Genomic DNA, 71,140 nt, shown 5'->3' on the forward strand with positions numbered 1-71,140 from the left:
CCAAATTTAATTTCAGAGAAGCTTGCAGGCTGCTTCTCACTGCCTTCCAGTAGTAGGCAGTCAGTGAGAACTTTAATGCCAAAGGGAAAATGGGGCAGGTGTCCAAAATACCAGCATCAGGAGTGGTGCTTGGTACCAAAGAGACCTAGGTTTCAGCCCGGGGGTGGGGTGGACCATACATTTGCATATACTTTTAATATTCTCTAAATCTGTGTTGTGCGTCTTTAAAGGGTCCTGCTTCCTGAGGACATCCCTATTTGTCAAAAGGGATGTATGGAGTTTTAAGACCCCCCCTTTTATTTTCCAGTAGAATCTCCCATGGAGTGAGTCTGTTTACAGCTTGGAGGTGGACAGACAATTTCTAGTGGGGAAAATGGCTTCAGAAGAAAGGGTTAAACACTTCCTCACCCATGATCTACTGTTATGAGCATCTCTCCTCTCCACAAAGGGGCCTTTATGTTTTCAAATTGACCCAGGATTCCCAAGGAACACATAATCCAGTTTGGAGTGTCAGATAAATCCACAGTGAATTCAAATGAGGTTGGATTTCTACAAATCAGAGAAATGGGACAGGGCAGGGCTGGATGTATTTGAATCCACATCAGTGAATGTGTGTTAGCACCAATGCTGTCTTGTGCTAATGCAAGAGCTTGGGTTCGAAGCTGCCCACCCACAGCACCTGACCAGCAGGCTAAGCAAGGCTGCTATAGGCTTCCAAACCATGGTAAAACCATTTCAAAATGTGCACTTATACATATAAATTAGCCTGTGCAATGTTTATGCCAATGAGCATCCTCTTTTATTCTCTCTTTTGGTTAAGCATTTTTCCCCTTTGGGAATTATAAGTGGCCACCCCACAATCCAACCAAGTATCAGTTTCCTTTGCACCCAATGGTTGCTTTTCTTCCTGCTCTGGGCCACAGTGGGGAGACAATGTTAGAAACACATAGCCCTTTTCAGTAAAGACAGCCTTTCTATACATTTATTTATAAATCAAACAAGCAGCTCAGGTGCAAATCACACATATATCCTGGCAAAGCAATGTTGAATCCTCCTTCTTGATCTGTGAAACATGTCATTGGTAAGACCCCTAAAAGTGGAAGCAAAGCTGGCACTTAAATAATTTAATTCTTCAAAGATGTGCTGGGAAAAGGAAGAACCTTGCAAATGACAGAGGGAGAGGCTGCCTTATGAATTCAAAAGTCATTTAGCATTCATCTTGGCTATCTAGGAAACAGCATCATCTTACTGATATAATGATGATGTGCTACTTACTTACACCTGTCTCTCTTGATCAAAAAGATGTCTAACTGCAGCCTTTTGAAGATCTAATGACATTGGCAGCATGTGCCTAATCAAATATTCAGGAAAATCTACCATTATGACCACAATTGTTCAGGTGGCTAATCTGCACCAGCTAAATGCAGCCATTGCAGATGGAAATTTAGTTGATTCCTTCTCCTCAAGGACAACTTTTTTAAATCTTTCATTATGTCCTGGCTTTTTCCATCTTGCAAGGGAATCAAGAGAAATTACACAATCTTCTTCTCTCCTCTCCATTCAGAACAGTCCTATGTGATAAGTTAGGCTGAGAAGCAGTGACTAGCCCAAACTCATTGAGTGAGCTTCATGATGGAGTGGGACTAGAACAAGGATCTCCTGGGTCCCAGCTTCAGCTTCTAAACCATACTGACTCTTCAATTAACTATGCTGTCAGCCATGCACAAGGTACCCTTCTTAAAGATATGCAAAAGAGAATACTTATCCTGGGAATATTTGAGTAAATCATAAACATATTTACTCAACAGCAATCCCTGTTAAATTCACTAGCTTATCACATGCATTTTTGTAATTTTAGCTACATCAGCCTTCTCCAACCTGATACAGTTATAAATGGTGTAGAAAAATGGATAGTGAGACATTTTTCTCCCAATATCATAAGGGGTCACCCCATAAAGCTTATGGGTGGGAGATCCAGGACAGATAAAAGGAAGGGTTTTTCACACAGTGCATAGCTACACTATTAGGCACCAGAAGCCACAGTTATGGCCAGAAACTGGATGGAAGCTGAGCTGAGAGCTGAGAATGGATGAACCATGACATCACCTTGTCGATGCTGCACCCATGTCAACAGAGGTGATTGGTTTTGTGGCATCTGTCTAAATGTGGAGCAGTAAGAAAGAGTTGTAAAGAACAAAAGGTACAAGCAATTGGAGGATTTTTATTTTTTGCCCTTCTTCTCTCTCCCTGTAAGATCCCTGAAACGGGGACTTCTAACAGACTTTTAATATCAGTTGAAAGGAATGAGCTTTAAGCCTAGATCAAAGACATTTCTTCCACAGAAGCCCTGCTTTCCTTAGTGTGCTATTGTATCCAAAGATCTTCTGCAGGCAGGTCTCTTTTTTCCCTGCAAGCCACTTGTCCATCAAACATCCAGCCAGCTCCTAAGATCACCTTCTACCTGTCTGTGCAGTTGAGCCTCTGTAACGGGAATGCATATCTTCTAGTTAGCGGAAATTTTGCTTATGCAGCTTTGGCAGGTTTCAGATCATGTCCAATGGTGCTTTCATGTGTGGAAACCAGCTCAAGTGGCTGAAGAAGCAGGGCACAAAACTTTCAAGTAAACAGATAGACTTTGGGAGGAACCATGGCCTGTGCTGCATTCGAACACAATTTTAGGAATATTTTTCAGGGGGTTGCTTGAGAGATCTCTTATATCCGTACCCAATCACTGATTGACTTGGGAGCATTAGCATGGCAAATACACAACACTGCACTGTTTCTGTGGCATGCAGATCTTTGCCTCAGCCTGTCAGTCCTACAACGTTCCTCTGCTCCCCACCCCATCCTCCTGCTCCTGCCATGCATCCCAGCAATCCGTGGGACCAGCATTTCCTTTTGGACTGCATTCTTCCCTGTGGACCTCAGCTGCCTTTTCCTGATTGGCCCACTGAGGTTTTGAGGTGGGCTCATTAAAGGTAGAACATTTAAGAACTGAAGATTCCTTTTATAACAAAACCAGTCCAAGGCCATTCCTATCTGCTATTTCCTCATAGGCTTTAAAGGAAGTTCCTGTTTTTTTGTATTTAAAAGATTTATATGCATATGAGAATGAATGTGAATGAAAATAGCTTTTGCTGAAATTAAGTCACTGGAACAAAGCTTGTTCTTACTTTGCATTTATATAGCACTCCTTTAGAATTTTCACTCTGTTTGCATTTATATCCTTTGTTACAACAATCTCCATTTCAGGCCCTAATCTCCACTGTTTTCATCATGTCATTTTTATTTTTTCACCAGAAAATGTTGTTAATTTCTATACTGCCCAATAGTCAAAATTGTCTGGATAGTTTACAGCAAGACATAAAAGTACAAAAATAATCATGTTGACAGCATTGGGTGGTTTCTGATTCTCCTTAGAGAAGAATTCTTAGTAAAGAAAAATCAGGAAGAACCATCTGCTTTCAGATCACTTTCTCAGTCTGAAAAAAGCAGAATGAAGAGATCAGAGTGAGTATAGGATGAAGGACTGTTACGATAATGTACATGGTGATTTTAATGCCATTACATTGCAAGAGGCACAGCCCAAGGAAGGGTGCTGCTTCAGCTGATGAGGATGCTGAGCAAAATATGCCCCACATTCATAATGTACATTAAAGCATTTTGGAGAGCTGATTACTGAATGACCAGATTCTGATTATGATGCAACTCCTGCAATGCCAATTATCCTTCTTTGTATCCTGCAATGCCAATTATCTATTTAAAAGGCTTTTAGATTTCATAACTATGTGATTGGTGGTTTCTTCCTCCCCCCCTCCCCCCCTTCTTTTTCGGTTTAGGCAGAAGTGAGATTCCCATTTGTCAGTCCTTTACAGCCAATAACCGTGTGCCTGTTTCGCCAGGAGAGCTTCCAGGTGCACTGAGGTCTAGTGAAGTGTTAGGTTAGATCAGAAGCTGACATTTTCTTGCTCTGAAGAACAGTAAAGCACCTGCTGAAAAGAAACCAGCAGGAGGTTTGCAAGATTTTCTGAGCGCAGCGTATTTACAGATTTGGGGTTTACTTGGTTCAGGGTTTCTTACTGTTTGCTCATTCATTTGTTTTGAACCCTTTTCTTGTGCAGAGGGCCGGGCAGACTTCACATGTTCTCCCTTTAAGCTGTTAACCAACTCTCAGAAGCCAGCGGTGGGCATAGGCGCTTTCTCCCTGCTCTGGAGCAAAGACCTTTCTTCTGATTTCACCCTGGCTGGCAGCACTGACTTTATTTGGGTTCACACTAACCAGGATTACCTGGGGTCTGTAATACTGGCTTAGCACAAGTATGGTTAACTTTTCTGCCATTCTGTAAACCCCAAGAGTCAGCCTCTGAGGTTTGGTAGGAAGATTTCCCCATCCCATGTGCAGACCAAACCTGATGACTTCACGTGGCCCCCTGACATTGGGAGATTGCAGGCACAATATCCAGGACAGCAGCAGGGAGCCAGGGATCACTCTGCTCCACTCCTCTGCTCCCCTTTGGCTCTAGAGAACAGTTTGATGGCGGATGCCAGCTGACGGGCTGCAGCACTCCGGGGAGGGAGGCTGAGGCGCTGCCAGGACACATCACTTCCTTCCCAGGGGGGCATCTGATTGGCTATTGTGGGAAACAAGATGCTGGTTTCAATAGGCCTCTGGTGTTTTAAATGTGTGTTTTACCGCTTCAAAAGTCCACAAATGGGTTCATTTTGTTTTTCCTTCTGTTGTTTGCAAGTAAGCAAGCATGAAGAGAAAAATCTCCAGCCAATAAATTGGAATACTGAACCTCAGGAGGGCAGCAGGGAAGGACCTGGCATAAAATTATCTAGTGTAAGGATGTTTCACTGGAGACCGAGGCCAAGTGCACCCACACTAATGCGTTCCTGGCCACTCTGAATGGGTATGAAGACGGAACAGGGGAATTGACAGGAGGCGAATGGATCTGTTCAGAACATGGTGCTGGAAGAGAGCTTTGTGAATAACCTAGACTGAAAGAAAGGCAAGCAAGTGGGTCCTGGATGAAATCAAGCCAGATTCCCCTGGAAGGAAAAATTATGAAACTGAAGCTGCCATTTTTCAGGCAGAGCATGAGAAGGCAGGACACCCTGGAGAAGACAGCAAAGCTAGGGAAAGTGGAAGGCAGAAGAAGAAAAGGAAGACCAGCTGTGAGATGGGTGCATCAATTCCCTGAAGGAAGCCACGACCTTATATTTGCAGGAGCTGAGCAGGGCTGTCAAAGAGGGCCCTCATTCAGAGGGTCACCCTAAATCACAGATGCCTTGATGGCATCACAACAGAGGGAGAACAGATACACGTTGCCATTAGGTGACGAGTATGGGCCAGTCCCCACCTTTCAGTCTAACCATCACAAGAGGTATGAGGGGTATGAGGCGAGGCTGAGGGAACTGGGTCTCTTCAGCCTGGAGAAGAGGAGACTCCGAGGGGATCTGTTGGCGACATACAGGCATGTGGGAGGGTGTGACACAGAGGTGGGAAGAGACCTGTTCTCCCCTGCAGAGGAAGGCAGGATGCACTCCAGGGGAGTCAAGTTCAGGGAACCAAGGTTCAGTTTGGATGCACTTCCTGACAGTCAGGACCCCGAGGGTGTGGAATGGGCTTCCACGGGAGTTAGTTGAAGCCCCAATGGTGAGGGGGTAGGATAGGCTGGACATGCACATGGTGGGCGTGTCATGAGCAGAGCTGGCTCGCGCCGGAGGTCAGACGAGATGGCCCGGGAGGCCCCTTCTGACTCGCTCTGTTTCTATGTTTCTATAAAATATAACAACCCCATATGATATTTTGCTGAGGTCTTTGCTGGAAGAGAAGGATGCAGATGTGTTAGTCAATGGAATAAACATAAAAGATCTTGGAACAATGGGTGGATAACAGTCCTGAACCAACCAGCATCCCCTCTCACCCCAAAGCCTCTTCTAGAATGGAATAAGAACATTTGGATTCCAGTTCGTGCAATGCAAGAACACAGAAATGTCTCTAAAAGGCTGAGCAATTTGTTAGGGGGAGGATATAGCACAGGGAGCAACTTAAATTAAATGAACCCAGTAAATGCTGAATGGATGATAATGGATACTTGATAGCAGGACAGCTTCTTAAAGATGAGAAACCTTCCTTTCACTACTGTATATATGCTTATGGCTTGCAAAGTACAGTGCTCATTAAAACAAATGTGGAGTTATTTACAGCAAAACCTGTAGGAAGAGAACAGTGGAGCTCTGCAGAAGTCAAAGCCTTTCCCTATGTTACAGAAACCCAAGATTTGAGCCTGGGACAGCATTTCTCAGCATTCTCTTTCAAAGAAGAGTCTTCCAAATGTTGGAGTTGTCATTATTGCAGTGCATTTATATCCTGACTTTCTTCCTAAGGTGGTGTACAAGGTGCTCTTCCGCTCCTCTTTAGCCTTGCAACAGCAGCCCTGTGAGGTGGGTTAGGCTCACCCAGTGGGCTTCTTGGCTGAGCAGGGACTCAAACCCAGATCAAATCCAGCACTCTTAATCACTGCACCACGCTGACTTCTGATGGGCAATGAGTTAGAGCTAGCTAGTTTCAGGCAGTTTCTTATGTTCCCATGACTGTTAGAAAGTTTATAAACTGAGTTGGTGAGTCCTCAAGGAGAACTAATGAATTCCCCTGCTCCCAAGTCTGTATCGGAACTTCTGGCCCTTATAGGAACAAGTGTGCCTCACAGTCCTATGCACATATAAACAGAAATATGTCCTGCAAGAAATAAGACCTACATACAGAAGCATAGATAGATGGAACATGCTGGAAATGGTAGGCCTTCTATCCAGAGCTGTGCACAAATGGCCCTTGGAAATTTGCCATACTATTTGTGGGCAGTGACACTGGGGAACAATTTCACTGAATTTTTCCATTTCTCACAGGTAGAACTCACTTCTGGCAGGTGACTAATACAGCTTCTTTTTTCCTGTAAGGCCATTTTATTGTTTAATTTTGTTTACTGAAGCAGCACCAACTATTTTGGTAGGCTGGTGGCCTCCATTTTGCATCTTCCACTGTGCCAGTGTGAGGGAGGCAGTGTAAGAAATTATGCTCCCCGAGGCAAACATAGAAACAGAGCGAGTCAGAAGGGGTCTCCCGGGCCATCTAGTCTGACCTCCGACACCAAAGAACAAGATGGCATTCTTTCCCTTTCTGTTTGCAGAAGCCTTTCTTCAAGGCTAAACACCTGCCTTCTGCACTGATGATAGGACACTGCACCTGAAGATTTGCGTTGGGGTGGGGACAGGGAAGGCCACATGGCCACCTGAGGCAAATGTCTCACTTTGACTCATGGTAGGACCTGCTCTGTTCTAGGGAACCAGTACCAAGCTAAAATCTGCCCTCCAATTTCGCAAAAGTTTTCTTCCCTTGTGAAAGAGGCCTCCATCGTTTTGTCTCCTTCTCAGGGCGTTTTAAAACCCATTTCTGTGGTAGTTTTGAGCCCCTTTGATCCTGGCTAGCCTCCCAGGCTGCCTGCACTTTCAGAGATGGGAAGGCCCTGTGGGAAGATGTACCTCATGCTGCCTTCCCTGGGCTAGAATTGAAGTGTAGGGAGCTGGGGTGGCCACCGACTGCCAGAGAGGACTGCACAGTGAAAGACAGGCCACTCCTGCCCACTCATCAGCCACTTCCAAAGCACAAGAACTCTGAACCAAACGCTACAGAATGGCTCCAGAATTTCTTCACCAGCAATTATCTTTTCACAACCATTTTCTTTGCCAGCAGATTGAATGGCTGATAAGAATGTGAGGGAAAATTTTGGCACAACACTATTTATTTCTGTCCAAGTATGTACAGAATTGTGCCCTCAGTTAAGCTACAGCAGGGCTGTGTGAAAGGGTTCATTAAAAGAGGTTCAGTGGAATAGATGTGATGTAGAAGTGCAGGCAATCTGAAACAACCAAGGATTGGCAATGAAGTGTAGCGGTTTAGTGGTGGACAAATGGCTACTCTGCTGGAAAGTTTACTGAAGGAACTGGCCAGTCATGGCCTCTCAGCCTAACCTGGCTGGGGAATGTTGGGACTTTTAGGACTGTGACTGTCAGAAATTGCATGGGAGAGTGCTCTGAAATACACAAGCACCTTTATACATGCCCAGGGGAATATCTGCTATTTTTTGTCCCCTCAACTCTGCCCCCTCATTAGTAAAGTTAGGCCCAGCTTTGGGAATGGCTCTGTGGCTGGACTAATAAAGAACTCCTGAATTAGACTATGTTGAAGACCCCTGAGTAGTCCCTTGGGTCCTGGTGGCAAATTCTGAGGTAACAACTCTCATCACGATAGTCTCCCATAGCCACAGACCTGAGGAGAGTCTAAAAATGCAGGCCACTGTGGCCCTCTGTCCAGAAAACATTAGTTATTGGGCAAATTTGAACTGTAATACATCAAAATGAATAAACTAAGTAATCCATATCAACAAACCAATCCGAGCAGCTTTCATTCCCAGGAAGAGTAGGGTTAGTTTTGGGTTTGTGCTTGTTAAAGTAAAATTTTGGGTTGGTCCTTGGGTTTGTTTAGTAAAGCTAATGAGTTTTAGTTACTACCCGTTAAAAGTTATAAAGTACTTATAACAAGGAACCGTGTGTTATTGGCGGGAAAAATTCATTCCCCCACACTGCTCCTGTGAGGATTTCAACTCAGCTCAAAGGAGCAGGGAATTCTGAGGCAAGTCACAGATGAGCATCCATATCCCTGCTTAGGAAAAGTCCCAGCGCTGCCCCTTTGCTGGTGCATGCATGGAAATACGTATATGCCACATACATATAAGAATTGCAGAATGGAATAATTTCAAGAAGTATGCTTTCTTAAGGAGGAATGCCCAAAGAGAAGCCTTCCTTTGCCGGTGAGGCTGTGCTGCTCCACCAAAGAATTTCTGCTGGGCTTGAGTTTTGTTTCGAAGCAAGAGCCAAAGAGGAGCTTGTCCAACTCAGATTACAGTTTCCCCCCAGAGATGGTGCGAAACCGCATTAGCTACTTTCAGCATCTAAACAAACACACCCCCTTCCCTCGCTGGTCCCCAGGCAGCCGCCCTGCCCTTTCTAAATACACACCCCACATACGAAGAACGCTCTCGTGTATTGCGCTTCACCAGAATGGAGGAGGAATTGCTCCAAGGAGAAATGGGGAAAGGGTTACAACAATGAGGAGCATTTTCATTTTTTAGCCGAATTCTTCTCACTGGGAGAAAACGGGGGGTTTTTTGGACTTAACGAAATAAAGTCTGGGAACTTCACTTAGAAAGTCAGCAAATGCATGTAAGTCTCTCTTGTGGTTTATAATTTCCCTCTTGTATTTCTCCCAGAATAGAGTGGTGGTATTTAGCAGCAATAAATTTTTGGCTCCTTGGTGGATGTTTTTTTTTTCAGGAATCTAACCTAATACCCTGGGGTGAATTCAGAGAAGCATGAAGAAAACAGAAGAATCCTGGAAATACTTCTTGTGGTTGTTGTTCCTAAATCAGTGCAAAGAGTTTTTTTTTTTGTTTCATGGAGGGATAATGAGGGAGAAACACACTTTGCATATAGTGTCTTTAATTTCCAGTGATCTCGGGTTGAGTCAAGCTTTGGAATAACATATAATTTCCTCTTGTGTTGAGAGGAATTTAATTGATTGCTAGAAATATGCAGTCTGAGTTAAAGTACAGTGCAGATATAGCGACTGAGCTGAACCATTTGGGGAACTCTCACTAGACATAACTACCATTCGCTTCACTTTTTGTGTGATGAAGAATGCGCAGGGTGCAGTTGTATGAACTTCTAGCATCAACCAGAACAAGAGGGAATTGGTCTGTGTTTTCCACCTGCTTGTTTTTGGAAGAACAATGATGAAAACTGCACTGTTTTAAACATGAGTGACAGTTGGCGTGCCGGCTTCACCAGCTTTCCTCAAAAATTCCTAAAAGTGACTTTTTTTTTTCATTGCACCAGATAGTAGATGATATTATTAACAAATCCAGAAGCACTATATTCTAGCTTGTCAGAGCCAGTCTGGGCCTCAGCAGTCTACGTGTGAAGTTAGGATATTTTGACCAAGGGTGTGGGTTTTGCAATTCGTTACTAGGGAATTTCCTTTGCATGGTTTCTTAGTTTTAGTGAGATCCTTTTGGAACTGCTCAGTCTGTGCTTGTGATTTCATCACCCTGAATAATTGTCAATAATAATTGTCTTTGCAATGTCTGCTCCAAAACATTTATGAATAGGTTTTGCATCATCATGTCTAATTCAAATCCATCAAGAAACCCACTGCTTGCTCCCCTCCCTCTGTTCCAAGATTTTAAACCAATTACTAATCCCAAAAGGAACTAAGTTTCTTATCTTGGGACTTTTAGTTTTTTTCAGAATATTTTTGTTAGGAATGTAAACAAAAAATGTTTGGAAAAGCAAAGTGTGTGTTTCTATTGTAGCCTTTCTATAACTTTTTTCTCTCATGCAAAATGGCTAAGGCATGACCACATAGCAGAAGCCTTTCTGATCCTTCCTGAAGCAAGACTTGTTCTTCAGTGCAGTTATTAGCAGGTCTAGTCTTAATAATGTTTTATATTGGTTTGGAACAAGGTATTACTCACTTGACATTTAGATATACTGTTTCCGCATAATGGTTTAATGGAGACTTCTATAAATGAGAACCATGATGAAGAAATATGCATTTGATAAAGATGCGTCTGTGCACAGATAAGCACTAACCTAGGTGTATGATAGTCAAGATAATTCTTTAAAATATGGATCTTAATGACAAAGATGGTTTTATTTTGATAAAGGAGAAATGAGGGGAAGGCATCAGAGTTCAGGACTGGTTTATTTAACTGGACTTGTTGATGCTGAGGCATTGCTATATTTTGGATGGTCAGCAACTAATGCCCCCTAAGCTAAATCCAGGCAGCCTAACAATGCCTGTCTGACCAGTTGTCTGCTCGGCTTTTTTCTCTTCTTCCTTGACCTTCTGCCAGCAGTAGTGGGCAAGAGAGGGAGAGAGGATGTTAAGTGAAGAAGGGGGACAGAGGGCTTTGATGGCACATCCCTGGGTGAACATGGGCTTGGGGTTCTTGGCCTATCAGCCCTAATTGCCTCTCCTTAATGTCCTCCATCAGCAAACTAATGGTCAGCCGGGACTTTATGGAGCCCACGGTTTGCACAGTGGAACAGGAAGCAATTCAGTTCTAGTTGGTGAAAACACTGTCAACCAGGGGCGATTTGTAGATCCCTGCAGGGTGTGATCCATGGTCTCCAGTAGCATCTGAGGTCATGTGAATTCAGGACTGGCCTTGAAAGCCCCTCTCTGTCCCCCCCCCCCCCCCCCACAGTTGAAACAGAAATCACCATGCCAGCTGCCCCTCTGAAGTCGCAAACGGCTTGAGAAAGGAGGAAAATGGTCAAACCGGGGGTGGGGGGGCACGGGCAGGGAGGGGAACAGGCCGGGTCCAACAGCTTATGTCATATCTGGATGGCATCCCAGCCCCTTCCCTGCCCCTCCCCAGTACTGCACCCAGAAACAGACTAAATGCAGGGCCAGAGGTGTGGTTGTGGTGAAAATTGCCGCCATCATGCCTCACTCAGGGAGTCTGATGTGCAAAAGCTGCAAGATGGGGGGCACTGAACCACCCTGACTCTCCGTGGCTTTGGGGCAGAAGAGCACTGTCCATTGCGCTGAAACCTCTCTGGGCACTGAGAGGGGCAGAGCTGGAGCCTGGTGCAAAACGCAGTGGATCAAAGAATGCTGAGTGAGGGTGTGTTTTCTGAGTACGAGTGCTGAATGGGGCTTGCCATCCTTCTGCAGAAATAGCCTCCCATGGGTATGTCAAACCTTTGTTTCAGCAATGTAGTTTAGGACAGAGTTCCAGGAGTCAGAAATCCTTGCGTATCACCCAGAGAACAACCCAGAGAGGCAGATTTGCCTCCTGCGCACCAGAATTCAGCTTTACTCTGTTCTTTGGCTTGCTTGTACTTTTTTTATATAAATGATTTCCAGTGTGCCACAGTGAAATAGCATGATAAAAACTGCTGCAGTATTTAAATAGGGTAAAAACACAGTCAAACCCAGCAAAGGTGACTACAGACTTACGTATTCTTGAAAAATGGTATTTAGAGTCAGAAAACCTTGAGAATCCAGAAATATTTGTTGCGGCTTTATTTTTTTAAACACTAAGACCAATGCTTATTCTATGATGGGGTCTCAGAGGGAAAAGCTCTCACAAAAGGAAGACAGTTGGCAGGATGAAAAGATTGCTTTCTAATGTAGCATCAAGTTTCAGGAAAGGATTCAGTGGTGGTGGCCCTTGGAGATGATAGGCTAATAACATTAGGCTAAATTGACATAGAATGATGCATCACATTTGTATTCCATCCATCCTTCCTCCAAGATACATGAGAGACTATGTTTTCTTCCATGAAAACCTCAAGCCTTTCTGAGATATAAGATTTAGGGCAGGACTTAGTTCAAAATCCATCTGCAGGAAGGCCAAAGCAGGGTCTTTTTTGCTGTAACCCCAGGACTCTAGAACAGGGAAGACAACACATGGCCCACAGCCCCTGTTGGCTCTGTAATGTAGCCCAAAATATAGGATTTTTTAAAAGCATAAACAAAATGGTACTCAGTAATGGTTATGGCACACTACAGGGGACAAATTTCACTTGTAAATGAAGTAAAACGTTCCTCTTAGCTCCGTGACCTGTGGAGTGGTTTGCCACAAGATTTTGGGGGTAAAACAGCAGGTTGGATTTTTTTTTAAAGTCCCCCTTTCCCAGTGTGGCCCAGGAGGTGAAATTGGTACCTGGCTTTCCTTCATTTGCCAGTCCGTGCTGTGTATCTATACTTCTCAATAATGGAAGCTCTCTGGACAGTTTGCAAGAATTTGTGGAGCTATGTTAACAGTTGGGGCTGGCTTTGCAATACAGAGTGAGTAATAATTCAGTTGTTAACAAGTAGCAACTGTGCATCCTTCCGATTAGTGGAGCTGGCCCCTGCCCATGTCAGGAGCTGATTCCAAAATGAATCCCCCCCACCCCCAAGGAGCTGCCTCTACCCTCAGAGAAGTTTGTGGGGCTTGTGCGCCACATTGCTTAATTGGTCTACTTGCTTGACCTGATGACAAAGCACAGGTCAGGAGCTGCCACCCGTCTTCCTCAGACCGTCTTTGTTCTACACTGTCTCCAACCAAACCAGAGGCCACTTGATTCTCGCTGCCTCTTAGCTCCCTTTGCTCATTCACCTCAGCACTGCAGCAACACATTCCAGCTCCTCCTTCTCTTTGTCACCCTCAGAGTCTGAGCTTTCTTGCTTGGAGAGCAATGTTTGGAGAGAAGCAGGCCCAATCCCGACAGTCCTCTCCTAGTCCCACTTGAATCTGTGATTTATTTCTTTTTATTAAAAATGCATAGAACCTCTTTAATGCTTTGTCAGACATGAAATATTAAGTCTCTGAGCTGCCAAACACCATCAAATGCTGAATCCTGCTGCCTGTCAACCCTCTATTGCCTCATGCTAAATACCCCTTTGTGACAGCTCTTCCTCTGGTCAAATAAGACACACACAGCCGCTGCCCATCACTAGGTTGGACACCAAATGCTGAATTCAACCATGACGATAGAACAGCCAACGCAGATGGAAAATCCAGCTCTTTGGAGAATAGGAACCAGATGCTCAGTCACCCAGAGGACATCTGGATACTACGGGATGTCGAAACGTGCAGAGGAGGCAGCCTGGGACGAAATTAATGCTACCCCTTTAATCATGCAGTTGCACTCCAGACCTGGAGAAACAGAACAGTGCTCAAAGGGGCTGGGGACCACAGGCGTGGGAAGCAAATCTGGCTGCCCTGGAGCTCAAAAGGCGGCGCTATCTCTCCGAAGGCCCAGCTCTTGGTGACAAGTGCTTCCAGCTACCACAGGCTGGTACCATTCGGGCTTCTGCCCTGTCCCTGCTACTGCCCCTTCACCTTCAACCTTGCACGTGTCCCTTGAAAATGTCTCCAAAACTAAATGCAGCCCTTGGGTTGAAAGAAGTTTCACACCCTGGCTTCTGCAGTGCTTCTGAGCAGCTTCTTGTCATCCAGAAAGCAGGACTAGAACCAGAGAAACTAATGAGAAGCAAGTTTTAGTAAACAGGAGGAGAAACTTCTAAACATCAGGAGGTGCTTTAGAAAAGAGCAGCATTTGTGCAGAATTTGGACAAGTACAGATGCTACAGGGCTCCTCTCCTACGTGTGCAAACTTGCACTAGTTTGGAAGCATGTCTTCAGGTTGTATCAAGCTGTTAGCCTGCTGCTGTTGTGCTGTTGTTTTTTTAAATCTTGGGTCCTTTTAATACACACTAAGATTCCCAGGAATCAGGGGTTACCTTGCATGAAGACGGCTTCTGCATCAAGGGTTGCATTTCCGTATGTGTACAGCAACTGGGTGGATGGTCAGGCCAGTGAGATTCAGCAAGGCACCGTGGTTCAAGGGCAGGGCTGGCACTCTTGGAGCTCAGAGTGTGGCTTTGGGCCTGACGCTCTCAGCCCAGCCAGCCTCACAGGGTGCTTGTTGTGGGGATGAAAGGGCAAGGAGGAGGCCCATGTTAACCTCTCCCAGTTCCTTGTGAGAGGAAAAAAATGAAATGTCAATGTGAAGAAGAGGAGGAGGAGGAGGAGGAGGTAGAAGAAGAAGAAGCTGAGGGAGGCCAGTGGGTTTTCAAAACAAAACTTAACTCTTTTGCGCAGAGTAGACTTTGAATGAAGCCGCATGGCTGCTAACGCACGAGTGTCTGCACTCTTTGGCAAAGGGTGCAGATGAGCAATTACCATATTCCCTCTGGGTCCACTGCAGGAGTGATATCAATCCATGCATAATTCAAACCCTGCTTTCCTGCTTACCCTCAACCCATCCCATTTATCGTGAACAATAAGAACAGCACAGAATCTCAAAAGATTGCTTTTGCTGCATTCGGAGCCAGATATATTAAAGAGTGGTGTACTTGCGGGAAAATGTACTATGGAAAGTCACATTCTGCAACTAGAGAAACAGCATTCTGCAACTGAGTGAGCCTCTTTAGGAAAGTGCTTTGGGGTGTTGGTAAGTTGGAAATAAATGCCAAACCTCCCTTGCTCACTGCCTTTTAAGGCCTTAATTTGCAACTATTTTTATGCCATTTTTGTTTTCTGAATGGGTCTGCTCCTTGAGAACTGTGATACCAGCTAATAAGGAATCACACACGGAATCCAATGATGTCATGGTTAATTTTAGATCTGTGTCAGTGTCATTTGAGAATGTAGCAGAGCCAACTGAGAGTGAGGGCAATGCTTCCTCAATTAGCGTAGCCTCAGTCCAAAGGCAGGAACACTTTCATCCCATTTTGGAATGGGATAAGACAGATAAGAGGAGGTTCATAAAGGACAGCCAGAAACTAGGAATGGGGAGAACCAGATCCAAATCTCCACTTGGCCATGTGGCTTCCTGGATGCCTTCAGACACTCACCATCTCCCATCTTAACCTACCAAACAGCATGGTGGTCCCAAGACATTTTGCTGCCTGCAGCAAAGAACAAGCTGGCGTGCCCCCCCCCCCCCCAATTCCACGCATGGAAACAGTCTGGACTGGCAGTACTGTCTGCATGTTTGCAGGTTCTACTGTACCGGAGGGTGGCAGAATTCTTGATGAGGGGCACTGCAGGCTGCGCGGTACCCCTTCAGCTCTGTCCTCCGTCAGCTTTGCCACCCCTCCCTGAATCTGCTGCCTGAGGCAGGACCCTGTTTGCCTTACAGCAGGACCAGCCTTGTTGAACAGGGTTGTTGAGAAGATAAAATATAAACCATCCAGAGAGCCATAAACTGCCTGGAGAGTTTCAGTTATGGAGCAGTATAGAATTGAAAATAATATTAATATTAATAAATGTGCTCAGGGAAGATCACATACAGCACCTACTCCTTAGTGCAGAGGCAAGGGCATTCATCAAAGGAGTCTAGTAGTGCCTATGTCCGTGGAGTTCCTTATCCATTCCAGCTTTTCTTTTCAGCTTTTTGAATCTCTACATTGGTGAGCCTCTATTGAGGAGGAGTTCAGGACCACGGATAGCTCCTCCAAAGCACCCATGACACTGAAAAGGGAAGCTCTGCTGCAGGAGGAGCCCCACCAACACAGGTCTCACCAGCTTCTGCTGCTTTGCATGTGATAAAAGCATCACATGCTCTGTAAAGTCCTGATCCCCAGAGCTTCAGCTACAGGTTCACTAGAGTCCTGTGACCATAGATCTGGCTTATTGTTTCCGCTCAGTCAATGGGTTTTGGGGCTTCTTGCTTTAGCTTCTTCTTATGCAAAGGTCTGTTTCTTGTTCAGTTCCTCACCTGGTTTTCCTTTCCTTCTCAGCCCTCTCCTTCTGGCCACCTTCGTTCACGCTTCTGTGGCAGGCCTTGGCTTACCTCAAAGAGGGAAAACAACCTAGGCTCACCTTGGTCACACACAGGCAGGAGGTCAAGCAAGATCAGGTGAATGGGGAACGAAGGGCCAGAGATAAGTGTGGAGTTGTAGGCCAGCAGGAGGTCAAGTTCTGAGGCAACAGGAGAGACATGCGAGGTCAGAATGACATACAAACCCAGGAATGGGTCACAAATCTAAGGCAGCAGTCAAGTGGCAAAGGTTTATTTCCCACAATCACCAGAGCACTGTGGGAAATTAAAATGGAAGCTAGGCTCCATCATCTGCTGTTGCGCAGAGCAATGAGAATTCTGCAGTGGTCTTAGGGGAGCTGAGCAGGGCAGCCTTAATGGATTAAACAGAAGAGTGATCCGTGAAGGCCCTGGGGGATTCCATGCCAGGCAGTGAGTGGGCTGGTGGTGGAGAAAGGCAGTGCCCTGTGACTCCTTGGCAGCCACCACAGAAAGCAAGAGGGCTGCTAGAGCAGGGAAGCCCCCTCCTTTGCACCCACCACAGAAATGCTGTTCACCCTCCCTCCTCTGCCAGGCCCCAGAAGGGTAGTCAAGGGTTGCATTTTTGTGAGCTATTGTTTCTCTGGGCTTGTTTAGGGGGCTGCTATGGAGCCACCATGACTTTCCAAAGCAAGGCTTGGTGTATGTGCTCACTCCAGTTTCCAAACACTTTTCTGGGTGGGGTTTTTTTTGGGGGGGGGGGTAGTATTGTGAAACAAAACACAATTCTCCATCAATGCTATTGCATTATTCCATTTTCTTTCACCATGTCCAAACAGCACGTAGAGGTTACATAGAAGAAGGAATGGAATTGCAGGAAAGAAAATAAAATAAACCTTTATGTAGAGTTCCGGTCCTAATCATGTAATGAAACTGGAAGCAGAATTAGTGAGTTAAAAAGCCTCATTTGCAAAAGCTCTGTGAATTTAATCTGCTCCCTTTGGAAGCAGTCTTGAAATGTCACACTCACAGCATTTCAAAAGTTACAATGCCGTCTTTTGCATGATTACTCTGAAGGAAGCCCTGTGTGAGCTTGGTCTCTGGTATGGGTGCCATGGGGCTGCACCCATAATTATACATCTTGTTGGCAGAGATATTTCCGTTAACTGGTCCAAATCGGTGCAGCTGAGCCTGACCTTGTTGCCTAATGTAGTTGAGCTGGAATGGGTTGAGCTCTATCTTTATCTTTCAGAAATACAGATGGGATTTTGAGTTGCTCATTTGTCAAGATACATTTATTTCTCAGTCTTTCCCTTTTTATTTATAAAGGGAAATGTTTGAGATTCCCACATATGACGCATGAGAAAAAATTATGAGAATGATAAGCCTTCATTGCTTTAGTAAATGGTGTGTAAATAGTTCTTATACCATGCTGACATTAAAACCTTTCTGAATATTTAAGATCTGAACTGTTTCTTCTGTCTAATCATTCCATCCTTTGCTATTCCCCTTTACTCATTCAGAGAGGCTTCCTGCAACAGGGGGGAAAATTTCTTTCCTGACGTAGTTCTGGTGTGAATTTTCCAACGAGGGGAAATTTTGTCTCACAGGAGGGGCTAAGAAGGATGCAAAGATGGCTGAGCTGACACTGTTGGGTGCTAATAATTTCCGCCGGTTCACTCCTGAATCTTTGGCTGCCATTGAGAAACGTGTGGCAGCCAAGAGAGAAGCCACAGACCCTTTCCCTGGGGAGAAGCTCCGTCCCCAGCGTGACATACAGGCGTTCCAGAAGTTGCCTGCCCTGTACGGAAACCCTCCTCCTGAGCTCATTGGAGAACCCCTTGAGGATCTGGACCCCTATTACGATGATCACAAGGTGAAGCTATTTTGTTGTGACACCCAGGTTTGTAATATCACGAGAATGGGAAACTTGCATTTACTGATTGAACTTCTCTGAAAGAAGCAAGGTGATCGTGAGCAGAAGAGTGGAGAGGTGTTTTGAGTTCTCAAGTCTGTGAATGCCTGGGTAGAAGAAGTAAAGTCTGGTAGCATGGGCTGCACAGGCATCCTTGCTGTGAGATCTACTTTGCTTTTTGCTGGAAGTCAGTTCCATCAAGTGGAGCCTGATGAAAAATGGCACATGGGGGAAGAGAGGCAGATATGTACAAATCACCTGACAGGGTGCCACAAAGGACATGCTCAGCCCAGGAATTTATTTAGACTGTAGTTGAGCTCAGGCAGCCTCTGGGGTCCCATGGTCCTGAGAGTACCACCTGGTCCTGATGGATTCCCAGGGCTCCCTCTGCATCCAACAGCTGGGTCTGGCCTGGGGAGTCTCCAGTTTGCATGTCCCTCCGATTTAGCATTGAAGCAGGTCCCTGCAGGCAAGTCAAAGCGGCAGCTTCCAAGCCACATGCCACTGCTGCTTGGTCAAATATGACTTTCCTCTCCCCATCCCCACTCAGGTTGAGCCAACAAGGCTCAGGGCTCCAGCCTGCCCACCCCCTTGTTTGGCCACCATGTTCTTTCCCAGGCTTTTGCCACCGCAGCTGGGTGACTGTCAAGGCATCCGATGCTCTCCCGTTTTGTTCATGTCCAGCAGCTCCCCTCCCTGGGAGTAATTTCCAGGTTGCTGCTGCCTAGCACTCTGCTCCCCCCTTCCAAGGTCCTTACCGATGTGGAGGCGAAGAAAGCCCAGGTGCCCCTCCAGCCTCCCTCTGTGTTCCCTCCCCACAGACCTTGTGCACCCCGACGCCTCTCCTTTGGCTTGTGGATGCTGCCGTACGGCGTAAGGAAAGATGATCTGAGAACTGAGATCATCCTAGAATATTTCATGCCACATTGGAGGGACAGAATGGACTGCACAATGTCAACAGAGGCTCTCATACTGTGTACAATAATCTCACTGCATTCTTCCCTCTGCCACAGACATTTATGGTACTGAACAAAGGGAAAGCCATCTTCCGATTCACAGCCACACGGGCTTTGTACATCTTTAGTCCCTTTCATCCCATTCGACGAATGACGATTAAAATTTTGGTGCATTCATATCCTTGACATTAAGAAGAGCCTGGCCTTTTCCTTCCTTCCTTCATACAAACCTAGAACATGGGCTGCAGGGCCAGCACCTACCCACAGGGAGAAGGCAGAAGAGGGCAACCAAAACGACCAGGAGGCTGGAGCAGCTCCCTTGAGAGGTTACAACAAGTGGGTTGGTTTAGCTTAGGAGAAAGGAAAGTTTGGGAAGACATGATGGAGGAGGGCAGAATCATGCATGGTATGGCCAAAGTGGAGAGGGAAGCATGTTCCTTTATTTCTTATCACACTAGAACTGAATGTGGCCATCCCATGAAATCTGGCTGGCCGGACATTCACAGCATAGAAAGGGAAGTCCCTCATTGCACAGCATGTAGTTAAAGCTGGGGGTCTTACTTCCATGAGATGTAGAGGTGACCACCAGTTGGGACAGCTTTGTAAGGAGACTGGACACATTCATGGAGGAGATGGCTATCAGTGGCTACTGGTCCAGATGGCTACATGCCACCTCCAATATCAGAGGCAGGATGCCAAGGCATGCTGGCTGCTGGGGAGGATGGGCAGGAGAGTGATTCTGCATGCCTGCCCTGCTGGTTGGTCACTATGTGGGCAGCAGGCTGGACTAGACGGACCTTTGGTCCAATCCAACAGGACTCTTGTGAAATTCTTAAGATGCATGATGCATCCTGGAATCTGGGAAACATGGGACTCTCACTTGGGGTGTAGAGGGAACACAGGGCTGCCCCATTCATGGTTTATTTTCTCTCTCTCTTATGCTTTGAGCAAGAGCTCATAGTTAAAGTTTATGTGGACAATATTTCTGCTGTAATCAACTAGAAGTAGCACTACCCCCCACTGAGATGCGATTACATTTTGAGGGTCAGGTTTCCACACTGTTGTTGTCCTTAACTCCTTTTACTCACATTTTTCACTATCTTTATCATGCTAACTATTTTAGCAAATTGTTTCTTCATGGCTCTTTGGGAATCACCTCAGCCAAACAGCAGTGAGACGTCCTTCAATAAGTATATTGAGTAAGTAGTACTATTCTTATTTCATGCTCCCTATTTTAAAAGCCTACCATATTTTTCCACATACTCCAAATGCCGGGCAAATTATGAGAAATTCTGCCCCATGTAAAGACAATGAGTTTATTACAGATGGGATGGCTATTATCTCCGAATGACTGCAGACAATAATTTGCCATGGTTGGCTGAACACAACCATGGCTGCAGTTCATTATCTTTAGCATCCAGCATCCACCCAGAAGTGACTTCTGTGACATCTCCTTTCTTGAGCATGCATTCCTACTTTGTATGGAGAGCTTTTGTATATGGACCTTTGTTGTATATGTGTCAGTCACTACATACAGTTCTTTATGGGTCCTTTAGCTGTCACCTCAGTGCCCACCAGTTTCGCTTCTGTTTTTAAACTGTGAGCAGGGAAAATGGTATTTTGTGGAGAGTGTGTATTGATTGGTGAAAGGAAACATGTTTTCCTCTTGTGTATTTGTGCTATTTTGCTTTCCTATAGTGCCACCTAGAGGTAATTTGGTTGGAAAAGCAGGAAAGAAAATGGTCCTTGTTTAGCGTTCACATCTTAAATCTGTAAATGACACCAAAAGTAGATGCATCGGATTAACAGCAGGTGTTCATGCAGAAAAGCCCCAAGTCAGAACTTCAGTCAGTCTATTTTGATATTGGCTTTGGTAGTGGCTCCCCTGAAGTATTTCCACACAGACTGAACCATTTTTAACTCCGTTAGTTTTTATTTTATTTGTCACCATTTTGAAGGCGGCTGCAAAGTTCTAACAGACACCTTGCAATCTTGTCTTAAACTGACCTGGAGTGCAATCTGATACAAGTTTAGACAGATACATGCTTTTCATGTTAGCGCCTTATGACACTCTTATTTTAAATTAATATTCTAATACCCTGGGGTGGGAAGGAAGAATAGTGATCTCAAAATGCACAAGGAATCAAAAATGCACACAGGTTTGTGAGTATGTACACACCCCCTGACTGTTTCCTCATGGACATTTAACAGCTGCTTAATTCCTCTCATTGCCTCAAGATGGAATGAGACCTTATTTTGACCCCATGCATGGTAACCTTTTCTTTCATTTCTATGGAACACAATACACTGGAATATGTTTATGGAGATAAGCATGACTGATGAACTTTATGCTTGTTTTCTGTGCTGAACCTGCTTCTCTGAACACCTTTTCTTCCCAGGTACACTTTCACTGGCATTTACACGTTTGAATGTGTAATCAAGATATTGGCGAGAGGTTTTTGCTTGAACGAGTTCACCTTCCTTCGAGACCCGTGGAACTGGCTGGATTTCAGTGTCATCGTGATGGCGTAAGTGGCAGGGTTTTCTTTTCACGGGCTTGCAAGAAAAGAGTCGTTAGCTAAGCCCAGTTCCTTTCAAAGATGTGACTGAAGCACCTAAAAAGCAATATCTCACAATAGTGATTGTGAATGCCAGTTCCGATGACACCATTTGGTTGTGTGGTCCATCAGAAAGCCTCTTACCCATTGGGGTGATGCCTTCAGAAGCAGTTGTTAAAACAACTTTTAACCCCCACCTTCTTTTTTGGAACAGCAAGGGAAAACTCAGAGAAGCCTTGTCATGGTTGTCATGACCCCAGTCAGAAGAGTATATTTACCCCAGAATGATGCTCCTGGGTTCTGTGGCTGAGAATCCATCTTGTCTCTTATAAACTCTCACCTTTTGATTTACAGATACCTGGGAGAGTTTATTGAACTGGGCAATGTTTCAGTTCTCCGGATGTTTCGTGTGCTGAGAGCTTTAAAAACCATTTCCATCATCCCAGGTATGAAAATCTTTGACAAATTTCTAATGAATATATGGGGACATTTATTCTAGTTCCTCTCCGTGGCTCATTGGTTATCAGATGTGTATGTTTCAATAGCAGCTACTTATCAGAGAAAGTCCTGCATTCTCATTGGTAGTTTGCTTTCAGGAACGTCTGTAGATGTCTTGCTAAAAATGTTGCTAGTATGAGTTGCTAGAATTCCCTTTTTCCAGGACTGGGCCCCTGGATCTCTCAGAGAACATTTCGGAGTAGGGACAGGCGCAGTCTGGGGCATGGGCACCAAGAAACCTCCTCTTTTGTCAGCAAGTGCCACACCCAGATAACAGTATCATCAACAGGAGAAGCCTGTTCAGTCCACTCCAGCCCAGAAGTCAGTCCGTAGAATTTGACGTGCCATAAGCCTAGGTGAGACAGGAATGTCCAAGGGACTGGTCCAAGGGGGCAGCTGAAGGTCAAGCAACCTGTCCAGTCTGAAACATCGATGCAAGCACTGAGTTGAATGCCATTGTCTGCAACAGACCGCAGGCTCCAGCTGTGCTGATTTCTGACTGGCATATATCCACACAGCTGGCTAAGTGGGCCAGGAGGCCCCATGCCGTACCTCCTGCCTGGGTTCTGATGCTGCCTTTCCAAGGGGTGCTATTTCTGCTCCCCTCATGAAAGGAAGCCCAAAGCAGCTAACAGAGCATAATATGAGTTTAATAAATAAATGCAAAAATAAATGATAAGATGCGCAAAGCAGCCATGTGGCTATGACTGGCTTGGATCCAGTCTTAGTCATGTTGAGAGTAGACCTGCAGAAATCAATAGGATGTTGGTTAGTCATGACCAATTTTCTCTATTGATTTCTGTGGGTTTACTCTGAGTATTATAAATTCAATAAAACCTATCATTTGGAAGGAAGTTCCCAAACCACAGCTGCGTGACCACACCAGAATTCTTTTTTGAGCCATGATGAATTTCTCTGTACACAATCCTACATACTGAGGGGAACTGGTGACCACTCAAAGATGCAAACTGGAAATGGCGGTAAATGGCACACTGGCAGCTGTCCAAACAGCATCCAGAATTCAGAAATGGAGGGGCAGACCCTTGTCAATGCAAGATGCAAGGAATTGTCATAAATATGAGCAAATGGAGCCCAACTCTAGATCCATTTGGGCTCTCACAGTACATATTGTGATTCTGGAATTCACGTGCTGTTTGCTCCCCCCATTCCTTGTAGGTCTGAAGATCATCGTCGGGGCCCTTATCCAGTCCGTTAAGAAACTTGCCGACGTTATGATTCTGACTGTTTTCTGCCTGAGCGTCTTCGCTCTGATCGGCCTCCAGCTCTTTAAGGGGCATTTAAGACACAAATGTGTCAAGAACTATACGGAGTTTATCAACCAGAGCAAACTCTCGGTGTATTCCAATGGAACCTATTTTCTAGGTGAACAGGATTTGCCTTCGTATGAGAAATTCATTCACAATCAAGGTAGATGTTCTTCACACCTGCTTGGAAAATAATAGATTTCTTGTACCTTTTCCCCCCAGGTTTGAAACAAGCCCTAGCAAACAAGGCAAGAATTGCTTATCATTAGTCATCTGCATAGAAGGATTTGCAGCAATTATATCTCTGCCATGTTAGGTTTCCAGTGAAGCATTATTGGAATCTTACTTTCAAATGCATAAATGTGCTTCCAGGAATGAAGTAATTGTAATGGAAAGAAAATATTAACTCACTAGCAAGATAATTCACAGGAGATCTTTCTTCTTACTGGGAAGAACCACACAAAGCATAATTCTGCATCCTGCCAAACTTACGCTGCAATGCATTTTCAATGTCAAGATGCCAAGCACGGCACCGAATTCAAAATAATCATATATAATAGCCCGGAGGGGTTTTGTACATTACCCACCAATGCTCACAGGCTCATGAAGTATAAAAAGATGTAAATTATTCTTCCATTACTGTGCCACTTCAAATTAATTCCATATATTTTCCTACAATAAAGTGACAGATCTCTGCTATTTCACTTGTGGTTTTAATAAAATTTGAGAGTCATATTAAAAGGGTCATTTAGGTTTCATCAAAATTGAATGGGGGTGGGGTGAAGCAGCACACCCAATGTGCTGAGCTCTAAAAGGCCCCAACATGGTTAAAAGTTTCATTTAAAAGCACAAAGACTACACTATTGTTATTCTATTGTATTTATAATCCACCTTCCTCCATCTTGTGAGGAACCCAAGGCAGCTTGCCAGGTTCTCCTCTCCTCCATGTTGTCCTCGCCACAACCACCCTGTGAGGCAGGTTAGGCCGAGAATAATTCATTGGCCCAGAGTCACCCACTGAACTTCATGGCCAGGCGACAACTAGAACCCAGATCTCCTGAGTCGCAGTCCTGCACTCCTAAGCGCTACACCCTGCAACATGACGATCCTACATTGATGCGGTGTTGGAAGACAAATCGCTGGTAGATCATCCATCCGTTGTCACTCTCAGTGTTGGCCAGAAAAAAACCAGACTGATGAGAAAAAAGCAGAGAGCTTCCAAGATGCTTCGACAACCTATCATTGACATACACAGTTTAGGGTCAAGTGGGGATCGCGTTTGCAGTATGTGAGAGGCATATTAGGGTAAAATAATAGGATTAAAACAGCACAACACAAAAAGAATAACCTTCAGGACAGGCAAACTGATAGCATGTCCAAGAATGTACCTGTGCAGAACAGGCAAACGTTAGCATTTCTAAAATGTACGGAGGGAGCCAGACTTGCAACATGTACATGGAGACTATCTTAAGTCTAAAGCTGTTCTTACAGGGTCAGGCTTTTAGCAGCCATGTTATGGCAAAGCTTTTGGTCATTTTGTCCTGATGATATCTAGCTGCAGGAGGTTTTGCAATGAGGGGGCAAAGCAAGAGAAGCGTTGCTATTCGACTGTATAAAAGTAAATTGCTAAACGGACTCATCTGCTAAGGTGGAACTAGGGAGGAAAAGAAGAAGGTTGGGCATTTAAGGGAAGTGGCAGAACGTCGGTTAGTAGCTCAAAAACTGATGTGCTTCTAATCTATTGATAATAAAAGCAATTTAGCAATAATAATATTGTTAATAACAAGTAACAGGTTGGCAAACAACTGTGCAACTGGGAAACTATCCATATATATTAAGGTGTCCTCTTTCTGTTTCCTTCTGCAGAAAATTACAAAATTAAGAATGGCACTGATGATTTTTTATTATGCCACAACAGTTCTGATGGCGGGTAAGTGAGCTTAATGGCTGCCCATTTTATAGGTTAAACCTCTTTCTGCTACTTTGCCAAAAGGACATTTCAACTGAGCAGAAAGCCCAATAGTCCATATTATTTCATGCCTCTGGTTTCTGTCCAGCCGCTCCACAGCCTCCTCCCCACTTTCAGACAGGCTTTTTAAGTAACTGCATGGCGATTGTCGGTCTTGTGGAGCGAACGTTGGCAAGTGCGCCCCTGTGTGGTGAGCTCTAAGATCGACCGGGGGAGCACCAGCTTTGCACTGTGGCAAATGGCGAGGCCCGGAGAGGCTGGGGACTTGGATAAGGAGCTCCGCTGGCGTAAATGGTATGAGCCCCTCTGGGTGAGCCCTGACTCTTTGCCCAGTTCAGTGCTGGCTATGGCGCTCAAAAGCAAGAGCCCTCATCTTTCTCAGCGTGCCCACGTAATGTCGTGATTCCTCTTAATATGTATCCGTTGGAGATGTTTATTACTTAAAAGGGTTATCATTTGTAGCTTTTGTCCACCAAAATACATCTGTCTGAAGGTTGGAGACAACCCCGACCACGGCTTCACGAGCTTCGACACTTTCGGCTGGGCCTTTCTCTCCTTGTTCCGGCTCATGACACAGGATTACTGGGAGCGCCTCTACCAGCAGGTACTTCGCTGCTGTTGAATCAAACGACCCTGGAGTTGCTGTTCAGTCACCCAGAGCTGCTTGCTTTACAAGGCTCTTGGGGTTCCTTCTTGGGCCTGGCCTGCATAAGGGGTGAAATTAACTATATCACTTTAGGCTACAGAAGGGATGCAAGGTTTTGAATATTCCTCCATGTAAGACCTCATTGCAGGCACAAAATGAGCATATTTGGATTGGACTGAAAATGTTAGCATAGCCCAGTCCCTGTTCAGCTAGTTTTCTCCTTGCAGAGAGTTTTAAACATGTATTCTTTTCTTTAATAGCATATGCAGATCTTGGCTTTTGGTCCCAAAGGGACTCTGGATACCAGTAGCACAATCCACTGCTTGCAGTCTAAGGTGGGACAGTCCGGAATGTACCACCTCATTCCTATCTCATCCTGCTATATAAGGGAGCTTTATGGCTAATTGGTGGAATAAAAATCTAATAAATAAACACATATGTATGTGGACGACCCATCATCCGGGGTATAATCCTATGCACCCTGAGCACATGATCCTATGTGCTTGTTGAGACATCAAAGCACCCTGCAGCTAGCTGGAGGGGCATGCTGGGAGTTGTAGGCCATTTTTCTGCCTCAGCACGGCCTGCTTCCAGCACAGCTCGGGTAACCTGTGAAACCAGAGGCCGTGGCAGAGGGACCTGTCGGGTTGGTTCCCCACAGCGGCTTTGTCCCTCCTGGACCTGGGAGGGAGTGTAGAACAGGGTAAGTACTGCTTGCCTGGCGAGGCTTCCCTGCCGCAGCAGGAGAGATCCAGGCATTGTGCACGGGTGGAAGGCTCTCTCTGGCTTCAGGACTGGGAGGTGGTGCATTTTCTCAGTCCTGCCTACTTTCGAGCCACTGTAGGAAAGCACAGAGGGGCTTTCAAAGGGAACCTCCTCCATGGCTTTCCTTTCTGCAGCTACTCAGCATCTGAAGCTGCCCCTGTTTCGATGCACTTGCCCCATGATTGGCCTGACGAGACCTTTATGGGTCTCCCTTGCCAGGGAGCTGAATTTAATAAACATTTTGTCGTCTTCCAGTTCACCAGAATTTGAATTCTCCCAACTTGTGCTTCTTCTTTTTAAATCATAAGCTGAAACAGTCGTTAAGAAGCTGTTGTGTGGCCCCTGGGATCATGTCCCAAGGACCACAGGAGTGCTCGGAAGAACTTTCCAGCCCTGGGAAGTCATGATTCCCTACTGCTCACAGCTGGCGTGCAAAGAAATGCACCAGCTAGCCTCTGCAGCTGAAGAGGGATGGAGGAGGAGGAGGAAAGGGGCACTGAAGTCAGCAGGGAGGGGTGGAAACTGGAGAGGCCAGGGCAAGAAATATTTTTAGCCTCCTCCAGTTTGCTCCTCTCGTTCTCCAAAGCACCCCCTCAAGATGGGTTAACAAGCCTGCCTTGCAAAAACAAAATAAACCAAACCCAAAAACATGAAAGATGGAGGACAGGGAGGCAAAGATCGCTCGGGGGCTTCCAGACAGCAAGGGTTCAGTTGAGGGAATGGTGCCTGCAAAGGGTTAAGGGTGCAGCCAAATGGCTGGTTCAGTTCAAAATGGGAGTAGCCAGGGTTGTATCCTGCCCTGTGCAAGCAGAAAAATCAAGAGGAAAAAGCGCACAAGAACCGACGGGCACATTGTGATACATGCATAAATGTGTGAATATTTTTTTAATCTTCTTTTGCTTTTTCATGGCAGGGTGGCTCTGTTAAATGGAACATATTTTCTATATAGTTTCAAAGGTTTTGCCCCCTGGAACACACGGAACCTTTGTGGTGAAAGCCATATATTGGGTAAAAAGCACCACAAAAACGAGTAAAATATTTTCTCTGACTTCAGACACTCAGAGCTTCTGGGAAGATCTACATGCTCTTTTTCATGCTGGTCATCTTTCTGGGGTCCTTCTATCTGGTCAACTTGATCCTGGCTGTGGTCACGATGGCATATGAAGAGCAGAGCAAGGCCACCATGGCTGAAACAGAGGCAAAGGAAAGGAAGTTTCGTGAGGCCATGGAGATGCTAAAGAAAGAGCAAGAGGTCAGCAGGTCACCCTTCCACGAACCTAAAACTTCCTCTGTTTCCCCACAAATGCTTACAGATTGTGTACTGGGGCACATCTTATGCTGCGAAAAATGCACTTGCTTGAATGTTTCTTGCTCACCCTTTGAAAGCCTGCCTGTTAGGTCCCGGCTGTTTCTGATCTCTCAGGGCCGAACAGTTCTTCCACAATGCCTTTGCATCATGCGTCTTTGGATAATTCAATGAATTCAGATGCAGATGCTCAGCACATCAGTTGCCCTTAAAGGAGGTGGGCCTGAAATAGTCTTTCTACAGGTGTGCGTACTTTTAGGGTTTGCAAGCATATTTCTTTATTTATTTGTATGCCACCCCATAGCCGAAGGCTCTCTGGGCGTCTCATAGTGCAATATAAAATACAAACAAAGATAAAAACCATAACAAACCAAAACCATAAACAAATAGGATGAAAATACAATATAAATGCAACAAATACATAGAACAGGAGGAAATAAATACAATAAACCAGCATAACTGAGAGCCTTCAATTTCCACTCACAGGAAAGTCCACCCCGGGTAGGAGGGCTTTGCAAAATATAGGCCTGGAGCACAGGGGTGCTGGACCTCTATCAGCCTGTGAGCTGAACTCCATTTCAGAGACCCTCTCTGGGGAGCTGAAGAGCCAAAATAGCCCCAGCACCTATCTATTTTAGCTTAACTGTTATTGGCTTGATTTCTATCACAAATAGCATTCAAGGCGGCTATTACAGCTCCTCCTGGCAGTGAGCAGACTTCAGGAGATCTGAATGAGGGGAGATCTATGGAACGTTTGGGTGCCTCCCCAAGGATCGGTGGATGGGGGGAAGGGGATGTCCTCAAGGCACAGCAGCATGGCTGCCTAGGGAAACTCGATGGGCCGAATTGGGCCCATGACCTTGACGTTCAACTTTCCTGCTGTAGCATGTATAGTATTTTGGAACAGAGCTGGGGTGCCCAGCTTGGCAAGAGGCCTTAAGACAACCTGGAGACATGTTGGGCAAAATCTGCCGTCATTCTCAGCCCATGGCCAAGCCGGCTGGTCATGATGGGAGCTGTAGTCCAAGACATCCAGTTGGGGAGGGCTGCTTGCGGAAATTCGTGTGAGATCTGCAGGAATGTGCTGGAGATGAGGTCGCAGCTGGTGCTTCTGCGGTTTCATTCCAGTAGCATCATAGTCCAGGCTGGGAAAGGCTGTTTTCCAGTTAGTCGAACTGTTTTGCTGAGTCACAGCTGTGTTTCAGAGACAAAGTTAAATGCTTGTTGAGAGCCGATATGCAACCATTCCAGCAAACCGTCTGCCTCATTCTTATTCTCAGATCTGCAGGCTCTCCTTCTTATCTCAATGCTTTTTCAAATTGGAAATGCATAAACTCACCCTAGGATCCAGCATGATCTAGGCAAAAGCTTTCTCACAATCATGATGCTCAATAAAAGGAAATATCAGCTCTCTGTGCAGCGTGTGTGCACAGATGAGGGACTCCCGTTTGCACCCACAGCAGGAAAATGAAAAATGAAAAACCAGAACTTTGGAAAATCCAGAGTAATGTTTAAAGGCATGGAAGTTGAATGCCAACATAATGCACTTGTGAGGCATTTGGAGAAGAATTGTCAAGGGATACGTGTGCCCAGGAAGTTGTCATCTCACACAGTAATGTTTCTAATCTCATTGGAAGACTTAATTCTCCAATTCCATTTCTATATTTCTGCTTTCTAGGAATTAGCTGCCAAAGAAAATGACAGCATGTCACATAGTTCTTTTGAAGTGTCCCCTGTAGCATCCAAAGAGGTCAAAGAACGAAGCAACAGAATGAAGAAGTTGTCTCTAGGGATGGAAGGCTACGGGGAGGAGCCAAGGATCTCCTTATCACAGTCTAGTGACAGTCCTCGGAAGTCGGTAATTTGGTGCTTCAGGTTCTGTTTACACAAGCCGTCGCTTTTTAAAATTGCAGCCTAATTTCTATGGCGGAGTTTCAGCAGAGGTGCATAAAGGAAGAAAACAAAGCATTAGCTAATAGATCACGCCCATGGCCCCCCTGCACAGCACCGGGGGCGGGGGGGGGGCTGGGATGCTGGGAATTTCCCCCTTCAAGACCTTAGGCCGGGTGACAGCCGCAGAGATGGACATTGGTTGGATTTCCCATCTCTTCCCAGCTTCCTTCCTCCCTGATGCCTAATCCAGGTGGCCAGTTGGGAAAGTGCAGGACACGAGGCACCGTGGCAGTAGGATCACTGCTGCTCCTCTGCACTTCCTGCCACCAGATGCTTGTGAGACTCCAAATTTGGAGGCCCTCAAGCATCTGACATGAGTGTCCGTGTGTGTGTGTGTGTGTGTGTGTGTGTGTGCGCGAGAGAGAGAGAGAGAGAGAGAGAGAGAGAGAGAGAGAGAGAGAGAGAGAGAGCGAGCGAGCGAGCGCGAGCGGGGAGGCGGGAGGTGGGGAGAGAGATGGGAGTGTCCCCTGACTTATACTGGGGGAAATGGAGCGCTGTCTCCTGGCCTCGTTGCACTGTCCCACTATAGCACAGTGCCACCTAGTGTTGTATGGCAGAAAAGCAGAGGAAGAAGAGCTGTCTCTGTTGGAGCTTGATCTCAGAGCTCCGGTGAAACTGAAAGCAGACGCAGGCATGAACAGCACCAGTGCTTTTTTGGTAAGAAGAATGGTGCCGGAACTCATGGAATTATTTACCTTTCGCATGTAGTCAATCACTGTACACACACCCACACACGTCAGTTGCGTAACGAAACATAACGGTTGCTGCCTGCAGGAAGCGCTCCATATTAATGCATTTACTGTAAAGATGGAGTTCCGCAGGAGCGTCAGCTCTTCATCCCACATGCTCCTTTTTCTTCCTCCAACCCCTCCAGGCAATCCTCACCCACAGCAGCAGTCCTGGTTCAAACCCATCAAAGCGCCGGCCCAGTCATGGAAGTGTCTTCAATTTCCGCGTTTCAGGCCGGGATGCGGGCGCACGGGCTGAGTTTGGGGAGGACGATTCCAGCAGCGCTGGGGAGGCTGAGATCCACCGTGGCGCGCTGCTGCCTGGGCAACTGGGCAGGCGGTCGAGCATCCAGAGCCAGGCTAGCTGCGGCTCCCGCCCAGCCACGCCAAACTATGGGCAGCCCAGCAGGTGGACTGCCGGAGAAGATTCCAATGGGATGCTCACGTTGCGGGGAGGCAGTGGAACGAGGCCATACATGGAGCCTGGGGAAGGGTTGCTGCTTCCGCCACTTATGGAAAATCCTGGCAGAGCGGACCTGGTGAGTACAAAACATGGATGGCCACATGTCAGCTCCATCCGTTGTTGCCGTATGTAAGTTGGGCGAAGGACAGCTTTGCCTTCTTGTGCATCCATGTTTTAAAGAGTTCTATTGAGAAAGGTGTGCACTTTGGTGAATGGTTATCAAAATCAAACTGAAACAAAAATTCTAACACACTGAAAATGGTGGGTAAGGAAACGACTGGGGATACAGAGAGATCTGTGGGTAGAAAAGCATGTAGGATTGAATCAAACTCAGTTTGTGGTCTTAAACATGCTTGCTTAGAGATGAATTGTACTGAGTGCAGTGGGATTTACTCTGTGTTAGTGAATGTATCTGGAAGGCAAGTTTTAAGCATGCAAAATTTGGGACATTGCACAGTTCTGTCCTGAAAGCAAGGAAGAAGTTAATTAGCTTGCCTTCTGTCCAATTTACATTATCCTAATTATTTCTGATTAGGCACTTATATTTGCATATGTAAACTGACTTTTGCAAATTTCTGCAATTCTTTTGTACTGTGGAGCTCAGACCTGGATCTTTTCAGTGCCTAGCTCCACCCTGGCTCAGGAAAGCCATGTTTGACTTGCCTAACAGCATTCACTTTCATGTCTGCCTCAATTCCTGTACTCTTAGTATTATTATTAGTTTACTTCTGTACCACCCATTAGCTGAAGCTTCCTGGACCATTTGTTTGAGAGAAAGGCACAGAAACACTGCTTAACTGGACATGTTGTTTGCGTCTTTAAACAGACTTCGTACGATGAGGCCAAGAAGATCCTCCAAGCTCAGCGTCTTTATAATGAGCCGCTTCAAAGGGAAAGAACCGCAAGTGCCGTTAGCATAATTACCAGTGTGCTGGAAGGTATGAGCTATTCTTGAATATTCATAATCACCCATTTTATTTAATTATTTGTTACACTTCTTTTTCCCCACTGTGGCCGAAGTTCTCTGGGTGGCTTGCAGCGTGTAAGAAAATAAAATGCTATCTAACATACAAGATCAAGTTTCAAAAACTTAAAAGTATGGTATAAAATATAAACCAAAACCAAAGTAAACCCTATCAGCAAAGCAGAGGTTTACAGTATGGTAAGTTTAGGGGATTGAAATATAACAACCCCTATTCTGAACTGGGCTCAGGACCAGGCGGGAGGACAGTGACACTGGACTAACGATACTGTCGTGTGACGGTGACACCAGCTCAGCAGAAAGGCTTCAGTTCCTTTATTTCCATAATTCTTGGCTGGCTTTTATTTCTGAGAGTGTAAAACTTGCCTTTCTTTCTTTGTATAGAACTTGAAGAATCGAATCGGAGATGCCCCCGCTTCCTGAACAACTTGGCCCTCCGGCTCTTTGTGTGGGAGTGCTGCCCGCTGTGGCTGAAAGTCAAGAAGGCCGTGAGCCTTTTTGTGATGGATCCATTCATGGATCTCCTGATCACCCTCTGCATTGTGATGAACACACTTTTCATGGCACTCGAGCACTACAAGATGAGCCCTTGGTTTGACGCGGTGCTTTCGACTGGTAACACGGTGAGTTATTCCAAATGTATTTCTCTATTGGTCATTGGATGAAATCCGCAATGCGGGTGCTGAGGCATTGCAGGAGCATCATGTCACGCACACATGAAATGTGTGCATTGGATCGGTCCTGCGGGAGTGTGGGAGGATCCCCAGGTAGCTTGATGGAATCGCCCTTCCCTTCTCCACCTCTTCAGCACCTATCCTGGGCTGAGTGTGTGGGTGCACAGCTCTTGTTTGGGTAATGGACAGTACGCTGCTTGTGCAGCTCAGCCTTGAAGACAAGCATGCATGGGGGGGGGGGCTTCACTGGGGGTGGGGGGACTAGGGATCCCCCTGCACACATGTAGCCGTGGCACTTGCACAGGGACGGAGGATGCCCACCCTGTCCCCAAATTTGCAGACAAATATCAGAAGCACGTGGGTGTGCATGCACTCACCCAAGGACACTGTCCTCAAATGCAGAACACAATTTCATCCAGTTACAGTGTCTTTGAAATGTCTCCTGAAACTAAAAGGCTTTGTCAGCTTAAAGCTGGGTCCCAAAGGACAGCCTACCTGAGCAGGCTTATCGTGCTCCTAAGAGGTGTGAAGTGGAGAGACAGGAATGCTAGGATGAAACAGAAATATGTGTGAAGGAAGGAAGGAAGGAAGGAAGGTAGGAAGGGGGTTGCCGCAGCTCCCACCAGTGTCAGCAGGGGAGAACAATCACCAAGGTAGGCAGACCTTACTGGATGCTGCTGAAATATTAAGAAACAAACATCCAGGCTAGGACCTTCTCTTCTGAAGCCCTAGGCCTGCAACTTTAAATAATAGCAGTAACCAAACAGAAGACTAAGAATTTAGTGCCAAGGCAAAAGACAAGCAAGTTTATCATCACCTGTCCCAACATACCTAGGCATGGACCTCAATAGATGATGCTGAAGTCACAAGCCAAAGGAAAGACAGGATAGAAAGACCACAGGAAGTTTTCCGCCCCCCTCCCCGCTTTAATGTTCAGTCCCCTGACAACTCTGAGGAAATCTCTCTTAGCCAGTCAAAGATGGGTTGAAACAATGTTCTTATACTCTTGGGGTGTGGTAGCAGTTCCCATAGCAAGACTGTGAAAATCATCCAGTCCAGTGATCCAAAGTTCGTATATTGGAGACAAGATCTGGTGACATCTCAAGATAAGCCCCTGGGCGCTTCTGTGTGCAGGACAGGTGCTCCACTGCCATCAGCAGATGCCACCTATCTCCACCCAGAGAAGCCAGATGTTATGTCATGACTGCACGGTGCAAGCATGCACACACCTGGGCATATCACTTCTGCCTGTGCTAGCCCAGAAGGGAGGACGAGGAAGGACTCTGACGCAGCCTTTGTCCTGACCAGCCCCTCCTTGACTTGAGATTCTAGCAGCCATGCAGTAGCACAGCAACTCCCTCAATGGGAAATTGGGCTCTTGCACGATATCAGGAATGAACTCAGCCTGGGCCCACGCAATGCCTGAATTCACACATAGCGACAAGCTGTGATGTGCTGGCATGGCTTGGCATTGTGGGTGAGCCTAGCATCCATGCTGAAGCGTGGCACTTTCGGTTTCTTTGAAACCGTGCAGAGAAACAATGGTTTGTTGTAAAGCTTCCACGCTTCACCATGGCTTGTCATTATGTGTGACCCCAGTTATGATGTTTCCTCATAGTTTCTGCATTCCCACCATAGAGTTTGGCAGCAAGAGCAACTGCAGCAGGGGCTCCAGCCTTCTGCTCTACCCAGCAACTGCTGAGGCAGACACAGCTGTTCTCTGGTTGGTTGGCTCGTGTTGCTTTCCCCCTCTTTCTGCCTTCCCAGTGCCCAGCTGGAGCTCTGGAAGCTCAGTGGGAACAGGGCATCGTAGCACGCCGCCTTCGGCTGCAGCAAGCGTGGAGACTTGGCGCTTTGGTCTGGTCACTGCACATTGCTGGAGCAGCCCTTAGAAATGCTCGCTGCTTCAGCAACATGGGAAGCTGACTTACACGTGAGGCGCACAGGGCTGTGAGTAGGCATTGCTCTCAGGGTGATTGCCCTAAGGAGCCTGGGTACCTCCCTCTGTCCCTCCCTCACTCCCCCTGCTGCTCCTGGCTTGTCCCTGGCATTCCTGAGGGTTGGCGACAAATTCCGCTGCCTCCCCTCCCCAGCACTGCGGGGCACGTTCTTTCTGGCCGTTTGGAATGCCCACACAGCAGTCATGTGCACCCGTGGGAGGACTCGCCTGGCAGGAGGGACTCCCTCTGTCCCTGGCAGGGCCGGTCCAGCCCACACAGATGCCCTCCACGTGCCCAGGTGCCAGGGGAGACAGCCTCTGGCAGCATGCATGAGTTCTGTGCGTGGGCACAGGTGCAGTGAGGGAGGTAGGTGTGGGGGCTGTTTGCACACTGGCCCAGAGCAGGGTGGCATTCCCAGAGTGCCCCCCTAGAGCAGTGGTGCTGCTCTGGTGAGCTGGCTGTTGCTTTTCTGAGTGGCAGAAAAACCCCACAAGAGGCTGCTGGCCAGACCATGCACTGGGGAGTGTCTGGGCCAGTGAGGGAGAGGCAGGCAGAGATCCCACCCTGGGTCTGATTTTCATCCACGGGAGCTGACGGGCCACATGCCACCGTTGGCGTGGAGGTGGAGAAGCATGGGAACCATGTGTGCATAGCAAGCACGCAAAGTGTGAACTCAAGACACAAGGTGACATTAGAGTTGGGACAACCCCTGCTGGAACCCTCCTCCCCGGAATCTGCAGGCTTCTTCCAATGCTTGACCCAGGCCTGGAACGTGAACGAAGCCAAGAGGGAGTCCGTGGGCACTTGCAAACCCCCAGTTGTTCAAGCGGCGACCTTCTCCAGATGCCATTCCCAGCAGCCAAGCTTCTTCCCCACCTGCTGCTCCTGGCAGTGGCCATGGAAGAAGGGTGATGCTTGCATAACACATGAAACTCGATTCCAGGTGGGGCTGGAATGGGGCTTGAAACGCAGTGGGCTGCTGCGAAATGGACTGGATTCCAGGAAGCCAAAACTGGGGAATCCAACAGAACGGATTCTTCACACATGTCTAGTTTGTGCTCTGTATGAAAGCAGCCACTCCACACTTTTGATGTGTCAGTGTGTGGTGTGATCTGGCCCTGACCCTGAATTGTGCTTCATTTAGATTTGACTGTACTATTTTTCATTTTATAGATTTTCACAGGAATTTTTATTGCAGAAGTGATCCTGAAAAACATTGCACTGGATCCCTATTACTATTTTCAGCAACGCTCAAATATCTTTGACAGTGTGATCGTCTTTATAAGCATTGTTGAACTGAGCATGCCCAGAGAGAAAAAAGATAATGGCAAGCGAGGCAAGAAAGGAAACTTTACCGTTTTGCGGACTTTGAGGCTGGTAATGGCTTGCCCTTATTTCTTTGTTGTACTTTTTGATGGAGGTCTGGGGCAGGATCTCCCATGGGCTCCATGACATGCAAAAGCTTATTACTGAATGCACATTTATAGAGCTCTGTGAATTGCCTTGTTCATCCCCAGGTGTGCCCTGTGAATGCATTTTTTCAGATTGGAGGATCTGAGGGTAAAAGGTAGCATCTTCTGCCAGGCTCTCCAGTCCAATGATGGCCAGACGAGGAATTCAAACTGGTGGCCCAACACCGGCTCTTACCCCATGATGCTTGGGAAAGACATGGCTGCACCACTCCCTGATAAATTAGAGAGCTGTGATTCTGCACAAAAATTACACTTCAAGTCAGTGGTGGCCGACTGGCTACCTTTGGTTGCCTCTGGGCCTCAGCCTCCACCCCGTATCTCTGAAGGAGAAGTCTAAAGGACAACCCTGCACACAGCCCCACCACATGGCTTTAGCTGCGATGGAGTGCTTGCCCACCTATATTAGGTGGCAAATGGCAATTTGAGGGGTTCTCCCCGCAGATAGCTTACAGTGCCTCAGACTGTGGCCTGTGCCAGAGACTGAAAGTGGCCCCCAGACCTTTGGAAGTGGCACGTCCCTAAAATCTTCCTCCCTCACGGGAGCATGGGACATAGGACTGAGCCATAGCTCCTTGCTTTACATATGGAAGATTCAATCTCTGCCATTCCTTCTGCATTCAAATGTCACAAATCTACATCATCAACAGTAGGTGGAAATTAAAACCAACCAATCTCAGGCTGACACAATCCCTCTCTCCTCTAGCGGGGCTGAAAGTGGGAGCTGTGAGCTTTCAGTTCCCGTTTTGGTTAACCTCACTTTGGTGTTTTCTTTAAAGCCAACAAATTGTAGCTAATCTTAATTATGGTTTGTTTGAAACTAGCCAGCTTCAAACCAAGCATGATGAAACTGACTTGTTTCAACAAGCCATCAATCAGGTGATGCACACTTCAAGTTTTGGATATCGCTCTAGGGTTAATTAAAAACAAAGACGAGGCTTTCCATCTTCTCCTCATGGCCATGCCAGAGGAGGAGTAGACAGCTTGTAAGCCTGACTAGCAGAAGCTTATTCCCATCGTGGAAAAGCAGGATTGACTGTGCTGTCCATTTGCAGCCGTCCTTCAAAGGAGGATGAAATGGCAAGATGAAGCTGGGCAGAGTTTGTGCACTGCTGATTACAAGCAGGGAAGCTGACCATTTGTTCTAACCCTTCTTTTAACTGTGCAACCTGATGCCTTTTTTATCTTTCCTCTCCAACAGATGAGAGTTTTCAAGCTGGCAAAGTCTTGGCCAACTTTAAACACCCTTATTAAAATCATCTTAAACTCGGTGGATGCTCTGGGCAACCTCACGCTCGTCCTGGCCATTATTGTTTTCATATTTGCTGTCTTTGGGATGCAGCTCTTTGGGTCCTGCTACAAGATGAACAGCTGTAACATATCCACCATTTGCAAACCGCGATGGCACATGGAGGATTTTTTCCACTCCTTCCTCATTATTTTCCGGATTCTGTGTGGAGAATGGATTGAGACCATGTGGGATTGCATGGTGGTAGCTGACCCAGCCATGTGCCTGGTGGTCTTCCTGCTGGTCATGGTGATTGGAAATTTAGTGGTTAGTTTTGATTTATTTTTAATTGCTGTGAAGGAATGAAACTCTTTAGTCACATTGTGCCTTTTCTTTGTTATAAAGTGATTACCTTCTGTTTAGATATGGGTTTTTAAGAGGCTAGCATCTGTTCTTGCAAAGGGGTTAAACTTTTCATAGATGACGCAACTGAAACCTAAACGGGGAACGGTGAAAAACATACTATCTGCTGTCCTTCTCAGAGAATGAGAGAAAGAGAGAGTGAGAACCCCATGTAGAAGTATTATAAAAGTAAAGCTTTCCCCTTGACATTAAGTCCAGTCATGCCTGACTCTAGGGGGCAGTGCTCATCTCTGTTTCCCAGCCGAGGGAGCCAGTGTTTGTCCGCAGACAGTCTCCGTGCTCATGTGGCCGGCATGACTAAACACCGAAGTACACGGGATGCTGTTACCTGCCCACTGAAGTGGTACCTTTTTTACCTACTTGCATTTTCATGCTTTCGAGCTGCAAGGTTGGCAGGAGCTGGGACGGAGCACGGGAGCTCACCCCATTGTATTCTATATTCAGAACTGTGAGCAGGAAGGGGAGAGTTCAAGAGAAGGAATCGGAGAAAGAAGCAATCCAGGAACAAAAGAAGCTGAGCTGAAAGCAAAGAATTGGAAAGCTATTCTGACTAGGAGGAATTTAAAAGTGTTGCTTCATGTTTATGACTTGGAAAGTCTAGGGACAAGATTTGCGTTTTTCCATTGTGTTTTTCATCCTAGTTGCTTCCACGTTAAACCAGCTCAAACTGTTTTAAGATCTGTGCTCTCTCCTCCCCCCAGTAATATAATTTCAATAACTGTTTAATTGTTGATTTCAAAACCTGTATGGAAAAAACACTAAATTTGTTGTTGATTTCCTCTTGATCAAATGTCTTAGTCTTCACTCTGTATCAATTTGCCTTCCCAATGTATCCAGTAAAGTGAGCAGCAAGAAAGTCCATAGAAGGCAAATTGGAAGGCAAGTCCTAGGATAAATGTTTTAATAGAGGCAGTTGGGGGCAAGGGGGGGATCACTTAATCACAGTGGTAGAAACCACGGAAAGGGTAAGAAAATAAGGAACTAAATTTGCTAATTTGCTCTCCTCCTTCTCTCTGTCCCTCCTGCTAATGGAACAGCATATGGATTGTGCAGTGACAAGTCTTATTTCAGAGACAGTAGCCTAAGAAGTCCAGGCTGGAATCTGTTCATGGCACACTGGAGAGGCAGTGTGGCGTAGTGGTTAAGAGCATGGGACTGGGACTCAGGCAATCTGGGTTCTACTCCCCGCTCAGCCATGGAGCCCACTGGATGACTCTGGGCCAGTCACAGACTCTCAGCTCAACCTTCCTCACAGGGTCGTTGTTGTGGGGCTAAGATGGAGGAGGAGAGATGATGTAAGCTGCCTGGAGCCCTTTGTAGGAAAAAGGCAGGATATAAATCGTAATATAAATAAATAAATATTGTGAAATGCGGCCATATTGTTAGTTGATTCCTATCCCCGTCCACATATGCTAGTATTGGGTATTTCCATCTCTTTTCAGAAAATAATCACAATACTGCTCCTGATGTTAGTATCACAGGATCATACAGTTGGAAGGGGCTTAAAGGCCACCAGGTCCAACCCCCAGCTCAATGCAGACTCAAGTTTCCCAACCAGATTCCAACCAGGCCAGCTGCTGCTTAGCTTGCAACATTAGGCAGGGTCAGGAACCTCAGGCGATTCAGAAGCTAATGCTAGGGATTTTGTTCAACAGTTTCCTTTCCATTGCTTTAAGGTTCTCAATTTGTTCATTGCGCTGCTGCTGAACTCCTTCAGTGCCGACAACCTCACGCAGCTCCCAGAAGATGACAGAGAAACAAACAACCTTAAAGTCGCCATTGCTCGGATCCAGAGGGGGCTTCATGCGACAAAGCAGGCAATGTTGGCTTTTTGTTCCAAAGCGTTTGGGTTCAAAAGAAAAGGACCCCAAAATAAAATAAAATGTGACATTGAGAAAAATGGCCTGGAACTTAAAATAGGTGTCCAAAATGCCAAAGAGAGTTACGGAAATGGAAAGGAGGAGAAAATTGCCGAGAGGTGCCCCGTGAATATTCTGGATGATTTCATAACCAATCCCAGCGTCTTTGTCTGTGTTCCTATTGCTGAGTCTGAGTCTGATACGGAGGGGTCTGAAGATGCCAGAGAGCAACGGGGTGCCGTCCTGGAGATAGACTACAACAAGCAGGTGAGGAGCCAGTCCAGGACCATGTTTTCCAGGAAAATGTCGCATTGGATAAGAACAGGAGCCAGCCATGCTGGTGTGGTGGTGGGAGGGCTGGACTGGGGACCCAGGAGATCCGGGTTCTAGTCCCCACTTGACCATGAAGCTCACTGGGTGACTTCGGATGAGTCACGCACTCTCAGCCTCTCCTACCTCTCAGGTTTGTTGCTGTGAGGATAACACGGAGTGAAGGAAGAGGATGTAAGCTGACTTGGATTCCTAATAAGATGGGAAAATGCACAAGACCTGCTTTCCCAAGCCCTTCTCAGCTCAGCAGCCTTATCCTGTGTTCCACTAACAGCTCAGCAAAACTCTTGGTTTCCTTGCCTGCCAAAAGGCTGATGTAGATGTAAACCTGAACAAATGAAAATGAAGAGATGCAGAGACTGGGAGATTCTGATGGGAAGGTGGTGTGAAGGGAGAGGCAGTGATCCTTTTCCTCATGTTCTCTTCCCAGTGGAAATTCCCTGTTGTCATTGGGGAAATGGCGTTAGGGTGATTCTCCTTGCCACCCAATGCCACGGTCCCACCCAGAATCCAGCCCCTTGTGTGTTATTAAATATTTCATATTGCAGCTTCACACTCTGACAAGCATCAGCCCCTTTGCCTCTCTTTAACTTGCATGGTTTTAGCTCTCAGTGGTGGGAAACATTTCATGAAAAGAGAACAAGTCCCAGTACAATGATCTGCAGAGCCAACCCCTGTGACTTCCCCTTAGGAAGAAAACCAGCTGCGACAGAGAGGAGATCGGAGCAAGAGCTCTGACGTCTGGAGTCGAACGTCTGAAATCTCTTCTCTGGGGGAACTGAGTGCCCAGTGGAAAGCTGGGTCCTTATCACCAAAGCAAAAAGAGGTAAAGCTCATTCACAGATGTGGAAAAGCACAGAAAATCCACAAAAATCTGGATGGTAGCACAGAATTTGATGGCACCCTGATTGAAAATTTAAATTGTAGATGACAAGTCCAAGCAGAGAGTGCCGAATACCTTCCTTTTATGGGCTGTATCACTGAATTTCTTGAAGGACAGGGGCTGCTGACTGAGAATCACCCGAATACTCTTTTGGTGGCTCTGACATTTAGTTAAGACACTGAAATTGATAGCTGTCTGATCGCTTCATTAAGGCAGGAGGGTCTGAGATACAATGCCTAATCTAAAGAAAAATGTCATCCTCCTCTTCTTCCTCATCCTCCTCTTTGTAGAATGTTGATGCTATAAGCTGTTCAGAAGGAAGCAGTGTGGATATCAGAGATCCAGATGAACTTTTGAAGAACATCACCGAACTATCCGAGGAGCTGATGGAGCCAAACGACTGCTTCCCAGAAAGTAAGCTTTCTCGTCAGGTACAATCCTATGGATGCTTAAACAGTGCTGGGAAAGGCCTGCTGCTCTCAGCATGCCTCAGCCCACACAAGTCTGTGCACAGGTTTGTGCCCTTGGTCAGCTCAGAGGGCTGCCACCAAAATGATTCCGCCTGCTGACCATTGATGCTTCTGTGTTCTGATCGTGAGGTGTTATTAAAGGCAGTCAGTAAGCCGCCCATATTGTTAAGGGTTGCACTGGTCCCATCGTGCGTGTTACTTACTCTGCCCCTCTTTCAGGATGCACTCGACATTATCCTTGGTGTTCAGCGAATAGCACAACATCTCTGGGCAAACTGTGGTGGAATCTGAGAAAGACGTGCTACCGAATTGTAGAACACAACTGGTTTGAAAGTTTCATTGTGTTCATGATTCTACTGAGCAGTGGTGCTCTGGTATGTGAACTCGTCCGATTGTCTAACATGCTTCCATATAAACTGAAGGGCCTGATTCTGCCTAAGCTTGGAAGCGAAGCAGAGACAGGCCTGGTTGAAAACTGGATGGGTGACTTAAATGTTGTGAACTGCTCAAAGAGCTGTGGCTATGGGTGGTATATAAATGTAAGATGATGATGATGATGATGCCGCCGCCGCCGCTGCCACCGCCGCCCTGGGACTTAAGCTCCAACCACACATGGCAGTGCAAAACAAAGGATTTATATTTCTAAACAGGCACCCCGTTCCAATAAGGAAACGTGCCCCAATGCAGGGCCTCCTGCCACTGGCTGTAGCTCTGGAAGGGCAAAGAAATGCATGTCATTTGCACCTGCGTGTGACCCTCCCTGATAGATTTTCAGAATTCAGTATGCAAGCTGACGTGTCGTTGTCTTTCAGCATTCACACCTGTCTGGATGTTGTGACATCTCTCTCTGATCGCAAAACTTATGCACAAAAATGCATATGTTAGGGTTAAATGTGCATGTGAAAATGACATACAAAATGTGGTAGGGAAAAATGCAAAAATGTGTATATTAGGCAAAATGCATACAAAACACATATAATAGGAGAAATGAGCAGGAAAATGTATGCTGATTTTTGTGTAGACTTTTTAAAAATGCAAACTGTTACTGAAACCCCTTTGTGTTCCCCAGATTTTCATGGATAAGTATTTGGCACACTCTAGTGCTATGTTTGTGCCCTGTGATGCCACACTTGTGCTATGCATACAGTCCAGAGTACAAATGTGTAAAGCATTCAGCAGCTTAAAAGTTCTACTTGAAAACTAGCAAGAGATTTCTTCTTATTTCAGGCATTTGAAGATATTTACTTGAATGACAGACGGAACATTAAAATAATGCTTGAATATGCAGACAAAATATTTACCTACATCTTTATCCTAGAGATGCTGCTCAAGTGGGTGGCTTATGGATTCCACAAGTATTTCACCAATGCCTGGTGCTGGCTTGATTTCCTAATTGTAGATGTAAGTACTGCATTCAAATTATTCTATGGAACGGATTACACTGACATCTAAAGGAGCTTGGCTGGGATTTCCTGAAGGTTCTTTGCCTAATCAAAGCACAGGGCTGCGTCTTAGGGCTTTTCCACATGAGGCTTTAAAACTCTCCAGTTACTGACGTTTCTGCTTCTGGATTCTTTGCAAGATTCACATCAGCTCCTTTACATGTGCTATTTTCCCCCCATAAGCCTTTTCTTCCTCAGTCTTCCTATATGTTCCATTACACAACCACAAGGTGGCACTATGATATAGCACAGTTGTGCAAATAGGCACTTGTTTTGGGTCAATTTGGTGTGATAGCCAAATAATAGCTCACCTTTGCTTCCTCTAAAAAAGGTGTGGGAATGGTCAGGAAGCACAGGAGAAGCCCTGGAGAGTGATGGCATCATGTAAAGCACCTGCAAACTACTATGAGTAGAGACCCACAAGAGCGCAATGAATGCCTTGGTAAAGAAGCCCCGAGGAGGCTTTGGCTGGCCGCTGCTCAGTGCCTGAGAACTGAGCGCTGCCCACGCCAAAGGCCCACAGGCCCAGCCTCTGGAATGTTCTATCCTGGCATCTTCAGTTAAAAATATTTCTGGTAATAGACGGTGCCTGGGTTCAGACAACATAACAAGCTATGCAATATTTATTTATTTATCTATATTTTTGCTCATCTATTGGGTTGCCTGAACCCAGTCATACGATTTCACCAGGGTAAATTTGTTCTCTGGCTTCTCTGTACCACTATAGCGTGTGGTGTTGTCTGAAGCATTGCCATGAACTGCATTCACAGTCTGCCCCACTTGGTAGCCTGTCATTCGGAAAGTCTCTTCTCTGGTTGGACCAGTTCTCCCAGTTGCACCTGGCTAATGGCCATTATGGTGGCTGTCCCACGGCCAGGCTTAATATTCTTCACTCTTCTTGGTGTGTGCAGGTTTGTGTGTGGTGGGGAGGGAGATGAGACATGCAATGAAACTCTTCCCTTGTGCTTTCCCAAATGTTCCCCCTGTGCTCTTTCTTCAGGTCTCCTTAGTTACCCTCGTAGCAAATCTGCTGGGGAAATCGGACATGGGCCCCATGAAATCCCTCCGGACCCTACGTGCTTTGAGGCCATTAAGAGCCCTGTCACGATTCGAAGGGATGAGGGTAAGATGATGACACATGGCTTCTGAACAGGGCCACTGATGTCAAAGTGGCTTCTTTTGAGAGCTGCAGCACTGGGTGGGGAGGTGGGTAATGAAGGGGGCTTGAGGACTAGATTACTGTTTCTCAGAAGACAAAGGTGGGTCCTTCTAGAAGGCCTGTATCACTTGTGTGAAGGCACTGTATTGTTGGCAAGGGATGCTGGGGAACTCCTGTTGCTCACAAAATGTTCGCTAATAGGCAAAGCAGGGATTACCCAGGTAGGGCAGCTTACCTAATGGTTATCCCACCTAAGAATGGTTCCCAGAGGAGGAATTATTCCTCCATACTGTCTCAGCAGAAACCAAGGGAACCTGGGGAAAGGAAACGAGAATCTCTAAAACCCCTTGAAAAGAAATGGTGGATTCTGTCTGTATACTAAATGCCCTGCTTAAACCCTTTCATAAGAAAGCTGTTTCAGATGAGCAGAACTGGATCCCATTTCAGCAAAGCCTATTCAGGTTGGAAGGGGCGGGTATGCTTGACCACCTTTTTCATTGCCATCTTGACTTAGTGCCAAGGAGGAGAGAACCAAGCAGGGGGTCTCATCCTGTCTTGGAGCAATACAACAGTGATCACTGTCAGAGCAATAGGACAGTGGAACCAGCTGCCTGGAGAGGTCATGGGCTCTCCCACACTGGAGAGATTCAAGGCAAAACTGGGCAGCCATCTGAGGGGGTGGTGTAACGTGGTGTCCTGCAACAGCAGGGGGTTGGACTCGAGGGCCTTCATGGCCCCTTCCAACTCTACTGTTCCATGATTCTATGATCATGATGGGGCTGATAGGAAGGGTGACTTCATGGTACACTTGGCATCAAGCTGAGAAGTGCGTTATGATGCTGTCCTCGTCCCCCAGCCCTTGCTGGATGCAGGCCTTCAAACTTGGAGGCTTCCAGATGGAGCTGTGAGGAGCGGGAGGGAAGGCAGCTGGGCATTCCCCTTTGGGCTCTCTCAAAGGCCCTGTTGTGATGTTGCAGAGGCAGCCAGCACAGTTCTTTCCAGACTAGCTGCAAGGAAGAGGTCTCCACAAAAATAATCAAATAAAATAAATCCTCTGACCCCCTGGACAGTGTGAGGATGCACCCTTAGCAATGGGAGACAGTAGCCTGAGTCCTGACAATGCCTGTACTGCAACAAAATTTGGCCATACAACCCTGGCCATGTCTGGGTCAAGATCACAATGGGAATAGGTCTGGCCATCTGGCATGGGCTCCATGCTCTGCTCCCGGCAGTGAACCTTCACCCAACCTTTGTGCCACATATGGTCAACCATGTGCAGGAGCAGATCACACACCCACAGACTTGTCTTGTACATTCAGGGGGAAATGAGGCTCTGTGTGTTCCAGTCACCAGGAAATGATGGTGGAAGTCAGGATGTATGTGTTCCAGTTTGTTTTTGAGCATAATTTACTCAGTCTGGTCATCCCAGAACTGAATGTGGACTGAAACATAGTCTGAGTCGAAGTCCATACCTTTCTGGGCTTGCTCCACAATTTATGAAACAAACAAAAATTCTTTTGAAAGTGCACATAAACACTTCAGTCATCTAGAGAAAAATGTATGCATTTCATAAATGTGCACAATTAATGCACAAGTTGGGAAAGCTAAACATGAAATGACATGGCATTTATGCTGGAAAAAATAAAGCTTGCAAACCAATATGAGCATGGGTCAGAATGAGTGCTGAGGTGAAAGTCAGAGAAAACTTTAGAGTTTTGCTGAAGTATACATCTCCAGATGGAATGAGTCTCTGGTAGGACTGGTTTTCTTAAAGGGGGAAACCTGGTATGGGGTGGGGTAGTTTTCTGAAGCCAGTTACTCCAGTGGATGTCTTTGGTTGTGTAACAGGCAGCCAGGTTGACAGGTTCAACTTGTGGGCCAACACTCAAGGGGAACATGGCTTGGTTCTGGCTTGTTAAAGAAACAGAGCTGTGCAGGGATGACCAGGAGCCCCTTCCCCCAGTTTCCTGGCTATAGGTCAGCAGCCATGGGGTGGATTTGGGCCCCATGCCAGCTTCCAACATAATTGGCAAGCACCAGGCACTATGGGTTCACCCAGTTGCCAGTAAAATGCCTTGGAAAGAGCTGTAGGCCACCTGAAGGGCCGTTTCCATGAACAGGTGAGGTTAAATCTGAAAAATAAAGCAAATGTGCTGTTACATAATACACTGTGATTTATAAGACAATTTATGTGATCTATAAGGCTTATAAGAGCCTTTTCTGTCTAAATAAGTGCTAGATCGCACCCTTAATTACTCAATTAATGTTTGAAAAATGGGAACTGTATTGACGCTTTGGTATTTGTACCTGTGCTTAAATCAGAATCGAGATGATTAATCAACCAAGCATTGTTTAATTAGTTGACTGATACACTGAAGTGATCTTTTTGCTCTTCTTTGTTTGTGGCTCCCTTTTGCTTCTCCCTTTCCTTCCACTCATCCCTCACCCCCCTTTTCCGGTGCTTGTCATTTTGCCCTTTCCTTGTCCATCTAAGGTGGTGGTCAATGCCTTGGTCGGTGCCATCCCTTCCATTATGAATGTTCTTCTTGTCTGCCTCATTTTCTGGCTGATCTTCAGCATTGTTGGAGTCACCCTGTTTGCAGGGAAGTTTGGAAAATGCATTAACTTGACTGACACAAATGCCTCTATAAATGAGATGATCATTAAGAAAAAAAAGGATTGCAGGATTAACAATGGAACGAAGAGATTATATTGGACGACGGTGAAAGTGAATTTTGACAACGTTGGCATTGGGTATCTGGCTCTTCTTCAAGTGGTAGGTTTTTGAACAAGATGTGGCCCCCTTTCTCTCCTGCAGTTTCCATCCTCCCTTCCCTATCTGGCTGCCGCAACTCCAAGCAAGATGTAATCTGGTGCAGCAGTTCCCACCAATGGTTGGATCCATGCAGGAAGTTGCAAAAGTCATGCCTTTTCTTTCTCTGTGACTGTAGTTCTTCTGTATGTGCAATAATTATATTTCATGTACTATTTATTTAGAATGTTTCTACAACACTGTCCATGATGAAATCTCAGACACAGGAAAAGTAATTTTACCCCTTAGCTTGGTTTCCAAGACTTTCGTTTCCCCTCCCTTTTCCAGAATCCTTTCAATCAGCTTCTTTGCATAATCCTCTGGTAAGGTGGCTTTCTTTGGTGGTTTGGTTATTTTTAAATATATTATAAATGTTTAAGAAATTATTAGAATATTTCTCATCAGACTCCTCTAAACTCCCAGAAGGACATTTGACCTTGGTGACTTGTTCCTTTCATGTTTAGCTGTAAAATCTCATTCTTTGCCAATTGTGCTTGACTTAGCACACCACCTTCTCCTGGGTCAGATCCCTGCTCATTTCATTTATGAATCATTTGTTTATTTAGGAGGCCCTTTCTCTTTTGCTTTTGCCAGATAAAATCTTCCAGAAAGAGCTAGCAATTGTGATTCTAAATAAAAACAAAGCAATAAGACACATCCATCTTATGGCAAGAATGTATGCAGGCCAGCTGATTAAAAAAAACCTCCAGAAATGGAGAGAACTTTTATTGATAACGACATCAGGTTTCATAGATGAGCTTTGTAGCTCACCCAGCGAAAGTTTGTCAGTTTCCTCTCTCTCTCCAGAAATGCGACAGCTGATGGTAATTAACTGTAGGTCACTACATAGTTCAAGGAACAGTCAAAAGCTAACAACTGCAGCTATGTCAGAGCAAAATGCAACGTGGCTTTCCCATTATGATTTGCATAATTCTGGGTGCAGGGCAAGGGACTGGAATGGTTCCCGTCAAGGTGTGCCTCTATGAAAAAATATAATAATACAGTCTGTGGCAGGTTCTCAATGATTCATAGCTCAGACAGCTAGGGTTCTAGGTTTTGCAGGCAATGCAGGTGACACCGACTAAAGAAGCAGTCAGAAACACTTTTCACAGCTCATAAAAAGGAAAATTCCAAATATAAAGGCTGCAGGCAGTAACTGATGGACACAATGACAGACAATAAAAAGGATGTTTCAGGGAAGGTGCCCAGCTGGTGCATCAGCTTAAAAGCAAAGGTGGGTCTGTCATAACACACCTTTGCCTAATGGTCACATTGAGTGTGGATTTTAGCCTACAATTGAACCCCATGCCAAACAAGGGGTTTCTATTCTGCCTTCCCAAACCTTGTGGTAGTTTCTCATGGAGTGTAACTACATTCAGTCCAGACTCTGAGCAGGTGGGTGGAAGTGACTCAATTCCTCTGAGAGAACTGATCAAGATTAGCTCACATTTATCCTGACATTTCACAGACTGTCTACGTCCAAACCATTTCTCCTCCTCACATGAATACCTAGTCATCACCAAACTCATAGGTCTTGGGTTGTTCACTACTGAACTGTGTTCCAGACCCTACCAGACCAGATTTTTAATTAAATTTGGATTGCAGTGCATCTCTGAGGCTAGGCCCTGGCAAAGAAAACATGATGTCCAATTAACAAAGTCACAGTCAGTTTAAATTTGCATGTAAAAAATGTAAAACCTTAAAGAGCAGCAAAAAGACACCAAGGCCCCTGCATAACATCACACAGAAAAAACTGAAAATAAACTAGCAAGAGCGGTAATACTTTAAATCAATCCCACTTCCCAACCAAAGGTGGACTGAAAAATGTTTTCTGGGACCATCTAAAAGAAAATGGCGGGGGAGGGTGGAATGTGTGTCTTGATGGATAGGGGCCACCATTGAAAGGACCCTGACTTTTCCGGCACCAAAATAATAGTGTCAGCTAGTGCATTTATGAGCAGAATCTCTGTGGCCAGAGTCCACAAGAGATGCATTAAAGATGGTTTGCTGAGTAACCTGGGCCATTTAGGATTTTAAAGGGCAAAACCAGCACTTTGAATTAAATCCGGAAGTGAGAGCCAGTGTGGAGTACTGGTTAAGAGTCCAGGACTGGGACTTGGGAGATCTGGATTTGAGTCCCCACTCAGCCATGGAGCCAGCTGGGTGACTTTGAGCCTGTCACAGACTCTCAGCCCAACCTACTTCACAGGGTTCTTGTGAGGATAAAGTTGAGAGCAGCAGGAGGAGAATGATATAAGCCACTTCAAGTTCTTTTAAAAAGAAAAAGGTGGGATATAAATGTAATAGATAAATAAACAGGTACCCAATGCTGTGGATGTCATCTTGAATATAATATAAAGGTAATATATTCTGAATGCCAAGCATCCAGGCAACTGCATTTGGCACTAGTCAAAGGTTTGGAGCTGTCTGGATGTAATCAGGCTAACAAAGGTGTGGTCCCCCATTCCCAGATTGCACCATACCTGGCACTGATTGGCATACTCCTTTCCACTGCTGACCTCTGCCCGGCCATGTGTAGTGCTGAATCCAGGTGAACCCCCAGAGCTGTGACCTTGGTCCTTCACTTGAAGAACTGATTGAAAGTTTCCACCCAGGCTGGTTGGCTTCCCCAGCTTCCCTTTCAGCTGAATTCAGCTTCAGTTCGTTTGTGCTCATCCATCCCAAAACTACCTCTCACACCTGTTTAAGAGTTCCACTTTAAGTTAATGCACAAATGACTCTGCAGGTGTTCATAGACTTCCTCTCGGCTCAGCTTGCTTTGCCGGACCGGGCTAAGCTCAAGAGGAAGTCTGTGGATGCTCGAGGGACGGATTCTGGAAGGTTTCATCCCAGCCCTAATACTGTCTAATGTGACCAGCAACTCTCCGGAACTGCACATGGAAATGTGTTGAAGCCTTTGTGTTTATGGAAGCTGGGACTCACTGTAGGCAAAAGTTGGAGTCTCCTACTGAGCTGTGGCCTCTTCATGAACACCAGCGACCAAGAGCTCAAGCTCAGCAGGGCCAAAGCCTGCAACCCCTATTTATTTATTGGCAACATTTACTTAGCACCCCGAGGCTCCAGCGTGCTTTGCTCTCTGACCTACACTTTTTAGAGGCCATGCTTCAGGTGCAGTTATCAGTCCAATACAATGGAAAATGGGTGCAATTAATTTGTACCATCTCCCTGCCTTCATTCAGTGCTCCTTTGGCATGTCTTCTTCATATTTATTCTCGTCTGTTTTTCTCTAGGCAACTTTCAAAGGTTGGATGGACATAATGTATGCGGCAGTAGATTCCGTAGGTGTAAGTTACAGAAATGCACGTTTTTCTTCTTTGTTTCAGGGTGACCTTGACAAATGATTGATCCTGTGCAACTGCACCGTAGTAGTTTAAGGTGTTCTCTCCACAGCCTAAATTAATGTTAAATGCAACGTGCAGCTTCCGTTGGAAGTGGGAGTGTTGTGTCTAGTCCTTCTATTTTATCTTGTTGCATCTAGTGCAACTTGCTCCCGTCCTGATAGCAGAATGTTCAGTATCTCCTGGCCTTTTCCCTAGGGCAGTCAGTGGCTTGGAACAAGGCAATTTAAGGTGTGGCACAGGGGTAGAGATCCTTTTCCCATAGAAAGCCTTCTGAGATACGGTGACCTGAGTCAAAATTGGCTGTAGCTAGTCCCAAAGCAGTGGTGAGCCATCCCACACATCCTGTCCTGCTCAGACAACCTTTCTTTGCTCCTCTTCCCCTCATATGTCTGCACAGAGTAATTGACATTCTTCATCTGCCCATTCAGTGCTGTCTTTCCCATTTTCTTTCTCCTTCCTCCCCAGCTGCCTTTCTTCCTTGCCCAGCACCCAACAACCAGCTTTAGAAAAAGCTTCCACTGACACTGATTTAACCTTTTTGAGAGCCTAATTGCTACCTGTGTTATGCTGGGAGGGCTCTGACTTGGAGGAGCTGCAGGGCATGTGGCAGAGAGAGAGAACCCTTCCCTCCCCAGCGCCAACATCCCACAAAATGCAGGGGCAATTACGGGGGTTTAAGAACCTATATGGTCACTGGTGCTTGTATAGGAGAAGGGGAGAGATAAGGGAGGAGGGGCCTCTTATCGCCCCTTCTTCCCCCTGAGGAAGGAAGCTGCCTCTGGCCCCCACTGTGCTCAAATGTGGTTCTTTGGGTGCCTTTACATAAGTATTTTCATAGAGCAGTCTTCCTTGGAGGCAGCCACCAGGAGTGCCAGGACCTGCTGAACTCCTGCCCCTCCTGCTGTGGAGGGGAAAGGCGCAGGCCTGCGGCACAGCGATGCTGGCACATGGGAACGAGCCCAAACAGGGCTGTGCCAGGCGCTGCCCAGAGTACCTGCTGCCTCCCAGCCCAAGTCATTCAACTTGCTTTTCATGTTTGCAGGTAGAACGCCAGCCCAAATGGGAACATAGCAAATACATGTATTTATATTTTGTGATTTTTATCATCTTTGGAGCTTTCTTCACCCTGAACCTTTTTGTTGGTGTCATTATTGACAACTTTAATCAACAGAAGAAAAAGATAAGTATCCAGAGAGTGTTCTGGTTTCTTACACCCATGGAAAGTGGACTCTAAGAATCAAAATAGAGGGCAACCTTCTATTGAACTGCTTTCTGTGTATGAAAATGATAGGTCCATTGAGATGGGAAACGTGGGGAAGACGTAAGATAAGAATATAAGACAATGAAACATCTGTGTGAGACTAACAAAAAAGAAATAGTTGGCATTTTCTGCAGGTTTCTGTGAATAAGGACACTTCCATATTTTAATTTTTTTTAAAAAAGTGGGATACATATAAATCAGAAAAAAAAAAAGAATACAAATTGATGAATCCCATAAGGAAAAATGCCTTCCTGACTATGTGAGTAAAGGCTTAAACCCACACATTACAGAAGTAGAGTTGGAAGGGGTCTGTAAGGCCATCAAGTCCCACCCCCTGCTCCACTTTCACATGTGGTCACCCATCTGGCTACAGGCCTGCACCTTTCCAGCTTAGCAATGGTGACTTGATGTACTAGCAGAATGCACAGCTATGCAAGCACGTCACTCCCTGGATCGAGGGCATGTTCTTTTTTGCTCTGGAAAGGAATAGACATAGGATTCCCGTAAGAGCCTAGACACTGGCTTTCGATGCTGCATGATGTGACTGGGACATTAGCAAAACAAAACGCTCATCACTTGCAAAGGTAAACTGTGACTTCATGATTAGGGACACTGTGAATAAAGGTTGACGATTTGTCCCTAACCACTTTGAGTACTAATCTATTGCGAGATTAGACAGAAAATGCCCACAACTCTTAGTGAGCACAAGGGCTGCGCATGCTGGAGTTGTAAGCTTCCCCCCACGCCCTGAATGGGCATGGGATCCCACATTGCAGGTGCCTTTGGTTTACCTGAGAGTTGAACCTACAGCTCTTCAAGTCCAGTTCTGCTCACAGTAGACACCTGTGTACTTTTATGCTGGCTTTCAAAATTATTAATTACTATAACTCCCACATGCCCAAAATGTAGCCATATTTTAACAATATGGGACTCTGTTACTGGGGGCATAATAAAGCATGACAGAAAGGACTTAAGTTCAAAGAAAAGGAATTACAATTATTATTTCAAATTAGGATTTTGTGGTTGAAACAAAATGTAGCCTGCCTTTAATAATATGAGTTGCATTATCTCCTTGTACTTTGGTGGAGAAGACATCTTCATGACTGAAGAACAGAAAAAATACTACAATGCCATGAAAAAACTAGGATCCAAGAAACCTCAAAAACCCATCCCGCGGCCACGGGTGAGTACACTCTTTATTTGCTGTTCTAGATCAAAGGTAAAACAAGGTGAAACAAAGCCAACAAGCTTGGTTTCCTTGGCAGATTAGTCAAAGGCAGAAGACAAAAAGGAAAGAGCAAATAAGAGATGGTTGAATTCATAAAGACACAGCCTCCAGCTTGGAAGAGCTGAATGGCGCTGCCCTGGACAGGGTATTCTGTAGGGGTTTCATTCATAGGGTCACCAAAAACTGGAGATGACTTGATAGCACATAACATTCAATAGTTGATTGATGTGGGCTAATCTAATTGGTACTGTTTAAGTTTAATTTTGGGGATGAGAATTAAGGGTACTTTGATTTGATTTGTGAGGCATGTTTGATTCTGGTATGTCACTGTAATGGTAAGGAAATGAAAGTATTAAATTAGGCCTTCTAAGAAGGTACCCTCTTTCCTTCTACATGGCGTCGTTTGACCTTGTCCTTTGTTAAGGGGAAAGCAGGTGCTTTGCAGGAGGTAAGCAATGCTCAGGGGCTGCTAAGGGGCCATGTTATCCGTGAAGTTGCTGCTGTCACGTCATGCGGGCCAATGGTCCTGCCTCGCCCCCCTGACTCATCCTGTAAGGTTGGAGTTACACCAAACGGAGACACCCGTTTCCCAAATAAGCTGTCAGCAGCACAGAAGGGCCTCTTTCATGGGGGAAGAAATTTTGGGGGACAGAGCTTGGCTTAGTGCTGTCTCTGCTCTGGCACTGGACACAGTAGGACCCCTTCTCACATACCTGCTAACACTGCTGATGTGTGTGCTCCAGCGCAAAAGAGCCCCTGGCCCCAACCCCTTAGAAAAAAAAGGAAGATGCTGTGTGGCAACCCCTGCAGCTGGTGAGCAGTACCTGTGAGAATCTGTGGGGAATTCCAACTCTTCCTGGAGAAATCCAGTGAAAGTGTTTCCCAGTTTCCAGCTCACAAATGGGGCAGACGATGGCAAGAGGTCACTTGTGCTGAGCCCTAATATTAATTCTAAACGTCTGTGGATTTATTTTCTGGTTAGAGTAAATGATACTCTGTTCTCTGGATTCATTTTCCAGGGATTACACATCTAGGGTAAGTCATTCTAGAAATAATTTTGTCCTGCATCAGATCCTGAGCCATCTTTTTCCTCCTGCCTGCAGAACAAGTACCAAGGGTTCATTTTTGACATTGTGACTCGCCAAGCTTTTGATGTGGCCATCATGACGCTCATCTGCCTTAATATGGTTGCCATGATGGTAGAGACGGATGACCAAGCGCCAGAGAAGACCAACATTCTGAAGAACATCAACATGCTCTTCATTGTCATCTTCACCTCGGAGTGCGTTCTGAAACTGGTGGCTCTAAGATATTACTTCTTCACCAATGGATGGAACATTTTTGATCTGGTGGTTGTGATTATGTCCATTGTTGGTAAGTGCCCACAAGGCAATGCACTCCTGGTTACTATCATTCCCTTTCTCCTTTTGGCAGCCCACTGAGTTAGGCATTTCTGGGCATCCCATGAAGCACATACCCAAGTCCTTCCCGCTGAGGTCAGTACCATCAGGAGTGTCATCACCATGGGCCCTCTGGAAATGCTGGGTCGTGGGCAGCTTTGCTGGCACTGTGGCGAATGCACGAGCAAGCTGCGCCTCACCACACTCTGCTGAGAAGGGGCAGGTTAGCATGTGCCTGGTGGCCTGGTTCAGGGACCCATCAGGTGCCTGAAGGACCTTCCGTTGCTTAATTATTGTTCTACTACTTGCATATCCTGCCTTTCCTTCTCAGGGTGGCTTACAAGCTTCTCCTCTCCATTTGATCCTCACAACCCTAGGAAGAACGTTAGGCTGAGAGACAGTGACAGGCCCAAAGCTACCCAGCAGATGGGGACCAGGGTACCCTAACTCCTACAGCTCTTTGGTTCCTCCATGGCGATGGGGGTAGACATTGGGTGACACCAAGTCGTGCAGCTGGGGGCAAGCACAGGTCAAAGGAATGGCCCCAGGGACTAGAGGGAGAGGCAAGGATTAGAGAATCTCTCTACACTTCATGCCTGGGGCAACAGAGTTGGAGCATCTGGGCGGTGCAGCCCAGTAGGAGTGGTGCGGCTTGTCCAGAGATATATGGGAAGAAACCACAGAGAATTGGGTCTGTAACTGAGTTTAATTTCGACTGGACTGTGGCCCAAATTAATCCCACACCAACAGAACAGTATCATCTACAAATGTGTTTAAAGGTCTCCAGAAAAAGATAGACATCGTCTTAATGAAATGCAGAGGAGAATAATTACCAGGTTTCTTTTAACATTTAGCAGTGAAGGGTTAGCTTGAGTCAACAGCTGCTGAGGAATATTCTTGTTCCATAATAACATTCAAGATGTTCATTATGGGTTTCTCTCCTCCAGGCAATGTGCTTTCTGGCATTTTGGTTTCCTTTTCGCCTACGCTTTTCCGGGTGATCCGCTTGGTGCGAATCGGACGAATACTCCGGCTCATCCGGTCTGCCAGGGGAATCCGGACTCTTCTTTTTGCCTTGATGATGTCCCTTCCTGCCCTGTTCAACATCGGCCTCCTGCTCTTCCTGGTCATGTTCATTTACGCCATTTTTGGCATGGCCAACTTCGCCTATGTTGCCCGAGAAGGTGGGATCGACGACATGTTCAACTTCCAGACCTTCGGTAACAGCATGCTCTGCCTCTTCCAGATCACCACGTCAGCCGGCTGGGACGGGCTTCTTCACCCCATGTTAAACTCTGGGCCTCCATTCTGCGATCCAAGCCTGAAAGTTCCTTCCACTTTCTCTAAGGGAGACTGTGGGAATGCTGCAGTCGGCATCATTTTCTTTGTGACGTACATCATTATATGCTTTCTCATAGTGGTCAACATGTACATTGCAGTCATTTTGGAGAACTTCAACGTTGCCACAGAAGAGAGCACTGAACCACTGGGTGAGGATGACTTCGAGATGTTTTATGAAGTATGGGAGAAATTTGACCCTCTAGCAACCCAGTTCATTTCATTCTCTATGCTTTCTGACTTTGCACATGCTCTGCCCGAGCCTTTGCGTGTACCTAAGCCAAACAAACATGAGCTGACAGCAATGGATCTTCCCATGGTCAGTGGGGACAGGATTCACTGCTTGGACATTCTTTTTGCTTTCACCAAAAGGGTGCTCGGAGACTCTGGCCAGATGGACACCCTGAAGCTACATATGGAGGAAAAATTCATGGCGGCCAACCCATCCAAGGCTTCCTACGAACCGATCACCACCACACTCAAGCGGAAGTATGAGGAAACGCATGCTGCTATCATCCAGAGGGCCTTCCGGAAACATTTGCTTCAACGCTCCATGAAGCAGGCCTGTTTCCTACACCGCCACAAAAACTGTGATGGTGATATCCTTGATGAAGATGCTCCAGAAAGAGAAGGTCTCGTTGCACATCTGATGAATGAAAACTATATTGGGAACCCAGGCAAATCCCAAACACCGTCCTCAGAATCTATCCCTCCATCCTACCACTGTGTTACTGGAGCTCCGGGCGATGGCTTAGGGGAGGAAAGAGTGGAGCCTCCTTGCAGCAGCAAACCAAAGGATGGCCAGCGATCGCTAGACAAAGGCAAGAAGCCTGATGTTTAGATGCTTGTTAAGGACACCTTGGAATAGCATTAAAGCAAAGACACAGTGCAATGCAGAAACCCGGCCAGTGCTTTCTTATCAAATACACGAACAGCAGAGGAATCCAAGGATGCTTCCGTCCCCCACATTATAAACACTTGTTTTTCTCTTTTTACCACATGGCATTCAACATGGCTCATGTGTGTGTGTGTGTGTGTCATGCATGGGAACCACTGAAGAACCATAACTCTTCTATTCAGATGCCATCATTGCAGTTGTTGACAGTTCTTCTCTTATTGTGGCAGAGTGAGCTTATGGCCACATGGATGATGACTTCCTTGCCCCTGTGGGAGCAGAATCCAGCTTCCTCTTGTCACTAACTCTGTCTGTGGTGGACCAGTCTAGAAAACCTGGGCAAGCACTGGACTTTCTCTAGTGTTGCAGGTTTGTCCTGGTTCTGAATGGCTCCAAGGTCAGATTTCTGGTTGTCTGAGAGTTCTCTGTAGGCTCCTGCAGGTCAGGTCAGTCCCAGTCCTGAACAGAATTTTGATATCCAGAGACTCAAGCTAGGACTTGAATGCTTGGGTGGGTGTATCCATTGCCACCAGAAAGCCAGAGAAATGGACATGCCAATGCTCCTGGCTCAACAGATTGACCCAGAGAGAATTGAGAACTGTAGTTCACATGTTTCCTAAATGCAGTAGAAGCTATTCAGGCCTTTGGCCTGATACCTATGTTGTCAGAAAGCTTCTCTGCTACCAATTCCCCTTTCCAAGTAAGTTTTGGAAAAACCCTGCTTGGAGAGGAACCCTTTGGGAAGGACTGGGGCCAAGAAGGCCTCTGGGCTCTTTCATGCTTCTTGATAAAGATGGGGCTCAATTCAAATGGACTTATTTTAGCCCAGTCCCAACTAATCCCAGATTAACTTGCTTTGACATAAAACTATTCTGAGCTGAGGCATTCTGTGGGAACAGGGGCAAACGTGCTCATCACGATTTACCAGAAGTATGGTTATACAGTCATAATGCGATTGCTAATGTGAACAATGCATGAAAAGTAGAAGTGTCTGAAGAGAAGGCTGCCCATCATCTTCATCATCAACACCATCATCATCCCCCATGGTACTTTACGGTAAAAAGAACAACCAGTTTTGCCCCAAGGATCTTGGCATTTTATTTGTGGTCTCCCTGTGTGATCAAGACAGCCTCTGCATGATTCGCTGACACAGCTCCTTCTACTGGGAGTGACCTCATATAATAAATGCACCTGGAATCACCACAATGTGTATATTGTTGTAACCACTTTGCTGTCATTGCTAGGAAACAATAAACAGATCAAGTGATGATGCAAGTGCAAATCGCAATTGCTTTCCTGAAGGCCACGGCAAGAACCCATCCAGAAGCACCGGGGCAGTGAGCAGAGGTAGGGTTTTTTCCGACTCAGACCGGTTTTGGCCAGTCATCTGAGCCAGATAAAGTCTGTCCCATCCCATCCCAGTGAGATAATTCAAAAGGATGCCGTGGCTGATGGCGCCGAAATGTCTTGAAAGGTCCAAAAGGGCCACCAACCCCATGCCATTTGCTGGCATTATCATGCAACAGGGGATCGATCTAGTTTTCAGCCCTGAACCTAAACTGGAAAGGCTCCAGTTAATCAGTGCCCCTCAAGGTTGCCTGGAGCTGAGAAGTTACCAACTCCACTGAGCAAAAATTATCTAGAGCGGAAGGGTCCTGACTTGGCTTTTTCTATAACAGGTTCTCTTCCACCTCCTCCAGAAGAGCAGAAATGGCACCTTCATAAGGCCTAATTACCCCTGGTCCAAATTGTAAGACCAATCACAGTGGATTTCGTCAATCAGGAAGAGCAAGGAGCACAGAAGCATGATAGAACTCATATCTCAGCACCCTTAGGGTACGAACGCTGAAGTTTGTCCTGAATAACATGTCCAGAGAGCAGTAGAAGCTGACCTCCTGGGCAATTTATGGGGAATAGTTATTGATGGATCCCTCTTCGGTGAAACTGTCTATTGCAGCCTTCCAGATGTGCAGAACCACCGACTCTCAGCAGGTCCCAGCCAGGGAAATCCAACACATCAGTGGTTCAACACATTGATAATCCAACACATCTCAAGTGCAACAGGCTGCAAAAAGCTAGTTTAAACCTTTTAAATGCACTTGTACACACACACACATGCATGTACACACCCCACATTAAACTGGTGGCCACTACCACATCTTGTGGTACTGAGTTCCACAGACTGGTTAGACATCGCATGAAAAGGTGCTTCTTTTTTGTCTGTCTCAGACCAGTCAATTGAATTGGCCAGGTCTGAGCTCCAGTGCAATGGCAGTGGAAGAAATGGCAAGATTAATTTAGATTTCCCATTTTGAAGTTGGAAAATTGAGAGAGAACATGGCTTGATCGGTGGAATAATTAACTCAGAGTACAGAAGAGTCTTGAATTCCCCTTTTCTGGAGCCTGTTCTACCCACTAAACACTGGTTCTGAAATGGGCTTTAATTTGAGACTTCAGATACATTGGTTTTTGTTTCAGCTTTCCCTCTGTTTCTTGAAACTTTCGTACAGAATTCCGTGTCACTTTCAACTTTCTCTCCACTCATGCGTGTGTCACTTTCTTTCAGTGGAACCTTGTTCAATATGTAAGTCTAAAATCAAAGGCCTCACATTACACATTTTAGCAGTACTGCATATCTAAGATTTTGTCAAGTGTTCTCCTACAACATGATACATAAAAGTGACAAACCAGTGCTTTTCAAAATGTCTCATTTAGGTATGCTTGCTAGAAAACGAGCATTAGCTGCATCTCTGGGCTGAAGATACACTTGGTGATGAAGCAGGTCAAGCATAGTGTAATGTCGCAAAAGAGCTCCATTCAGAATTGTGAAGTTTTTTAGAAAGCAAGGAAAAGCTTTAAAGCAGTAACAAAAGTTGAAGACAACATTTCTCTTCTGTTTGTTTGAGCTAGCCAAATTTCAGGACATGATTTCCAAGAAGCTACGGGGGAGATTTTTCAAAGTGGTGATGTAACAGTAATTTTATCCTAATTGTATCAAACCAAATAGATCAAGGGCTCATATACAGACGATGTATTGCTTTAGTAGACGCTTGGGAGAAGAAGGCTGAGGTTGCTTTCCACAAATCGATTATGCTGTAGAAGTCATGTGGAATTTAATAGGGCTACTCTGGAATAAATGCAGATGCTTGTGGCTGCAGGCACCCTGGAGACGAGGAAACATGGCTGGACTGTGCCGTGCAGTTTGGCAAGTCTTTGTACAGTAAACAGCGGACTGGCGGACTGGTCCTACTTCAATTCAGTCATGCGACTTGCTGAATTCTCAGTTTTTGTAGCATAAACTGTCATGCAATGGATTTAGGGTAAATTCCTCTGCACGTTTAGATAAAAGAGAGAGCAACAACCCAAGCATACCTGGGGATGGAATGCTGGGAGTTGTAGGGCTTTTTCCAGTCTAAACTTGCATAGGATCTCGCCCTTGATTTCACTGTAACTCATCATCTCTTGATGGCTCACAAGGTAATTCCTGCCTCCCCCAAATGTCGCCGTGTTGAGCCTTGTACCATATAAGCACTTGCACGGTGGATGGTTTTATGCTCACTGAAGTCTTACACTTTTCTCCCAAGTCCCAGTCCGGCACTCTAACCCCACAGTCACTGACTCTTGATTCGTGGCTGCACCAGTCCAGACAGATGCACCTTCGGACTGATTTCAGGCCCAGTGGCTGATGGGAGTAATGTCCGCAGCAGGAGGACTGAGCAAGGAAAATAGAAACCGCAAAGACAAGAAAATAGCTTGATCCTCTGTTGGGCAGATCATGGTAAAAAAAAGTGAACTGTGGTAACCACGCAGGGTTGCTTGTTGTGTTGTGTGGACCTAGCCAATGTGTAACACCAGGGAGAAATTCTGTCCGTCCGTCCGTCCCTCCATCCATCCTGTCAGTACATGCCATCAAGTTCTCTCTCACTTCAAGCAAACCAGTGAATGGATTCCATAGTCCTGCATAGCTCTTGTTGACTCAAGACTGTGCGGCTTCCCTTACGGGATCCATCATCTCGTAGTTGGTCATCCTCTTATTCTGCCATCGCCTTTCCCTAGCATATTGTCTCCTCCAGTGAACCTAGACTTCACACCATGTGCCTGGAGCAGTATAACAGCCTTCTTTCTAATCTGTTCTTTCTTCCTTTCTCTGACTGATATCTATCTATGGAATTGTTTGACATCACTTTCCTCCGAAGATTCTGCTTTCATCTGGATGGGATCTTTCTTCTATATGCATTGCTTTGGGGCATTAGTAGGCAGCTGACAGATCAGGGTCAGGCCCATAGGAGGCACCTCTGCATGGAATGTGCATATGCTAATTTATATTTATATATGCAAATTTAGAAATAACTACTGAGACTTATTTAAGCCTCACAAATGGCTAAGCCAGCCTTGTTTAATTGTCATGTTTGGAAAATTTGGGTGCATGTATTGCAGTATAGGTGGTGAATACCTTGCTGGTTATCTTTGAGAGAGAGAGAAACATCCATTGGCAACACCTGGGCCTTAGGATCCTGGGGAGCAGGGCTGAGGCCTAGGTGGAAAGATTCAAGGCTGGGACCCCACCGGCCCATGCCTAGCAATGCCCTGCAGGAATATCTATCCGGTGAATTTCCTTGGTTATTATCCTGTCCAAGTCCATCCCATTCCCCCATCAAGGCAGCTGTGCCATCCACATCCTGGGGTGTTCTCAGGTGGCATTGAAGCTGCTGGGGGGGGTGAAGTTCCTCCCTTCTGCACCCCAGCTCCATGAGGAGTCTGGGGGGGGGGAGGTGTCCCTACCTAGGGTGGATTTCCTCAGAAGGAAATCACTCAAGACCAAAGCTGTTTCTGCAATACAAGGTTTATGCAAACATAAAGGCAGGTCAGGCATAAGCTGCGGGCTACACACTTATTCAATGGAGTGTGTAGTTTAGATCTCAGCTCCAGAACTGTTGAGAACAACAGGCTTAGCCTCCACCTCCTTGGTCTAGAAGGACAAAAGGGCAAATCAAGTTCCATTCAAGTAACGCTCAAGGCGTATCCGGCAAGACCTGGCAACGAGCAAAAAGAGGCTTCCTGCTACAGCAAATTGCTTTGCAATCAGAGGTACCAGCTTGAAAAGGAATTCTGAAAAGTCGTTCAGGCAGACCCCAAATCTGTGACAATACATCAGCTTATTTCATACCAGTGCCCATATAGTCTAGTGCAAGGTTCACTTACAGGACTTCCACATGGGAGAAATTCCCCATTCACTTCAATGGGAGGGACATCAGGGCGTTGTGGGGCTTCTGCATTCTTTGCAGGGTTATGATTAGCTCCTTTACATGTATTTTCCCCCTGGGATTTTTCTTTTCCTGCCCTTTTACATGTTCCACTACATCACCACAAGGTGGCGCTGTGGTCATGGAGCTGGGGCTGCAGCCTGGGAAACAGTGTGTGCACGGAGTAGTGGTTAGAGGCTTGGCCTGGGCTCTGGGGATCTGGGCTCTAGTTGCCGCTTGGCCACAAAGCTCACTGGGTGACTTTGGGCCAGTTACGGACTTTCAACCTAGTCTACCTCACAGGGCTGTTGTGAGGATAAGATTGAGAGGAGGATTTTGTAAGCCGCCTTGTGCTCCTTGAAGGAACATATATAAAAAATATAAATATGAATATAAATATCCCAATCAGTTAGAAAGCTCACCATGGGACCAGTTACCATGTCTCCATCCTAGCACCCAGGCAGGGATGGTGTGAAGACAAAAATCAGGCTGAGCTGGGGATAAAGCAACATACCTGAGAAACTAGGAAGAGAGGTGGCCTGTATGTGCCCTAAAAAAAGGACCAAAAGAAGCCACTTAAACCGTGTGTGGAAAAGGGAGCCCGTGGAAAGCAAAAAGACAGGCAATGCAATGCAATGCAATGCAATGCAATGCAGTGAAAAGCACGGTAGAGAAGAGATGCCCGAGAGGTCTCCACTGTCAGGGCAGGCCTTGATCTGTGTTCAGAGCATCCCAAGGTAAGATTGTGCAGGCTTGGTTCACCCGTCTGTCCACAAGAGCAGTATCTCGTTTGGCCAGCAGAGGGGGGTGTTGCCTAAAATGTGACACTCTGCCGCACTCTTCTAGTCCCTGTTCAGTAAATAGCTGGAAGAATATTCCAAAATGCAGCACATCATCTCCTTCATTAGTATTTTTATTCGTATTATCAAACATGTGGAAGGTCATGTAGCCCAGCCTCTTGAAGCCAACCATTACCACCACCACCACTAATGGCTTGATTGTCTTGTGTGCTGTGTCAAATCACAAAACTCCTGGAAAGAAACGCAGTCCATCTTCTTGAACTCCACCCTTGGAGCCTCTCTTCTAGCAACGCACCCAAGGAAGTCAGATCCTGGCTCAAGGGTGCTGCTGGCTGAGCCTTGCCAGACAGGCTCAGGAACGGCCTTCCCCAGCCCAGCAGCCTCCTGGTTTGTTGCTCTGCAGCGCCTGCCGTTCCCAGACGACACACACAGTGGCCTGCTAGCTGGGCCTGCTGGCAGTTGTATTCCAACACCCATCTCAGAGATGGCTGGGTTGGGGGAGGCTGCCTCCGTCTAACCTGCTGCTCTCCATAATACACAGCCAGCATCTTATTAAGGCGCATTGTGCCACAGCATTTCTCTTTTTTCCTATAGTGGAAAGGCTTGGCCTGAGGCACCCATATGCCCCTTTTCTTCTGCTGAGACCTTCTCTGGGGGGAGGGTGTATTGCAGGCCCTTCAGCTCTGGGTTGACAGCAAGGGCTGCCCCACCCCAAATCCTCATGCCAGGACCACTGGGCAGAATCATTCGGTTCTTTACGGGGGGGGGGGGATGCAGCCTCCCCCTGCACATTGACCGGCTGCATAGTTTCAACTGCAACTAGCCACAAAGTAAAGGTAGCAACTGGCTTCTTTGGCAACCCACAGGATGTTGTGTGACCCCGGAAGTATTGCGAAGGGAAGGCCAATGTTAGGGGAGCAAAGATTTTTTGTTACCCCTTTAAATAGAAATGGAGAAAGAGGGCAATCCGTGGGCTCATGCCCCCTCTCCATTGCTTTCTTTGGGGCTAATCCTTCATGCAGTCTTTTCTTACGGTTGCGTCCTATGATTTGCTTTATGTTCTCGTCCATCAGCAACGCAAATCCACTTTCTCTGCTTCAGCTCAACTCCTGCCTTTTCAGCATGATATTTTGAGGGGATCCTTGACTGGTGGCAGTACACAAATCTAGAAATAGTTCGATAAAATATGCGGAGTGTGATGGTTCTAACCCAGCCCTCCATGCAGGACACATATGCAAAGCACACAGGACTGACTATCCCCCAGTTGCTATGATGGTGCAGGCTGTTTCGTGACATCCCTGCAGAGACGGTCTCCCAATTTTATTTTCTTGAACAAAACTTCAATAAACATATCAGAACTCAGCAGAGACACCTTGAAGGAATGATGCACTTTCTTGGGTCAGAAAGAAAGCAATCGCCCCTTGCTAGAAAGAAAGACCAACTGTATGAGCTTCATTTACATATACTTATTGCATTCCATTTTTCAAAAAAATGTAGAAAAACTAGAAATGGTTCAGAGGAGGGCCAAAAAAGATGACCCAGGGTCTGGGAACTAAGCCCTGTGATGAGAGACTGGGAGAGCTGTCCATGTTCAGTCTTAAAAAGAGAAGACTGTGAGGGGAAATGACAGCACTCTACACGTACCTGAAAGGCTGTCCCAAAGAGGAAGGAAAAGATTTCTCCTTACCCATTTCTGAGTGTAGGACACTGAACAATGAACTTAAACGACGCCAGGTGCAGATTAGACACAAGGAAGAACTTCCTCACCGTCAGAGCAATACAGTTTCCAGGAGAGGTGGGGGGCTCTCCCCCGCTGGAGACACTCGAGGTGCATAGTCATCTGAATGGGGTGGTGCAACTTGGTGTCCTGCACCAGCAGTGGGCTGGACCCAGTGGCCCTCCTGGCCCCTTCTGACCCAACTATGCCATGAATCCTTGCCCTGTGCACCGTGTCTGGGCACGGTAGGTTCCCTGGGCTCAGCCGGCCTTCGTTGCTTTGCCTGGTCACTCTCAAAACTAGGGCATCTGCATGTGCCTTCACACAGATGGGGCTGGGAGTCCCACTGAATTCAGTGGGGCTCACGTCTGAGTACCTAGGATTGTGCCGTGTGGCTGATTTTCTCAGCAGACCTGGCACAAGGGAGGAGGGAATTGGTACAACTGCCGGACCTTCAGCCCCACTGAGTGGCTCCCTACCATGAAGGCCTCTCTGCAGGTGAGGCTGACTGCTCCCCTCATTCTCCCCCAGGGTTATGGGAATCGTAGTCCAGCACTGTTTGGGCTGGTGTGCAGGGGTGCGGGAGCTGACTTGGAGGTTCCCACTCTGCGAAGGGGTGTGTGAACGAAAAGAAGCGGTGACAGGCTTGGGGGTGGAGTGGGGACTGCCAAGGCAGCAGGGTCTTTTCCGGCTATCACCCAGGAGGCAGGGCTGTGATCGTGGAAGACATGGGACCTGCTTGTCCCTTTGCAACAGCTTCATCCACAGCTGTTCTCTTTATCTGGAAGGAACCCAGGAAGGCGACTTTAAAGATTGTGCACTGCACTTGCTTCTAGGAACGGAACTATACGGAGAAGAAAATAGGACTAGAGGAAAATCAGGAAGAGAAAACGTCGATTAAATGCGTCCATCACGAAGATTTGACTGTGGGCAGCACTTCAGCCCAGCTACTCCCCGGGAAGCCCACTGAGCTGCCCGGATCTCCCAAGCAAGTGCGCCTTGCCGCGCAGCTCGGCTTCCTAGCAGACCTACTCCTGAGTAAGTTCCCGCGAGCATCGTCCGTCGGCCAGGCAGCCTCCCCTCCCCTCCCCGCCCCTCCCCCCGAAGTCCCCCTCCGGGCTCCCCGCTCTCGCGGCTCCGCCGGCGGCCTGCAGGGGGCGCTGCCGCCCAAGCGCCGCCGCCGCCTGGCGGGCGGGCGGGCGGCCGGGAGGACGCGGCGCCGCGAGTGCCGCCGGCGAGCGAGGCTCGGGAGGCGGCGCGTGCGAAGCCCCCGCCTCCCGCTCCCTTGCTTGGACAGGCCGGGCGGGCGGGCGGGCGGGCGAGCGAAGCCACCCGGGCAGGCAGCCGCTCCTGGGCGTCCGCAGGCGGCGGCGCGACCGCCCCCCGTGCTCGGCCGGGAGCTGCCGCCGTCTGGGATGGAGAAGGGGCTCCCCGGCGGCAGAGCGTCGGCGCGATGAGGGACGCGGCGCGCTCTCGGGAGCTGTGGAGCTATTAATCGGGGACTTACAACTCGGCGATGGCCCCTCGAGCCCGCCTGGACTTCGGAGGAGGCGAGCGCTGACGCCGCGGTGAGTTTCCCCGGGCTCCGAGGGGGCGTGTGCTCGCGCCGCGGCGGTGCCTTCCTTCCCCGACGGCTGGGGCTGCTCCCGCGCGGAGGGCGGCGCGGCGCGGCGCGGCGAGGCGCCCGGACCTCCCCTGGGCGCCGCGAAGTTTTCTCCGAAGGTCGCCTCGCCTCTCCGGAGGAGATGCTGATGTGGAGCCGCGGGGCGCGGGGTGCGGGTCTGGGAAGCGGGGGCTTCCTCGACAGTGCTGGGGTCCGCTTGCCTGCCTGCGCGTGGGGGGCGAGGAGCGCTTGAGGACCCGGGGCGCCCACCTCCGCGGGCGCAGGAAACCGGCCATTTCCGAATCGAACGGCAAAAGTTTGACTTTCTCAGTCTGGGCAGAGTTGCCGAAATGAAGCCGTCCGCCTGCTTTGCTTCCCTGCTTTTGTTTTCTAAAGGGCTGAGGATTTGGGGATGGTCTGATGCAAAATAAGCCGCTTGGGTTCCGTTTTCCTTGTCGGAACGGGACTTTGAAATCTTCTCTGCTGCCATCGCAAACCGTAAGATTTACGTATTTCCTGCCAGTTTCTATTTTCCAAAGATCAGTCTTGGAATCTATAAATCAAAAGTTGGTGTTTGGAGGTCTGTATCTTAGCCAGCCTGACTTGAAATGAAAATATCGCAATTGCTGCGTCGTGAGACAAATAGAGGCTACGCAGAATCTTGGAGATCAGAATTTCGGGATTGGGGTGGGAATTCAGAGAAACAGTAACTTCCTAGCCATCTGCGTCCCTGGGGGAAATGAGGAGGGTGAAGGGATGGCAATGAGTAATTTTCCAGAATTTATTCTATTTTTTTTCTTTAGATGGAAAGTAAGATTCAGAGTGAAAATATCGTAATCCAGAGCAACAAGTTTAGGGTTTTGTTCTCCAAAGGAGCGAGCGAAACGAACTTCTAGCTCTTTTTGAAAGGGACGTACGAAACTCCCGGGGTAACTTTTTACGACCTCCGCGACCCGCCTCTCTCCGTTTTGAGCGGTGCGAAAAAAGCTGGGGGACCCAATTTGGTTCACCGCGAGGGTGACGAGCAACCCTCCCGAAAGACTGGGCACCGAGTGGGATAAACACTGCATGATCCAAAGAGGATTTGTCAATGCTAAAAATAAACAGACCCGCAAATGTCTTCAACAGGCACATGGCCAGTTTCAACAATATTTCAAGAATGATTAGCACATTGCGTGTCGGCTCCTCCGATTGGAACGAGCAGGCGCCCTGTCCAGGGTGCTGAAGTTTGGCGCGCGCGCTGCGCTGCGCTGCGCTGCGCTGCGCTGCGCTGCCTGCCGAGGCGCTTGCCCGGGAGCCCGTGGGACCGGTCCTCCGGATTCGCTTTCCCAGGTGGCGTGAGTGACATGAAAAGGGATGGGGGGGGGGGGGAGAGAGAGAGGAGAGAGAGCGAGCGAGCGAGCGCGCGAGCGATGTGTTTTCCAACACGTATAGCTGATCCTCACTTTTGGCCTGGGAAACCCAGGCAGGTGGAGTCACAGATGGAAACGGCAGATCCCATAAGCTTTGGGGAGCTCAGCCCAGTGGAGAAACCAGGATGCGGCCATCTCATTGCGAGAGGGCAGTGGAATTAGACGAACGCCCGAGCAGCTGGGATGCGATCGTGGTACAGAGAAACCCGGAGCAGATTTCTGGGGAAGCTGCGCCACAGCATCCTTGGGTCGTGCTGGGGATGGCTCTTTCCTCAGCAGCTTGAGCTGCGATGATCTTTGCACCCACTGTCACTTTCGTTTCTCTTCCTTCCCAAGATCAACCCTTCCTGTTTCTTTTGGCAACGGGGCTTGACCACAAAGCAAATTTTAATGCTGGCCTGTGGTAGGAGTGGCGATATTTTTAGATTTACACATCAAAAGGTTTCAGCGTTAAAGAGGTTGGGTTTATGTAATTCGTTCAATGTGACCGGTCAAAGAGAATGCTAAGAATAATATTTGCGCACACATGGCACTGAACTTAAGAGATGATGGAGGGCCTTGAGGGGGGTGTTTTGCTTTTCTCTCACTCTCCCATTCAGGATATTTAGCAAAGGATGAGCAATTGGTAGCCTCTCTCTGAGGATCTAGCAAGCATTGGGGTGAGCTCGGGGGAGGAGCCAGACAAACTAGGGAAGAGGGGAGCTCCTGAAGGCATCACCAGAGCTGCATGTCTGCATGCTTTCTCCCGCTCGCTTTAGTCCCTGCAGTGCAATGGCCAGCGTGTTGGATTTGGGCCTGGGTTCCAGCTCCCTAACTCCAACCTGCCTCCCATGATGAAAAGGCCAGGATGAAAGCAAGAAAACACCTGGTGGGAGAACAGTTGTGTGACTGGCACCTCCATCTGCTTGTGTGCACTCCCAGGTATTCGGGAGGCTTCACAGCAATATACAGGGTGGAAATACTCTCGATAGTTAGATTCGTAAAGGCACGCATTCCTTATTAGTTGACAACGCTGGGCTATGTCGACCAACACCCTGGCTTGATTGAAGGCAACTTCTTCTGGTTCTGTATACTGAGGGGCTCAAGGGAGGGTGCAGGGCTGCCCTGCCCATGTTCACCCTGGGAGGCTGCGAGGTGAGTGCCTGGCCCAAGGTGAGTGGAGCGAGTGGCGATTCCAGCCTGGGGCTCCCCACTTTCAGGCTCATTGCTTCATGCCTGCCTGTGGCGAGACAGGATCTTCTCTAGGAGAAAGGTTGGTCCTCCTTTTTGTCTTGGAGGTTACCTCTGGCTCATGGGCAGGCAAGCCCGGGCAGGCAGGCGTCAGTATTTCTAGGCTAGTAGCTTTTTGCAAGCTTTGCAAAGCCTATATAAATGGACTAGGAAGAGAGATTGATATGACTCGGTGACTGTGAACACGCACAGCTCTAAAAACGGGGAAGCTTGTGGCTTTGCAGGGTTCCCCATGCATCATTCCCTGTGCAGCCTTTCTGTCTCTAGGCATTAGGGAACAGGAGTGAGATCCTTTCGTTGGCTTCGGTGGTGAATACGGACCCATCCCTTTCACACAAACAACACGCACACCCCCTGATTGCTCTGCACTCGTTTCCTGCATGTGTAAATGAACTCCTCAGGAAAATGCGGCTTTTCAAGGGGGTGCCAAGCTGCACGCAAACCCCATGCGTGGTGCTGCATTTCTGCCCAGGAATGCATGCTGTCCTTTCCTCCTGTGGGGTGGCTGTTGTGGGGGGGATGCTCACATGGGCCTGCACAGGTCTCAGTGCTGGGCTGGGGGGGGGGGGGCTGGGAGAGCCAGGTTCTACTCTGCGGAGCTCCTGACCACTGCATGACTTTGCGCCAGTCACAGACTCTCAGCCTAACCTACCTCACAAGGTTGTTGTCTGGAGGAAAACTGGGAGTGAAGGAGAACCATGCAAGGCACCTCTGGTTTCTTGCCAGAGGGGAAAAGGCCGGGGATAAAGGGACCGTGTGTGGATGGTGGCACAAGTACCATGATCCTCACAAGCCTGTGGGTGGCTGAGTAAATGCTTTGAGCCTAGATATGCCATGAGTCCAGCTTCCCTGCGCCCTGGGAGACGGCCTTCTCTAGCTTTCCCAGTATTGGGCACACGAGTGTAGCAGGCTCCCTGGAATTCCTTGGGGCAGTGGACCAATTTCCCAGCAGTGGGTCCTGGGTGCTTGTGTGTCTCTGCGTGAGCCCATAGTAGGCGCATCAGAGGCTGCCTGAGGTTGTGTCAGACCTGTGGCCCATCCAGCCCACTACTGTCAACACGGGCTGGCAGCAGTTCTCCAAGGCCTCGTGCAGGGCGAGCTCAAGCCCTGTGTGGCGACGCCGAGGGACCGAGCCTGGGATCTTCTTGGGCAGAGCACGGCTCCGCCACTGAGCATCCCCCCCCGCCCCCCCCCAAAGGCTCCTGGAGAAGAAACAGACAGCAGGAAAATAGAATTGGGAAAGGATTAAGCCAGAGGATGTGTGGTCTGGAGGGAACACCCCCGAGCCCCCTGCCTGGATGATCCACGTACGGGAGCCAAAGCCGTGTGCCAAACGCAACAGCCTTCTAGAGGCTTTCATGCAAATTCAGCATCTGCTTCTGTCGGCGGAGGGCAACAGCAAGTGCAGAGGAGAGCGGGGGAGGTACAGAGCAGCGCTGCCTTCGAATGGTTCGGCCCAGTTTTCTGGCCACCGTGTTCCATCGGATTGCAGTTGGTACACCGGCTTAAAATTTTGGCCCAAGGAGACTCCAAGGACAAAGCCTCTGCTCATTGCATGGCCTTCCTCTATTATTTATTATATTTGTTATGTTTATATCCTGCCATCCACCACTCCAAACTTCAAAAAGGGGCATACATGGCCCTCCTCCTCCTCTCTGTGTCATCTTCACAACAACCCTGTGAAGTAGGACAGGTTGACTCAGCGACTGACTCAGTGAGCTTCATGGCCGAAGGGACTGGAACCCACATCCCTCCAGGCCCAGCTGGATGCGCAAACCGCTGCTCCACCATGCCTCTCTCAATTGGTGCAGAATAGAGCTGCCAGGCTGCTGACGGGGACGGGGCGTTATGTTCACACGACTCCAGTCCTCCGTCAGCTTCACTGGATCCCCATGGAAGTCCGGGCCCAATTCAAGGTGTTGGTGATGACCTATAAAGCCCTTAACGGCTTGGGACCTGGTTACCTAAAGGAGCGCTTATGTCCATACATGCCCTCCCACTCCTTGGGATCAGCGGGAGAGGCCCTCCTCCAGGAACCCTCCGTGAAGGAAATTAGGAGGGTGAGTACCCGGAGGAGGGCCTTCTCTGCGGTGGCGCCCAACCCATGGAATCCACTCCCCAGAGAGGTCCGTCTGGCGCCGTCATTATTTGTTTTTCAGCACCAGGCCAAGGCCTTTTTATTTAAACGGCATTTTAATTGTTAGCTTATTTATTGATTTTATATCTTTGGCCAGGGCGTTTCCAATTATATTGTTTTTATATGATTATATATATTTATTTATTGTTGTAAGCTGCCCTGAGGCTTTGGTGAATGGGGCGGCACAGAAGCTTACTAAATAAATAAATAAATACTAGGATGTCAGATCTATAACATGGGGATCTTCTGTGTGGACAAAGCCTGACCCAGAAACTGAACTGGAGTGTCAGTTCAAGGCAGCCTTCCCCAACCTTCCAGAAGTTTGGGATCACACCCATCTCTGGTCGTTGGATGTGTTGGTGGAAGCTGATGGGAGCTGTTGTAGGAAGCGAACTTCTGGAAGGCACCAGGTTCTGGAAGGATGTTTGAGCTCCCAGGTCTTTGCTTCTATGTTCG

The 71,140-nt window shown here is 47.1% G+C and overlaps 2 protein-coding genes across 7 annotated transcripts in view; both read left to right on the forward strand.

Annotated features, from left to right (window-relative positions):
• The first annotated feature begins 17,998 nt into the window (after positions 1-17,998).
• On the forward strand, positions 17,999-56,488 carry LOC123020813 (sodium channel protein type 5 subunit alpha-like). The gene is made up of 26 exons (XM_044424997.1): positions 17,999-18,241; positions 19,294-19,412; positions 20,325-20,435; positions 21,636-21,764; positions 22,149-22,240; positions 23,469-23,720; positions 25,424-25,487; positions 25,989-26,130; positions 27,992-28,189; positions 29,922-30,101; positions 31,071-31,463; positions 32,214-32,325; positions 32,754-32,992; positions 36,157-36,360; positions 37,654-38,007; positions 39,780-40,229; positions 40,984-41,118; positions 41,466-41,589; positions 41,865-42,019; positions 42,873-43,046; positions 44,088-44,210; positions 46,741-47,022; positions 51,463-51,600; positions 52,760-52,864; positions 54,013-54,283; positions 55,257-56,488. Exons 1-26 carry the CDS (start codon positions 17,999-18,001, stop codon positions 56,486-56,488), a joined length of 6,021 nt encoding a protein of 2,006 aa, XP_044280932.1.
• A 9,164-nt stretch (positions 56,489-65,652) lies between these two features.
• The window catches only part of LOC123020642 (sodium channel protein type 5 subunit alpha-like), a 270,015-nt gene continuing 264,527 nt past the window's right edge, over positions 65,653-71,140 (forward strand). For 4 of the 6 annotated variants that reach the window (XM_044424584.1, XM_044424586.1, XM_044424587.1 and 1 more), the window contains exon 1: positions 65,654-65,870. The gene's annotated coding sequence lies outside the window, so the exon portion shown is untranslated. Of the gene's footprint in view, positions 65,871-66,453; positions 67,238-71,140 lie in introns of those variants that run through there. The other 2 variants (XM_044424589.1, XM_044424585.1) reach the window with 2 other exon arrangements.

This window comes from Varanus komodoensis, unplaced genomic scaffold, assembly GCF_004798865.1.
Source record: "Varanus komodoensis strain SLA01 unplaced genomic scaffold, ASM479886v1 scaffold15, whole genome shotgun sequence".
Taxonomy (NCBI): Eukaryota; Metazoa; Chordata; class Lepidosauria; order Squamata; family Varanidae; genus Varanus; species Varanus komodoensis.

Excerpts from the sequence above, each read along its gene's own strand:
- LOC123020813 (XM_044424997.1), top strand. The coding sequence starts at position 17,999 with ATGGCTGAGCTGACACTGTTGGGTGCTAATAATTTCCGCCGGTTCACT. Across the intron at positions 41,590-41,864 it reads AAACGACTGCTTCCCAGAAA|GATGCACTCGACATTATCCT; the intron begins GTAAGCTTTCTC and ends CCCCTCTTTCAG. Across the intron at positions 52,865-54,012 it reads AACCCATCCCGCGGCCACGG|AACAAGTACCAAGGGTTCAT; the intron begins GTGAGTACACTC and ends TCCTGCCTGCAG.